This window comes from Cucurbita maxima, unplaced genomic scaffold, assembly GCF_002738345.1.
Source record: "Cucurbita maxima cultivar Rimu unplaced genomic scaffold, Cmax_1.0 Cma_Scf00010, whole genome shotgun sequence".
Lineage (NCBI taxonomy): Eukaryota > Viridiplantae > Streptophyta > Magnoliopsida > Cucurbitales > Cucurbitaceae > Cucurbita > Cucurbita maxima.
In genome coordinates this window covers 1,005,423-1,075,547 of record NW_019272026.1, presented here as the reverse complement: position 1 = coordinate 1,075,547, position 70,125 = coordinate 1,005,423, and the positions used below count along the sequence as shown (strand labels likewise).

Genomic DNA, 70,125 nt, shown 5'->3' with positions numbered 1-70,125 from the left:
CCATGCATGGTAAATGTGTATACCCTAAGAATTTTTTGTTTTTATTTTTATTTTTATTTTTTTTAGACCAAAGCGAATTAAAGTTGGTCATTATTTTATTATTTTATTATTTTATTATTTTTATTAGTTTAGCACTCCGTTCCGCGTTAAACCCTACGGTACGCACGAAGCTTCCTCCCATAAACCCTTTGAAGCTTTTGAAGACGGGTTCCAAAGCCCCCTCTTTTGATTCAACTCTCATTCAAACCCTAATTTCTGTTCCTTCGATCATCCCTTCTTCCTCCTCCAATGGAAGATTCCTCCAAGTCAGGTGATGATCGGAAGAATACCCGTTTCTACCACCCTTACCAAGACCTACACGTTCCGATCACAAAGCTCTACGAGCTTCCCACCGCCCCCGAGCATCTTTTCTTCGAAGAGGCCGCCAGGCCCCACCGTTCTTGGGGCGAAAATCTCCAGTACTATACTGGAATTGGCTACCTCTCCGGCGCCCTTCTCGGCGGCGCCAGAGGCTCTATTCAGGGTCTTAGAGCGGCAGAGCCTGGCGACTCTGTGAAGCTCCGTCTCAATCGAGTTCTCAATTCTGGGGGCCAGCTTGGTCGGAGGGCTGGGAACTCTCTTGGGATTCTTGGCTTGATTTTTGCTGGTTTGGAAAGTGGGGTTATCCATTTGAGAGGTACTGATGATGTTTTGAACAGTATTGTCGCCGGATTGGGGACTGGTGCACTTTACAAGGCGGCTTCCGGGCCGAGGTCAGCCGCTATCGCCGGTGCCATTGGAGGGATTGCTGCTGCAGCTGCAGTTGCGGGAAAGCAGGCAGTTAAGAGATATGTGCCGATATAGGCATTAGCATTGCAAATTACACAAATCTGTTCTAACTAGAGGGAGGGTTGGCACGGTAAAGCATTTTTATTTCTTCATAATGTTGTTGCACAGTTTAGCTTATTCATAACATACTCTATTGGATCGCAAATGCTCGCTCTTGTTATTTGTAATTGTTATACAATTTGTTGACTTGCCACTTATTGATGCCCTGGATCAATGGGAAACTTCTACTTTGTGTTTGATTGATTTCTTCCTATTTGTAATTGATTCTGAAGCCTTTATACTTGACTTGCATGAGTTCTACTTGGTTTACATTTCATTATAAATGTCTTGAGAAGGGGGAAGATGTTGTAAGGGCTCTGCTTAGATGATTTATGTGTTCTATGCTAAAAGTGCAGAGGTTTCATAGCCATGAATTTGTGTGCTAATTTTCCATAAGCACAGGTTGATCAGAACCCACTTCCCCTTCATTAGCAGGCTTCAGCTTACGATGAATTGGGTATGAGATGAAAGAAATGTTTGTTCATAGGTTCTTCATGGCTATCCTGTTTGACTGTCTTGTATCAAGTATCTATCAAAGAGAATTATAATCAAAAGAATTTACTTCCATCTTGTCGTTGCTTTTTTACTTTCATTCTCGATAATCCTGAGTTCCCCGATCAACTTGGGTACCACTAACATATTTGTCTCACTACTATTTGGCTCTTACTCTTGGTAGTCCTCTGGTCTGCTAGTCATTTCACATAGATGATTGAACCATCGACTTTTGAAATTATAATTGGGGTCATTTTCTCTAAACCATTTTTGGATTGGCAAACCGAAACCGAAACTTTATTCTTGCTAGTCAAATAAAAAATTTCTAAGTATGACATGAAATAAACATAAATGGGTCGCATTCACTCGAAATTGCCTGAAAATGAACACAATGCTCAGAGTTGTAAAAAAATCTCAGTATCATCATCATCGTATGCTCGTTTTAATTCAATTCGATTCATATTCTTGCATATTTAATGACGTTTCCTCGTACGTAAACATTAATTTCTGGGATTGAACGTAGAAAGTTAACTCAGTATCATAAATCAGCTCATTAGAAGAATTTTAATACCTCCATCAGAATGAGTTGAAACTGAAACTGCAGATCTGCTCATTAGAAAGATTTGTGTACTTTCTCCAGAGTAAATGTAGCCACCAGGTTGGCTCTCTGCAAACTAAAAACGGGCAAGTTTATTGAAGATTTCTTTAAAATGCAAACTCTAAGCATAATTGGATTGTAGCAAATGTTAAAATTGTTCCAAGAAAATAACCACTGGAAATAGGAAACAATAAAGCCTACATATTCAATGCAAGTACATTGAGCCATGTGCATAAGACTTTCCATCTCCAGGGAACAGGACTAACAACCATGCTAAGAAATAAACACCTTTAGATCTAAAACTTGAAAGTTCCCAAACGAATTTGAAAACAACTCATACAGTTTAAACGGTACAGAATTCTTTGAGCTAAAAAGAAAAATCATAAGGCTTTATATAGCCTCAAAATGAAATCGTGTTAAAACTTTATGACTATAACCTGAAAATATATTTAAAATACACCATAAATCCAAAAATAAAAATAAGAGATTACAATCAGCCACCCAAGAATTTATAAACATCTAAAAACAAATGAAGTCTCATTTAAATTGGTTTGAAACTCTGTTAGTATATATGAAGTTTGATTCTTCTTTCATGTGATCTTGGTTTCACTTGAGTTCGTTAATTGCAACTTGAGTTTAACTTCAATGTTACTCGACTCTAACTTCAGTTTAACTTTGGTTTGTCATGAATGAAGTCTGAGTGCATTTAATGCAACTTAATTTTAGTGAAATCTTAGACACGTGATAAAGTCGTCTTCATTCATATCATTCTCCACTTTTTCAAGAGGTTTCGTACTCGAAATCTATTTGTCAAACTTTCTTACAAAAACAAGTTAAGAAAAATACCAAAAAAGAACCTCACAACACTCTCACATGTATACCAACCCTCAAAGAAATTTAGGTCACCTGTGTTTCCACTCATTTTTTTTCTTCACAAATTTTAAAGAGAGAAGCCAAGATTGTTTGCAATCCAATGGATAATAGCATTCTTTTAACACAAACAAGCAAACTAGGCTTAAGAAATAAATCAAAACTCAAACAAGATGCTTAAGCATGTGATCATGTAGCCAAAGTTCATTTATGATGAACTCAATGAACTCTAAGACAGTTAAGTTTCATTAAAATGTAGCCATTCAAACATGACTAGATTAATATTACTTGTGAAGTGATTCAAATCTTAAACAAGTTTGAGATATTTGAATAACAAGATAATTTGGTTCTTACTTTCCTTGAATTGATTTTTTAAATTTGTATAAGGAGGTGCTAATTTGTTTGATTCAAGAGTTCTTGCTTCAATAAGAGCTCGTATCATTAGACTGAGAATTATGGTCACCTTATCATTTAGTATCAGAGTTTCTTTGTAATCTTGGATTTCAATTTGATTTGAGAGTTTTTAGCATTTTCGATCTAAGAGTTTGTATAACCATAAGGGTTCTTAGATCCAATTAACTAGAGTTTTCATAAGAATCTTTTTCCTGGTCGATTCCCCAGACAAACCTCATTGAGTCTCAAAAATATTTAAAACAATCATTTTGAAATGCACGACTAGGAACACTCCTGAAAAAGGCCCTCGTAGAGGACCTCATTTCAAAGAAGTGAGACACACTGGTTTATTTAAATTTTTTATAAAGATACTGAAAAACATATCTCAAACGCTCTCTTACAAAATCTCTAGTTTATAAAACTTTTCATTATTTTATTATTCATTCATGCTTTACTTTTTCACGTCTAAATAATTTATTGATGCTTCATACATAAGAAGGAAAGGACTAGGAATCTTAGGGATTTTAATCCTATTAATCTATACCAGCGTGAATATAATCATTTCCAAGGTGTTATCTAACAGGCTGAGAAAGGTTCTTCCTAAGACAAGTCAAATTCCCAAGGTGGTTTCAGCTAGCAAGCAAATCATAGACTAAACCCTCATTGCAAATGAGGCCTTTGAGGATTATAGAGCCTGCAAGCAGGAGGGAGTTAGAATAGTTGAATACTCCAACCTCATTAATAATAAATCGAAGTGACCTGCTGTCTCCTTTTCTTTTCTTGCTAGTTGTGGATAATTCTCAGCAGAATTGTATCAAAGGGGGTGGGGGTGGAGGGTAATATTCACGAGGGTTTCGAGGTAGGGAAGGATAAGTTAGCATGATCTCATCTTTAGTTCGTTGATGATACTATCAAAGTAGGATGGGATACCTACTTCCGGGACCATAGGTGGTTTATGGATAGACCCTTTTGCCCTATGTTTTCCTATTTGAATTGTTTGAGTGGAAACCAACAGCTATTCTGGCTCTTTTATCTTTAATTGGAGAGTTTCGCTCTGGCTCTGAGAGAAGTGACGTTCGTCTTTGGTGTCTTAGTACATCCAAAGGCTTTCCCTACAGTTCCTTATCTTATGATTTGATTATTCCCTCCCCATCTAGCGGTTCTGTCTTTACCTCATTGTGGAAGGTAAAAATTTCCAAGGGGTATGGCTCCAGCTTTGTCAAGTCAAATCTCAGGATTGGAGAGAGGCAATTGAGGAAATTCCTTTTCACTCACCCCTCCATGAGGAAGGGAGGCTTTTGTGATGAATACAGATTTGTGTCATCTCGTGAAAGAATCTAGCGCAATATCAGCGCTTAACGTGCAGGTAGACACAGAGGTGATCTACCCTATTTCTGACAGCAACTGTGCGAGTCCAATTCAATGCTTCCCCAAGAAAGGAAGCAAGACGGTCGTAGCCAACGCTAAGAATGAACTAATTCCTACTCGCAGTCACTGACTGGTGTATGGACTACTGCAAGCTAAGTGTGGAAACCAAGAAAGACCATTTCCCCCTCCTTTGATCGATCTAATGTTGAATCGCTTGACGAGGAAAGCTTGCTATTGCTTTATGGATGGATATTCCGAATACAACTAGATCACTACTGCGCCAAAGGCCCAGGAGAAGACAACCTTCACATGCCCATATAGGACATATACATCCAAAAGAATGTCGTTCGACCTTCCCAACACACCAAGAACATTTCAGACAATCTTCACAGATTTGTTGGAGAAGTCATGGATGTGTTTCTTGTTATAGATTGAGTCATTCCACAATCTAACTTGATTTAAGTTGGATTGAATGGCTCGAATGCAAACTATCATAAGAATAACACGGGAACTTAGAGATATCAAAGATTCATGCACGAATTTCTAAGAAAATATCTCAATCTCGAGAGACAATTTCCTTTATCCATAATCTCCCTTACATGCTTAGTTCAAGGCTTTTTATAGCCATTCAACAAAAGAAGCTCTCAACCCTTCGAATTCCTAAGCATTTACAACTAATGGCCATATTTGGCAACTTTGAGAACTCCCATCAATTACAAAACTAAGGCTCATGATTAACAACTTTGGTAACTCTCTTAAGCTAAACATAAAATTGCTAACCCAAAAATACAAAATTTCAATTCACAAGTTTATGAAACTTCATTAATTGAACTCTTCAAAGAACATGTCATTTCAAGTGAATTTAACAGAAATTCCATGGTCAACTTCAATCTTGCATACATTAACCACATGAAATAGAATTGAACCGAGCCTATCTAATTTTGAAGGTGAAGAACCAACGTTTGTTGAATCTTTTAGTTTTGGATCTTGTAATACGACTAGTTAAAACTGATAGAACACCATGATCCTTATCAGTATCGATAACAAGAAACTTAAATTTCTTACCGAAATTGTGGACAGTCTGAAACCTCAAATTTAAAGAATAAACAAAGATTTCTATCTACTTATTGGTTGAATTTGACAGAATGATGAGAAAGTAACCCTTTGAGGAAAAAAAAACTTAGAGCATAGAATATATATACACACATATATCCAACAAGGGTCAGTTTTGGCCAAAAACTAAACCAATAATATATAGATCAGCTAAAAGAAGAAAAGTCTTAAAAAAAGGTACAAATACATTAACAAGCAAAGTCTTAGAGCTAACCGTTCGTCGGGTTAAGAAAAGCTTCCAAAATCCCAGCATCAGAATCACCAGCAAGCGATATAAACAATTCAATTTCAGAAGCATAGCTCTCGCTTGTACCGTAGCCTGCCATTGGTACCCTCTGTTCTTGTTCGTTCAGATTTTGTTATCAAATCGGAAGATACTTAACAGAGTAAGCCAACATCTGATTCGGCTATGGATTGCGTGGCCATGACTGTAATCGAATAAGCTCTATTGGTGGATTTGGGAGGGGTGAAACGGTGAAGGGTAGTGATGTACGACGCTCCTAGAGTCCTGGACAGTGCCATCCCATCAGGGTTTCTCGAGATGGGCAAGGATGGAAAAATCTTATCCGTTTTGATTTGATTTTTGAAAATATTTATAGAAAATGAATAATACCTCAATGAAAAAACAGTGCTAGTGGGTTTAACTTTACAAAATTTAAAAAGAATTTATATTTGATTCTTTTATTTTTTCAATCTAAAAAATTCAACGTGGTTGATGAAACTCACAGCCCAACTGAGTTTGAACAATTTGAGCTAAGCTCTCTTTTAAGTATATTAGATGAAACAAGCGGAACGGAAGTCTTGGTTCGAATGTTTCACGGAGAAAATAACTGGTAAATAAATCATATCGATTAGAAATTGGTTTAAAAAAAAAGTTCTCTTGGACCTTAGAAGAGCTATCTTCTCCCACGTGGAAAAGAAACACTCAAAACAAGCATAACTTCAAACAAAATGAAATCAGTCTCTATTATCAAAGAGGCATTATCCACCGCATCACTAGCACAATTTGTTGAAAAATCTATGCCCACCGCCCAAGTGCTAGTCGAACCGCTAATCTTCAATAACCCTTTTATCGAGAAAGCACGAGTAGACGATGATAACTCAACACGAGGATAGGAATAGGAATGAGGCTTTAAAATGATAAGAAGCTTGCAAAAGGAAACAATGAGCAAAACCTAACGAAGGGATGTGGGAACTTTCTCACCAACATGGGAATGGTTGCATATTTGGATTGATCAATTCACGGGAGAGAACACGAGGGATGAGGATGATCGACCTACCTCAAATTTGCACTTTAGCAAAAAGGAGGAGACAGAAGGTGAAATCATCTTAAAACACCAACCATTAGAAGTGGGCATCCCTAACCAATATCATCACAAAAGGATTGGAAACTAAGCTAATGTCCACGGAAATAAGGTAGAAACAATTGTGCCCACATCTAGGCCTCAATATGAAGATAGTGACTAAGAAAGACTTAAAAGAAACGAAAGTTACTATCTATACCAACAATGTGTACATTTTTTACACGGACTCAATTGTAATAACTCCAAAATTAAACGTGCTTCTACGTTGCATAACCTCTTGAAAATTTTCCTAAGAAACATGTGAACGAGAACAAAACATGTTGAAAAGGTATGTATTGAGTTAGTCTGTAAAGATAGTCAATCTCTTAGAAACAAGAAGTAAAGTGATTATGTCCATAGGGATACAAGAAAATATCGGAGCACACAAATGCTAAATCCATACTCCAAATCTTAACCAAAATCCCGAGTACGAAACGTTACACAATAATAACAACTAGCTACGATCAAGAAATAAAAATATCAAACTAAGTTGAAATTAACTCACTAAACAGTATACAAATCATAAAGACATGGATTTAAACAACAAATCATTGAGGGAACTATAAGACCAAAAGGAGGAATTCATTTTTCTAGCTAAGAACAATGGATATGAAGAAGTTGCAAAGGTTGGATCATGATAAAATGGTAAAATTGGCTATCATTTGCAGAACAAAAAGACTGATATTAACATCTCAATCGAACAGAGAAAGAACAAGAAAGAAGAACAAAACGCGTAATTAAATGTGTACCACATACAGTAAACTCGTAGCACCGGTAGCATCGATGGTGCTGCCAATTAGTGTACAAGGAAGAAAAGCAGGCCTTTGCAGCCTACCATTTTCGATAACTCGAATTCGTATCGAGGAAAACAATATTTGTAATCCTTTTATATTTCACCTTACAATTTTTTCGTTTTTCGATTTGTTTTTGTTTTTTACAATTTTCAACATTCTGAGTTTAGAATCAAATGATCGATCAATGATCCTACAGTTTCCTCCAGAAGATAAAACTTCCAAATTTTTGTAAACTCAACTGGCTGCAAGAGACCTCCTTTTAAGTGCCTGACCAAATCATGATTTTGTACCAAGAAAGGACTGCAAAATACGAAAAGATCAAACGAAAAATAGCAAGTCAAAATGGCACGAGTAAGAAGAAAGTTCTTAAGCATGTAAATGCCAAGGACCGTGTGATAGATGTTAGGAATCACGGGATCTCCACAATGGTATGATATTGTCCACTTTGAGCATAAGCTCTCATGGCTTTGTTATTGGTTCCCTAAAAGGTCTCGTACCAATGAAGATATATTCCTTACTTATAAACCCGTGATCATTCCTTAAATTAGCCAACGTGGGATTCCCTCCCAACAATTCTCAACAATCCTCCCCTCGAACAAAGTACAACATAGAGTCTCCCCTGAGGCCTATGGAGCCGAAACAGCCTCCCCTTAATCAAGGTCCGACTCCTTCTTTGGAGCCCTCGAACAAAGTACACCATTTGTTCGACACTTTAGTCACTTTTGACTACACCTTCGAGGCTCATAGTTCTTTGTTCGACATTTGAAGATTCTATTGACATGGCTAAGTTTAGGGCATGGCTCTAATACCATGTTAGGAAATACGGATCTCCACAATGGTATGATATTGTCCACTATGAGCATAAGCTCTCGTGGTTTTGCTTTGGACTTTTCCAAAAGGCCTCAACCAAGGGAGATGTATTCCTTACTTATAAACCTATCATCATTCGCTAAATTAGTCAATGTAGAACTCCCTCCCAATAATCCTCAACAATAGAAACTCTTCTAAATGGATTGTCGAGAAACTAGAAGATCTGAACCCGTTCTTGATAAACCGATGGCAAGAAGGGTAGGCGGTCACAAGGAGATCTAAACCCATTCTCCCAAGAATCCTTTCTACTATTTCATCCGACCAAAAACGACTAAAGCTAACTCTAGGCGGGTACGAACATTTTATGTTGAAAAACTAAACAACCTCGAAAAGAATACTTTTTCTTGAATATTGTGTTTACCTTAACCCCTGGGGGAGGATTTCCAGGCTTTGAGGTGGTAGTGCTTCCAAAGTTCAGCTCAGGCTTCTTATACGCAGGCTTTAGTATTTGAAACGAACACATAAGCGTCTCGTCCACACTCATCATGGCACCAGCGTTATCGAACTCCCCACAGTAATTCGGTGCTGAAAAAATCGTTACAAGTTGACGATCTGCGAAGAACTCGTATCCATCCTCCACAACCTATAAAAGTAGTTGCTAGTTAAAAGCTCGAAAAGAACAGTATGAGACGAAGCTAGTAGTAACTATTGCAGTCTCCAATCGATAAAGAGTTTACGAGAAATCAAATTTGCTATAAACTAGACTAAAATGACCCCTGCACGAGTCACGTTAAAGTTATTTGACTGAGATTTCAATCATTCTACAAAGGTGGTTTGCAGCAAGTAGAATCAGTTTTCGTGATTTTAAAGACTCGAAAAATGAAACAAGAAAAACCTGATGAGCACGACAAATGAGATCCAAATCATGCTTTTGAAGAAACTCCGTGACCTTGTCAGCACCAAAAGTAAACGAAACACCGCGGTCGTTCATTCCCCAACCTTGAACATCCTTACTCGGATCAGACCAGAGAAGATCACAGAGCAAACCAGTGTCCGGTACATCTGTTGGTCTCGACATGTTTCTAATTTGATCCAAATTATTCAGGTCAGGAGACAAACCTCCATGCATGCAGAGAATCTTTTCATCAATAAGAGCTGCCACAGGCAGGCAGTTAAAGCAATCGGTAAACGTCTTCCATAAACGAACATTAAATCTTCTTTTACACTCGTCATAGAAGCCATATATTCGGTTTATAGAAGCACATTCATGGTTCCCTCTCAATATGAAGAAATTCTCTGGATATTTTATTTTATACGCCAAGAGAAGACATATGGTTTCGAGACTTTGCTTGCCTCGATCGACATAATCACCCAAAAATAAGTAGTTAGCATGAGGGGGTAACCCACCGTATTCGAATAGCCTTAATAGATCAGAATATTGCCCATGTATGTCACCTACACATCACAAATAGAACAACATTAGCAGGACCAACCATTATTGAAGACAAATATAAGCCATTGTCAGTATCTCTAGCTTATCCTTTCGAGCCACTAAAGTTCGACTTCGTTGCACGAAAACAAGATATTTCTGAACAAGCGACCATTTTTCAGTCGAACATGCAATTTGTTGAATTCGAGTATTTACGAGCAATATTTATTATAGCAAATCAATCATAGGTTTATTATACACCATATAATTGCTACCTAACTAGAAACAACCAAAACCTGAAAGAACAGGACAGAAGAACTAAGAAGAACTGATAACTACACAATGTTCGAAGTACACAGAAGTGACGGTCGAGGACCAAGTTTGGCACCTGGACACTAATTTTCTGGAGGCGTTCATTTTTACGAAAAAAACTGAAGAAAATGAAAGAAGCAAACGAGAAAAATAACCAAAACAAGCCATATATATTTTTGGTAAGAAACCGAACTTTGATTAAAAAAAATGAAAGAATACAAAGGCGAACAAAAACAAGCCCAAAAAAAAGATGCCATGGAAAAACGCTACTTCGTTATAGAAACCTATAAGGAGGCACTTAACATAGCCAAGACTCGATCTTCCTCCTAAGAACTCTCTACATCTCTAAAAAATCCCCTATGTTTCTCAAGCCTAACGATCCATGAGACGGAAAAATAAGCAACTTGCCAAAGAGGAGCGACACTTGTCCGAGCTGGAGGTGAATAACACGTGAATAATAGACTAATAAAACCAGCTACAAGCCATTTGCACTTCAAAAGCCTCTAAAAATTGTCTCAAACCATTATACGTTAGGGACCAAATGCTCTAATACCATGTCAAATCATCACTGAACCCAAGAGTTTAAGCGGATGAATTACAATAAACTTAATCATATTAATTTTTGAAGGAATAACATTGATTTAAGAGATATTTGTGTAATCTCATTAAATAAATGAAGCAAATGACCTTTGTTATCTAGTATCTAAAAGTTTTATTTAGATTTATTATTATCTAGTATCCAAGGATTTAGTTAGCCTTTCTATATTATAAAAGGCACATGTACCTGTTTGAAATTTAATATGAGGTGTTTTCCATTACCAAACAATCTTCCCAGAAACAAATCAACAGATCATCCAAAACATCGAGAAGCTAGAGAAAGTTGCGTACCCAAAAGCGGTGGACACCCCGTGACTCATGAAACTTCCTTCGCCCCTACGACTTGTAACGCAATCATAAGAACAAACCATACTTGCTCTCAATGATCCTATATTATGCGCTCGAAGTTTCAATTTCTAAACGGAATCATCATAAGCATTCTCCAAGAAGGCCTCGCTACGAAGTTTCAAATTCCTCCTATCTAGAGCCTAATGAGGTTGAATCTCACATACATTTTCACCTAACAAAATGATATGCCACAAAGTTTCAAATCTAAAATGATATGGACAACCCCTCCTCTCGAGATTTCTCACACTTCAAAGTTCCCCCTAGCTCCCTCATTAGCCGAGCAGAACAGAGGATTATATCATTTCCAAATCAAAGACCACCTACACGAAACCCTAGATTAAATAAATCCTCATAATTGACAGAAAATTCACAACTACCAAGAAGAAAGGGGGATAAAGGATCTTATTTAACACTCCTGCAGGCAAAAATTCTACCCAAAGGCTTACCAATAATAAAGGTGGAGAAGTTAGCCGAAGGAAGGGAATTCCAAATTCAAGATCTCCATGTGAACTCAAAAACCTTTCTTCATAATACTTAACAGGTCTTCTACACATCTCCTAGATTGTTCTATATAGACATTGATGTCCTATCCCCAAAAAAAAAAGATACTGAAGTCTTAGTCACTTGTAAAAATAAATCTTAGGTAACAATAATTCTAAATATATCTCTAGATACTAGGTAAAAATAAATTAAAATAAATGTGCCTTTTATAATAGAACTAACTAAATCTTAGTCACTTGTTGTGGTTTGCTTGTTCCCGTGCTATTTACCGAGGTCCTTGAAGAGAAAGAAACATCATGATTTTTTTAGGGATTGACATGACACACCTTGGGGGAGGTGTGGTGCCTAAGTCTCAATACATATGTATGTGCATGTGCCCGAGATTAATGGAATAGTAAGTTTGTAACAACGATTTGGGGGATGAATCTATGGAGATTTTAGAGATTCAATTGGCTTGTAATAGGTCGTGCAGGGTTGCTTTTGGAAGACAGTTTTCTTTGCTTCTTCTTGGAGTATTTAGCTGGAGAGAAATAGGAGTATTTAGCAATAAAATAAAGTTCTTGGTAGAAGGTTTGGGCTTTGATTAGATAAATGCCTCCTTTTAGTCTTCCTTCACAAATGCCTTTGGCAATTACCCTCTATCTCTCATCTTTCTTTAATTGATGCCCATTTTTAGAAATTTCTTGTATTTTTTCCGTTCTTTTTTGTTCTCAATGCTCCTTTGGATCAAGTGGCATGGTCCTTTTTGTTTTTCTCTTTCGTATTCTTTCATTCGTTCTCAACGAAAGTCATTCTTTCATTTGTTTGTAAAAGATACCATAAATCTTGATAGACCTAGACACCACATTACACTTGTGAGGACGCATTTGTAAAATGCCTTCGGCTCAAGTGCTAACCGGAAAAGAATCAAAAACTCATACAATAGTGTAAAACCAAATATCTAAGTGATTTGTTAGTAAGAAGTCTTTACCAAGGCATTGGCATGTTCAATGATCATTTTTCAAGGCATTGGCATGTTCAATGATCATTTTTCAAGGCATTGGCATGTTTAATGATTATGTTCAAGGCAAATATCTAAGTGATTTGTTAGTAAGCACTCCTGCCACAATGTTTGCAAGGCATTGGCATGTTGAATGATTATTTTTCTTTCTTGCATCATAGCTCCAGTCTTGATCTTAATTTCATAGATCTAAGCAGCATCTTTAGCCTTGGAGTAAGTGCGATGATTGAAATCTCATATGGCTTGTGCGTTTTGTAAAAACATACATGTATCACCAATGGATGTATCTATAGAATCCCAAAACCATGACATTATCATATAATCTTCCTCGTCCCATGTAGTAAATCTAGGATCCTCTTTGTTGATCTTGGTCCAATGAGGTGTCGGAGTGTTCCCTTTCCTTTAAGGTACGTCCGCACCATTTGGGACTTGTGTTGCCAATGGGCTCGAGTATTTGTGGGCTTGCATATAAAATTGGATTATGATATGAAAGCTTAAGATATGAAAGAGTGGGCTAACGAAGACGAAAACAAAAACTTGCCGAATAGGAAATGAATACTTGATGCAGATAGATATGGCGTCTTAGATGAGCTTGGGGAGGAGATAAAAGTTTGACTAATGGGATGTGGTTGGGCAGTGGAATCCTTGACTAATGGTATCAAGGATTTGAAAATTTGTTGGGAGGTGGCTTCTTATTTGCAATAAGTTTTTGCGGCAAAGGATTTGTGGACTTGCTGGATTCTTCTTTTGATGTCTTCCTTCCCTTTTTTCCCCCCCTTGCTATGTGGGATTCCAAATAAGCACACTAAATGAAACTTAGTTATGATGACGACACCTATGAAGGCTTCGTATGAAACTTGATCACAATGGATGATCGGTAGCGATGAAGCCTTCACCGATTGGGTTAGGGTTTTGGTTCTGATCAAATTTTTCATAATAGAAAAGCTCTGATACCATGTTGTAATAACTTGTTGTTTTTCTTATTTTCTTTTTGGAGAATTACGTGTCCGTTTTAATAGGGAGAAAGACAGACTAAATCTAAATAGATAGATAATCTAAATTTTCTAGATACTAGATAATCTAAATAAATTACTAGATAATACGTAATAAGATACGATAGACCTAAATAAATCTCTAGTTACTATGTAACTAAATCTAAATAAATCCAACAAGATAATTGTCAACCACTTTTAATATGGGATACACCAATATCTTTCGACACGCTCCCTCAAACTGAGTAATAGAAATAATTCATTCTCAAGTTGGATACTAACTCATGGATTACACAAATATTTCCTAACTTAAGGCTAATCCTTCGAAAATATCAAGTACAGTGTCTTCCAAAAAGCCACTAGCACCAAAAGGATAACATTAATGGTTGCAAGTACAAAAGTCGAGGGTTAGGAAGTCTTGAGAGTGGATAATCATGGCTAAGAAGTGCCAAATAGAGGGAAGTAACTCAGCACGAGAGAGGCAAGCAACGCTCGTGGAAGTTCTCCAAGAAAAGTGAGCACAAGAGAGGGAAGTAACTCAAGAAAATTGGTTGCTTGCCCATATAAGTGGGCCAAGAGAAGGGAGCACATGTATCCAAGTCATTTCCACATGCCTAAGTGGGCGGCTTCATAAGAAGTTGTCAAGACCAACATGTTCATGAAGGAGCTTCAAGCTGGATGTAAGAGACAAGAAGAGAGACAAGAGAAAAGTTGCAGGAAGACCAGAGTAAAGCTTTGTTGCAGCGTTTGCTACAAGAGGTGGCCAAGTTGAGAATTGGCCAAGAGAGATGTCAAAGTTAGGTTGGGGCAAGTGCCCCCAACCTGACCAAGAGGCATCAACGAGTCTCGGTGATCAAGTCCTAAGAACTAGGTACAAGTAGGTTTGTTGGTAGGATAACTCGTAGATAGGACGATAACTAGTTTAAGTGAGAGGAGAATGTCACAACCATACTATAAATAGAGTAAGTTATAACTCCCACGTGTAGACCAAGGAGGCTGGTGCATTATAACACACCAAGAAGAGTGGGTAAGATTGTCAAGCTAAGGTGTAAGCAAGATTATAAGCATTAGTGTCATCAAGGGTGGTAAAAACAAGCTTAATAGGGGCAGATGGGGGGCTCAAGTGATAAACTCAAGAGTTTGAGGTTGAAATGTAGGGTCGAGATCCAACACAATAAGTGGAAATGACTTGGCATGAACATGGAAGGGTCGTGCCTCAATAGTGCTCGAATGGATGGATGTCTAGGAGTCCCAAATATAAAGTTGACTCACAGGTCAATTCTTAATAAGCATGCTCGAGTGAGCTACGAAGGCTGATGACCTTCCGAGGCTTGAATGGCATCATGAAACATCGATAGGACACAAGAGTTCTAAGTTAGCATTAAACTGAGTCGATATGTCCCAACAAGCATTATAATGGCTCGTTAAGCTTCGATTTACATAGAAATGACCCAGTAAGCATTATAATTCCTCGATAGGTCCCAATAAGTGCTAAAATCACCTAATAAGCTTTAGTTGAGCATTTTAGGTCTGCTTGACCCAACAAAAGGTTCGAACACATCCCAGTGAAGTTACGAATCAATGTAGATGCATGTGGGTCGTATTGTTGAGAACCTAGATGATGAAATGAGATGTGATGTTGCATTTGAATGACTTTAACTTAAAGTAAAGGTAAGGTTGAGAAACTTAGGACTTAACCTAGAGTAAAAGCAAGTCGGCTATAATTGCAATTGAAGGAAAATACACACATAGATGACACATATGGTTGAATTCTGAGCTATTGCACAAGGACTATGTGAGATCTTATGGTTGAAGATAATCCTTGATGACTTACAAATTAAGAGAGAAGGCTCGTCAAAGTTGTACTGCAACAACAAAGCAGCCTAATATTGCTCATAATCTTATCCAACATGACAAAACAAAGCAAAATGAAATCGATTGGCACTTCATTAAGGATACATTAGAGAAGGACTCGTATGCATGAGTTATGTGCCCTCACCGCTTCAACTAGCAAATGTGCTAACAAAAGAACTTCACAGCTTACTGTTTCATGAGTTAGCATCCAAGCTAGGAATGAATCTATCTATTCATCAACTCGAGGGGGAGTTTCAAACGGATAATCTTAATTTGAGGAAGATTGACGTAATCCTATTTAACAAGGAATTAGCCTTTTAAGTATGTATCCTTTGATCAAGCCTTTTATTGGTGTTCTTTTCTGGATTTATGTTCATCTCAGAAGATGTTCTTGGTTTTGTTATTATTATTATTTTGCTTTATCTTCCTTGTGGAGTTGGTATATTTTGACCATCAATATCTTCTCATTTTTTCAATAAAAGTTTCGTTTCTTATTAAAAAACCACGAACGTTGCAATATTCTACGGATACATGTTTGTGTGTTTGCAATCTTCTGTCTGCATAAAGACCTCCTCAGGTTCATCAACTATAATCCACTTAACCAATGGGAAATATGAATGGGGGAAAGAAGGTTAATAATATATAACCACATCACACCAGTGTACAAGTCTATGTATTTGTGTCTGGCTGTCAGCATACATAAATAAAAGCCCGACAGGTTCAACAGCATGGGGCCAATTTGTAACAATCCAAGCCAACCGCTAGCAGATATCCTCTTTGGGTTTTCCCTTTCAGACTTTCACTCAAGGTTTTTAAAACACGTCAACCAGGGAGAGCTTTCCACACTCATACAAGAAATGCTTCATTCCTCTCTTCAACAATGTGGGATCTCACAATCCACTCTCCTTGGGGCTCAGCGTCCTCGCTGGCATACTGCCCAATGTCTGGCTCTGATACCGTTTGTAACAATCCAAGCTCACCGCTAATAGACATGGTCCTCTTTGGGCTTTCCTTTTCAGGCTTCCTCTCAAGGTTTTTAAAATGCGTGTACTTGAGAGAGGTTTTCACACTCTTACAAGAAATGCTTCGTTCCCCTCTCCAACCGACATGGGATCGCACAATCCACTCCCTTGGGGACCTAGCGTCCTCGCTGGCACACTGCCTGATGTCTGGCTCTATTACCATTTGTAACAGCCCAAGTCCACCACTAGCAAATATGGTCCTCTTTGGGCTTTCCCTCTCGAACTTCCCCTCAAGGTTTTTAAAACGCGTCTGCTAGGGAGAGGTTTCCACACCCTTATAAGAAATGTTTCGTTCCCCTCTCCAATCGACGTGGGATCTCAGAATTCAACCCCCTTGGGGAACCCAGCGTCCTCACTGGCACACTGTCCGGTGTCTGGCTCTGATACCATTTGTAACCGCCCAAGCCCACCACTAGCAGATATTGTCCTCTTTAGGCTTTCTCTTTCAAACTTCCACATAAGGTTTTTAAAATGCGTCTCCTAGGGAGAGGTTTCCACATCCTCATAAAAAATGCTTCATTCTCATCCTCCTCAACCGACGTGGGATCTCACACAACAAATCAAATGGATTTGATCATTAGAGACTAAAACTAAAAGAAGTTGACCAATTACTGCTACATAACAACAGAACAAAGAAAAACGAAGGAACCCAGCAAATCAAGTACTTCAAATATGTCAACCAAAACACCACTTAACCAAACAGAATTCAACAACTACGACTAAGAAAAGCTCCAAAATCATTTCACAATAACAACAAAACATGTCTACAAGAATTTCTACAAACAAAACCAAACATTAAATCTCAGAGATTGGCAAAGAAAGGAGGAAAACAAGTAGTATTGTAAGAAAAAGATACCACAAATCTTGATGGGTGCTTCAAGCTCCAACAAATTAGGCTGCTGCAAGAAAAACTCTCTGGAAACTTGACAGAGTTGTCGGATCTCAGACTCGGACAACTGAACCTGCTTGCCGACACGACCACGGACCTCGAGAAGACGATTGATAATATCGTCGAGAAGTGAAGGGTCCATTTGATAGTGTGAAGGGTGTCGAAAGAAAAGGGTCTAGTGGGTGTTGTTGAAATAGAGAAAGGGGAAAGAAAACAGGAAGTCGGAGTCGGAGTCGGAGGTGGTGGTGGTGGGGTTTAATAGCATGGTCGGCTGCCGCCGTCGTCCGCTGTGGGGTGGCTCAAGGATCAAAAGGGGGACTTTGGAGAGAGCTGACTTTGGAGGAAAAAGGTCCGCGACCAGTACCGATAGTAACCAAGATTGTCCAAAATTTTGAACCATTTACGCTAAATCGGTCAATGTTATGCTAATTACTCGCGTCCTTGGAAGAAAACAAAGCCAAAAAAAACACTCCTGTTTTAAAACACAACTCAATTGCCTTCTAGAACATGGTTTTCTCTACCTCTTTCAAAACTAAAATTATATCACATTCTTCTCTCTCTCTCCTCCATCATTCCAAATTTTTTCTTTAAATGATTCACATTTTTTGTTTGTTCTTATTCTCTCTCACCTCTCTCTCTCTCAACTTTCATGACTTTTCTTAAATACTCTAGGTTAGGATCGCATAACAACTCACACGCTCGATCTAAATGAACACAAAGTAGTAGAATACAAAGAATATAGAAAGTACACTTCCTAGCTATATATATGGTTTAGTTTAGTATATATAGTTCTACTTAATATAACCCTCCATTATATATAACTATCTACCATATATAGTTTTACTTTTTTTACTATACATACCTATTTACTATTTATTTTATGTCATTTACCAAATATAGCTTTATAATAGTATTAAGCTACAAATAAACAGCAGACTCCATAACCTAACACTCTCGTAGTCGTTCATACATAATATGTCTTTTTCGTGTAGCTCTTGAAAAGTTACGCAAATCTTTTTAAAAAAAAAAATCATCAAAATTGGCCAATTAAACTCAAAGTTACTGTTTGTTACAGTTTCTCGAAATTTAAATTTAGACCAGCCCAAACCCATCGCTAGCCGATATTTGTCTGATTTGGCCGTTACGTCGTCATCAGCCTCACAGCTTAAAAACATGTCTATTAGGGAGAGGTTTTCATACTCTTATAAGAAATGTTTCGTTCCCCTCTCCAACCGATGTGGGATCTCGCAATCCACCCCCTTGGAGCCTAGTGTTCTCGTTGGCACATCGCTCAGTGTCTGGCTCTATACCATTTGTAACAACTCAAGTCCACCGCTAGTAGATATTATCTGATTTGGCCAATTACGTCACTGTCAATCTCACAGTTTTAAAACCGTTAGGAAGAGGTTTTCATACTCTTAAATGCTTCATTCCCTTCTCCACTGGATGTGGGATCTCACAATTTCAACTTTCGGAACCTTTAAAATTTAGAGTCTTTAAAGTTTTGCTCATTTTATATACATGATTGGAAAGAAATGTTTAAAAATAAATGGTTAGTTAGGTCAAACGAACGTGTATCAATTGTTGTATTCTACGATCTTGAACCCTAGAACCGTGAGTGCAATACAAATCCATTTTAGCTAAAGGACCACTCATTTTTATATCATGCATACGAACGTATAAAAAAAATTAAGTATATTCATTTTTAAGAATTTCAGCTTAAATTTTGAGGAACCACAACTTTAAGCTCGGTGAGCTAAGTTCGATGGTTTTTTATTATTATTATTTTGTGTAATTTTTCAAGATCTACACACTAGAAGGTAGCTTATTCGATCAGGTTTGATCTCCAACCACGCAATCGTGAATTTAGAGAAAAAATAATAATTCAAGTCTCTCATTAGAAATCGTTTATGTATCTTAAACTATTATCATATACTATTTATTTGAAAAAAAAAAATATATTTTTTATAAGAGTATGGAAACCTCTCTTCAGTAGACACATTTTAAATACCTCGAGGGGAAATCCAAAAAGAAAGCCTAAAGAAGACAATATATGCTAGTGGTGGGTTTGAGTTGTTATAAATGATTGTCACATCACCATTAGACCATTCAAAAGAGACTGACAAGTTTGTCCAAACTCATGCTCAGCAAGGGCATATGTGTGTCATTAGAGCATTGGAAGAGATTGATAGGTCTGTACTGACTCGTACTCAAGCTAGGGCATATGTGTCCACCAACAGAGATACTGGAAGGTCCGACACCACGGTGATAGGTACACTACCAATTCTAGGTCATTACGCTTTTACAATATTTGATTATGGTTCAACACATTTTCATTTTGTTAAACAAGCAGGGTTCGAACTAGACCCCTTATTGCATGTATTGTCTGTAAGTACCCCTAGCATAGACCTGATAATAGTTATTAGGTACACTACCGATTCTAGGTAATTACACTTTCACAATATTTGATTCTAGTTCGATGTTTTTTCCTTTTGCTAAACAAGCAGGGTTCAAACTACAACCCTTATTGCATGTATTGACGATAAGTACCCTTCAAGTAGACTTAGTAGCTAAGGATAGAGTAAAAGATGACCAAGTAACCGTAGCTGATCGAACCCTAAGCGTAGACCTAACAGTAGTTAGTATGACATATTTCAATGTAATACTAGGTATGGACTGGTTAGCTAAACACCACGCTAGTATAAACTGCCATAAAAAAAATATAATAGTTTCCCCATTGTCGGGACCCAACTTTAAGTTTAAAGGTACCTGCATCGGAACTACCCCGAAGGTAGTCTCAATGATGAAAGCTAAGAGACTAGTTCAACAAGGGGTTGAGTTATATTAGCATGTGCAATAGATGTAAGAGGAAAAGAAAAGACGTTAGATACAGTACCAATGGTGAAGGAGTTTCAGGAAGACCTACCAGGAATATTCCCTTCCTGAGATGTAGATTTCGCATAAAACTCAAGCCAGGAACCGGGCTTATTTCCAAACCACCCTATCGCATGGCGCCAACAGAGCTAAAAGAACTCAAGACACGTTTTTAAAATCTTGAGAGAAAGCCCGAAAGAGAAAGTCTAAAGAGGACAATATTTACGGGTGATGAGTTTGAGCTGTTACAAATGGTATCAGAGCCAGACACCAAGAGATATGTCAATGAGGATGCTGGACCCCAAACAAGGATGGACACGAGGCAACGTACCAACAAGGATGTTGGGTCCCGAAGGGAGGTAGAAGCTTCAATTTTTCTTTGCTATCTCTACCTTTAGCTCTAGCTATGGCCCTTTGCTTAAACTTTTCTAATCGAACTCTACATCATCTCCTCAAAGCTTAGCCCAACAATCTCAATCGTTTTATGAAGCTTCAATAAGATTAATCTTAGGATACAATAACAATGGTGATAATGAAACAAGAAATCTTAATGTAAACCTTAACCTGAACTTTCGATTACCGACAATCAGAACAAGAAATCTTAACTTGAACCTTCGATTAACCCAATGATACTAACAACGTATACACTCCCACAAGAACAACATTCAATCCTCTAAATAATCTTAACCTTCAAACAAACTTAGAGAACCCATCTAATAGATTTTGTTCAAAGAGTTGTTTAAGGATGAGAAATCGTTTGTTTAAGAATATTTAAGCAAAGAGTTGTACAACTTAAAAATGAGAAATCGGTTGTAATAACTCATTTGGGCCGTTGAAAAAGTGTTAGCCGGTGAAAATTTCCGATTCGAAGAGAAGAGACGGCGATGAACAATTGAAATCCATAAGGCGAGCACAAGAACGCACGGTGATTGATGAGGGATGCGAGAGATGGCGAGAAATTAGAGAAATAGGGTTCATCGAAGGGGAATAAAGCCTTGGCGCAATAGAAGTTTTCTGGTGCAGATCTAAAAGATGTCTCAGTTTTACAGTTCTTCAATGGCTTTACTTCTGATTCTGATTCTGATTCTGTGCCTCGGTTACTTGGGCAACTCTATGGCTTACGGTTCTCCTTCCGAGACAACTATGCATACCAATAACTGGGCAGTTTTAGTCTGTACCTCTCGCTACTGGTTCGTCCGATTCCATTCCAACTTTTTTGCATTTGCGTTCTCGTGAATTGATAATGGTTCGACTTCCTGGTAGTCGAGATTGTCTAATTTATGTCGTAAAGAAATTCTATGTTCGATTTCTTGGATGGATTCTTCACGATGGCTGTTCATTTGAGTTAGCTTCAACACATTTTAGATTTGTTTCATTTGTGAAGTTATTACTTTTTGGAGAATAGATTCTCATGTGAAATAAATTGCCTCAAGTTCTTGTATAGGCTGTACAGTTTTTGATGATTATTTCAGTAAGTTGTTCACATTCAAAAACGATTGTAATCTTGTTACAACATCTTCAATAAGCTGTGGATGTGGTTTTTCAGGTTCAATTATCGGCACATGGCTAATACGCTGTCCTTGTACAGGTAAGACGATAGCTTTGACGATCTATTTTCTTCGTAGGATCTAGCTAGGCGTTTTTGAATTAGTTTCGTTTTTTGCTTTTGTTTTAGGACTGTAAAACGGCTAGGAATACCTGATGAGAGGATTATACTTATGTTGGCGGACGACATAGCCTGCAATCCTCGAAACAAATACCCTGCAAAAGTGTTCAACAATGAAAATCACAAAATCAACTTGTATGGAGATAATGTTGAGGTTGGCTTCTCTGAACACTGTTTTTTCTATCCAAAAGGACATAATGTCTAGCTGTGTTCGTTTTAGTGATGGATCTTGTTTGCACCTGACTAACAATTTCATTATCTTGGTATTTCAAACTGTTCAAATTCTTAGCAATTTTCTTAAATATAGCTATCAAATATAATCTGATGCCATCGCCATGGGATTTGGGGTTGTTAGTTAAAATTAATATCATGACCTTTTGGATACCTGATAGAATATCAATGGAACTATGCTGTTTCCTGACGCCAGTTGCATTTTCTATGGCTTCCTCCATTTGGGTTCTAGGACTTTATTTCATTGTACTGATTATATGATTACATTGATTTTTAATTAGTTTTTTTATGATTATTTTATTATTTTCTTAATGCAAAATATAAGATCAATCGTCTATGAAAATCAGGGCTTTATTTGTGTTTATACGAAAATCAATCTTCGAAAGAAATTGTAAAATGAACAGAATTATACTTTACATCACATGTTAATCTTCTGCAAATGCTGTTGTTTGTTTTGTCGAATAAATCTTTTATTCTTTAAGAACTTCCCACCTTTTTTCTGCACCTATATCATTGAGAACCCATTTTATTTTTAATATGATTATTCTTGTTAGTCATAGTTCAAGACATTCAGTGAGTCATGATTTCTTGAAACAATTTATTGTCTTGGCTACACTTAGGTTGATTATCGAGGTTATGAGGTCACAGTTGAAAATTTCTTAAGGGTATTGGCTGGACGCCATGAGGTTGCTGTTCCAAGATCAAAACGCTTATTAAGTGACGAAGGAAGCCACATTCTTCTATACATGACAGGACATGGGGGAGATGAATTTTTGAAGTTCCAGGACTCTGAAGAACTCCAGAGTCATGATTTAGCTGATGCTGTGAAACAAATGAAAGAAAAACATAGGTGGGAATGTTTTTTGCATCGGCTTACAGCACCAATGCTGATTGGATTCGTTTATACTAAAGTAAAACATTAGTATAAAATTGGTTAGTGTTCTTTAAGTTTCTCAATATCAAATTTGGTAGGTTTAGATGGTTGTTGCTTATGATTAGCGCGAGTACATAAAAATTGGTTAAAAGCTAACAATTCTGAATAAAATGAATCAGAGTTCAACTCTTGGAACCTAATGACCATTGACAGCCATCTGTTCTGCAGATTTATTGGAAACTAAATTTCTTTCTTCTTTACCATGAATTTTTATTTTCTTTCTTCTTTAATACGAATTTTTATTTTCTTTCTTCTTTAATACGAATTTTTATTTTCTTTCTTCTTTACTACGAATTTTTATTTTCTCACTTCATATACACCTTGCTGTCATTAATATCGGTGGCAATATTATACTGATAGATTTAAGGAGCTGCTAATAATGGTTGATACTTGTCAAGCTGCTACTCTCTTCAATCAGGTTTGCAGTTACTCCCTAGTCTCTCAATTTAGTTAGATTTAGGTTTAATTAGAGAGTTAAACCAACATTTGGTCATAAATTTGCTTATCCTGCATTGTGACTTTCTTTCATTTTTGTGGGCTATATAAACCAAACCACACATTAATCTAGGACATAAAAAGAATACAAGAGTTTCATTCTCGACAGTTTTTATGGGTATATTGCTAATTTTACTACCAAGTTTAGCTTTCTTCGGAAAACCATTATCTACATTCTGCATTTTATTTATTGTCGAATTATACAGTTTGTGAATGAATGAAATTGGAGCATCTGATGAAGTCAAAAGCTCACAAGGAAAATAAATGTTGTAGCATGGTTTATAAATTGGAACAAAGAAACGACTGAATTTTTAATTAACCAATGAAAACATTTGGGGGATGGGGTGGCTAATAAACTTTGTGGATGTAAACCTGTAACAATTTTCAATACTGAAGTAGAGGTCCTTACTTTATGCAGCTTCATTCCCCAGGTGTTTTAGCCATTGGAAGTAGTAAGAAAGGAGAGAACTCATATTCACATCACTTGGACCCTGATGTAAGTGTGCCCTGATATCATTGTATATATTGCATACTCGGTTTCGTTTTTACCATATATTTTTGTTGCCTTAGATTGTATTTATTTTTATCTTCATCTTCATTAACAGGTTGGTGTTTCTGTTGTTGACCGTTTCACATATTACACACTAGCCTTCTTTGAGAGATTAAATATGTATGATAATACTTCATTAATCAGGTTAGTCTGATCTTTTCGCCTTTCTCTAAACTGTTCTAATCATTATCACCTTTAGGTCCTAATTGTGCCAAAATTTAGGAATGTCTATTTCTTTCCTTGTATTTCCATTATAATCAACAGCTTCATATATAAAGTTGCAATATAGGTTCGATTTCTCTTTTCATGCCTTATTCTGTGACTTTTATTAGAGAACAAAATCATGAGGCATTTTTTCTCCTCTTCAATTGAGGGGAGGCTTAGGTAATGTGTAAACAATTTGATAGAAAGTTGATATGGATCCACCAGTAACAGTGAGTTTACATTGTTTAAGGCAGCAGATTGACTTTGTGTCAATTTCTTATAGTTAATCTTCCTACCTATTTTATGTACACATTTGTGGCTGGCAGCACGCGCCTTTTGGCGTGCTTCAGCATCTGCGTGCTCCTGGCATCGGCCTGTGGGCTCCCCATTTGATTTGTCTTGAAACACGAACTTAGGAGTCTGACATGTGTGCAAGTTAACGGATGCGTAAACTCGTGAAGCGCAAGGAAGCTGACTGGTGGGATCCCTTTGTGGGTTGCACCACCGACCGGCCTTGATTTTTTGAAAAGGGTTTGAGTGTGAGCATGCCTGTTCGGACTCGAAAGATGGTGAACTAATCCTGAATGGAGCAAAGCCAAAAGAAACTCTGGTGGAGGCCCGCAGCGATACTGACGTGCAAATTGTTTGTCTGACTTGGGTATAGGGGCGAAAGACTAATCGAACCGTCTAGTAGCTGGTTCCCTCCAATTTTTCCTTCAGGATAGCTGGAGCCCACGGGCGAGTTCTATTGAGTTTCTCTTTTCTTTTCTACTATTTTAGCAGAAAGTTGTAGAAATCAGTGCTACATGTTTTTGGGTCCTCGAGAAAAGTTCCATTTCATGATGAAATATCCAATTTGACCCTTTCAAAGATAATTAAAGAAATAAGATCTAAGCTTGAGTTTAGAGTAACAATATATTATTTAGAGGGGTTGCGAGGTCTAAGGAAGAGATGTAGGCCTTGTTAAGTTCCATGTCTCTTTGAGTATCAATGGTTATGGCTTTTGTAATTATCCTATTGCTCTTATTTTGCTTGATTGGAACACTTTTTTGTCTTAGTTTGACCCCTTTTGGTGGAAATTTGCAGTCTTTTCAGTTCATATAATCCAAGTTTGTTGATGTCAACTGCATATTATAGAACCGATCTATACCAACATAAACTGGAGGAGGTACGAAAGTTTTTCCGTCCGAAGTATTTGATTGTCATTCTCACAGTTGATCTGCTGCGTTGTGGTCACGAGTAGGTACTAACTTACCTCTTTCTCCTCTCTCTAGGTTCCTGTGACGAACTTCTTCGGCTCAGTGATGGAAACAGTTCATACCGATTCAGCTTACAAGATTGTCCCGAGAAAGGACTTGAACAAGGCAGAACCCGAATTACATCAATTGTCACACCACAATGAAAGAACGTTAATTACTTCAGATAATCCAGATAGATCAAGTAAACCAAGCTCAAGGGTATCTTTCTATTTTTTACCTTTCAACTTCCGAAAAACGTCTTCTATGCTAAAGATTGCTAAGAGAGGGTAAATGGCACGGAATGCAGGATGAACGTGGCGGTTTAACAAGTGTATGGAGAAGTTTGCATAATAAGATGGAAGAGATTGAAGATGGTGATACTTTTGTGAACTATGGGTTGGTCATTATTCTTCCATTCTTAGGGATCTCCATGTGGTTATCAAGGTGAAGAAGCTGCTTCCTATTTACCTGTTTATCGGGTTTTTCTACACTCATCTCGACCCTTTGCTATGTGTTGAATATGTTCTAAAGCTTTTCATGTTCTGAACTTTTATTTGTGGGGAGAGATCAAAATGATGCCTCTAGCGGCTAATGAGTTGATGATAGAGTTGTAGTAATTTCTTTTATGGTTTTTGGTTTAGGATGTGGTATTTTGTTAGTATTCCCTTTGTTGTTCATGTTAGACTTAGGCTATTTCCAACCTAACATTTCTTTGTTCGTCTCCTACTCTTCTCTCCTCTAACTCACCATTGTACGTTAAAATTTTGAGAATATAAAATAAACATTGGATAGAAATCATTAAAATTTGTTTCGAAAAATAGCTATCCTTCCATCGAAAGGAGCTCTGTGAAGCCAGCCTGACATAGTTTCCTCCACCTCTAAGGGTCGTGGACTACACTAGGCCTTCACTCAAAGCCCACGACCCAACTCCCTACTTAGAATGGATAGGCTAGATAACAACTCAAATGACTGGTATCCAATTGCTTGAGCCAACCTCCAACCACTTTGTTGCCCCCATATGGGTTACAAGCTCGACGATTCCCTTATTACAGTGGCTACTTTATAAACACTACAAATTATTTCTTGTTGTCTCATCCAAAGATCCTATATTGATCGGAGTTCTCTTTGCAACCCCTAAGACAGGTATGGTTACTGAATTGACAGCTTGCATTTGTCCTGTATTTTGATTTCTTAGAATGTTCAAGCGTTTCGTTTCGGTCTCTGTCATGAAGTTGCAAACGGCTTCATTGTTGACTATAGTGTTTTTGGTCCTTCTATGGTTGACCTAGGCCCCAGCATGCATTAGACTGCGTTCCACTAACTTTTCTATCTAACCCACTCTCTTCTGGGGCAACTTTAGGGCCTCCATGTGGGGTTTCCACACTTTTGATTAGTGGTGGGTCAACTTCTGTCATCTCGTACTTCCCCTTTGCATATGAAGCGAGGTGAGGGACCTTGGCTTTGACTACGACTATTATGACTGTGATATCTCTGCCATTGTGTTCTACCTCTCTCTTGGGAGGATTCATATTCCCCTCCTCCGACTTCAAGTTTGTCCCTTCTCTCACCTTTAAGGGAGTTGGGTCTATAATTTTTATTTCCACCACTTGCGAAAGCCTGGATCCACCTTATATCTTGGGGTTGATCGATGTTAAGATCAAACAGTCATTTGGTTGTAGCATAGGCCATGGAAAGGTCTCGAACTCTTTGTTTGTAGAGCTTGGTTTTCGCCTATGACTTCAACCCCTCAACAAATCTGTTTGAGACATTACGAATATTTGACATAAGACTAAAAAACTGCTTAATGTAGATTTGGTTATTGCCAATATTCCTCAACTCCCTTAACTTCCTTCTTGCGATTATCTCGACATTCTTTGGGATGAACTGAGAGCGGAGGCCTTGTTTTATGCTCTCCCAAGTGTTTGTAGTACATCGACTATCTTGAATGTCTATGTACTTCGATCTCAACCACAACTTTGCATCATTGGCTAGATGCATTGTTGCCAACGTGAGTGCAACTTTTTTTGCCACGGTATTTGTGGCCAAAAGTACTAGACTACACCCTCAAATTCTCTGAAATCCTTAGACACTTCTAAGACCATATGAACGATCGCTTATTAGTTATTGTATAAGTTCTTAATATATTCTTCCATCGGAGCAACGGAGCCCATCGAACTATCCCATGCTTGAAGCAATTAGCAATTATGGCCTTGTTTTCTAACGCCTCAACCCTAACCATTGATTTACGGACAAGAATTGCCTCTATTCGGCCCGCCATCTCGTCGATTCTATTAGCTTTAGCGACAATCTCATTCATGCGAGATTCCAAAAGCCTTATTCCATTAGAAACTTCACTCAAGTAGAGTAAGTGATCTTCGATCTCTACCAATTAGTTAACTAGGCACTTGCTCAATTATTTTGTAGTTGACATGTTTGTGTACTACGCTTTAAGGAGCAGACTCGACTATGATACCACTTATTACAATCACACTCTTGTGGTAGCAGGACAGCGATCATGCGACACTTGTTCTAACTTGGCGAAAAAGTCAAACGTACGAAAGCTAGACTTTACGGACAACCTTGACGTATGATTGAGTCTTGGGTCATGTTTGAAAGAAATGTTTAGAAAATGTGTGCAAGGAAATATGTTTAAAATAATTTGAAAGAAATTAATGTTATAAGTTAAAAGTGAATAAGCAACAACCCTAGCTTTGATAACATTTAACCAAGGTACAAATAATTGACAACTAGTCAATCCTCCTATAGTACATTTCGAGACATTTTTTGCAATAGCGGGTGTAGACATGATTTTGGAACAGACATGCGTCCATGAACAACATATTCTGGACAAGCATGACTGAGACATCCGACACATAGCCACAGGAAACACACCTTGGACAAGGATGAGCGTGACACATTGTATAACTTAGCATAGCGCATAACATATCAATCATACATATGGCATGTGCGGGACACATGGAACACGTTTTATACCAATGAAAGGGATGGTGGTAGGGTTAGTTTGTAACTCTTTTGTTTCATTTGAGTTGTACACATTCTTACCTTGATCTTATGCAAAATCTCAATAGTAGGCTAGACTATTAGCCCTCATTTACCTACCTCCTCCCAACACAACATAAACTTACACCATTTCCCTTATGATGCTTCAAATAGTGTCATTCCAATGGTTGCCTGGAAACCATTGTTGTAAGCAACTTCATAAAAAGTAGCTTAGAGGCTCAACTATCTACAAAATCCAACACACAAGCGCCTACCAGAGTGCCCAAAGCTTTCTAGAATAAGCAACAAAATGTCGAAAGTAGAATAAGCGACAAAATGTCGACAGTGCGAAGACTTAGGTAAGAGCCTCATATCACACTATATATACTCTACTACGTTCCTCTTCATACTACGTCACCAGAGTCGAAATGTAGGTTGGACTGTGAGTCGAGCCATCTCTTTTGTCTCATGTTCACTTCCTTTTAGGTAATGAAATACTTCAAAATCTTGTGGTTAATGTAGATCTGAGTATTTTTTCTATACAAATCGTGCCCACAAATTTCAAACTCAGAACAACTCCAACAACCCTAACCAATGGGTTGAGCAAACCTCCAACCACTTTGTTGCCCCCATATGGGTTACAAGCTCACATTACGAAGCTCGACGATATGCTTTTCACAATGGCTACTTTATGAAGACTACATCCAATTTTAAATCTATCAATGTGAGATTGTTGTAGATGAAAAACCTATCAATCTCACTTCTTCAAACATTTTGAAAAAAAAAAAGGTATGTATGAGGACTACCCAGAGGTTAATATCGAGCCTAGGAGAACTGGCCTGCTATCCTTCCACCGACAGGAGCGAAAGGTTACGCTGCTCTGTGAAGCCAGCCTCACGCGGTTTCCTCCAACCTCTAAAGACAATAGACACTGGGCCTTCGACCAAAGCCCATGACCCAACTCCCTCCTTGGAATGGACACGCCAGAGAACAACTCCAACAACCCTAACCAATGGGTTGAGCCAACCTCCAACCACTTTGTTGCCCCCATATGGGTTACAAGCTCACATTACCAAGCTCAGCGATATGCTTTTCCCAATGGCTACTTTATGAAGACTACATCCAATTTTAAATCTATCAATGTGGGATTGTTGTAGATGAAAAACCTATCAATCTCACTTCTTCAAACATTTTGAAAAAAAAAAAAAAAAGGTATGTGAGGACTACCCAGAAGATAATATCGGGCCTAGAAGAACTGGCATGCTGTCCTTCCACCGATAGGAGCGGAAAATTAAGCTGCTCTGTGAAGCTAGCCTCACGTGGTTTCCTCCAACTCTAAAGACAATGGACACTGGCCTTCGACCAAAGCCCATGAACCAACTCCCTCCTTGGAATGGACAGGCCAGAGAACGGTTGAGCCAACCTCCAACCATTTTGTTGCCCCCATATGGGTTACAAGCTCACACTACATCTAATTTCAAATCTGTCAATGCGGGATTATTGGAGATGAAAAACCTATCGAACATCTAAAAAAAAGAAAAAAGTGTAATGTCAGGCTGAGGACTACCCAGAGGTTAATATCGAGCCTAGGAGAACTGGCCTGCTATCCTTCCACCGACAGGAGCGGAAGGTTACGCTGCTCTGTGAAGCCAGCCTCACGCGGTTTCCTCCAACCTCTAAAGACAATAGACACTGGGCCTTCGACCAAAGCCCATGACCCAACTCCCTCCTTGGAATGGACAGGCCAGAGAACAACTCCAACAACCCTAACCAATGGGTTGAGCCAACCTCCAACCACTTTGTTGCCCCCATATGGGTTACAAGCTCACATTACCAAGCTCGGCGATATGCTTTTCCCAATGGCTACTTTATGAAGACTACATCCAATTTTAAATCTATCAATGTGGGATTGTTGTAGATGAAAAACCTATCAATCTCACTTCTTCAAACATTTTGAAAAAAAAAAAAAAAAGGTATGTGAGGACTACCCAGAAGATAATATCGGGCCTAGAAGAACTGGCATGCTGTCCTTCCACCGATAGGAGCGGAAAATTAAGCTGCTCTGTGAAGCTAGCCTCACGTGGTTTCCTCCAACTCTAAAGACAATGGACACTGGCCTTCGACCAAAGCCCATGAACCAACTCCCTCCTTGGAATGGACAGGCCAGAGAACGGTTGAGCCAACCTCCAACCACTTTGTTGCCCCCATATGGGTTACAAGCTCACACTACATCTAATTTCAAATCTGTCAATGCGGGATTATTGGAGATGAAAAACCTATCGAACATCTAAAAAAAAGAAAAAAGTGTAATGTCAGGCTGAGGACTACCCAGAGGTTAATATCGAGCCTAGGAGAACTGGCCTGCTATCCTTCCACCGACAGGAGCGGAAGGTTACGCTGCTCTGTGAAGCCAGCCTCACGCGGTTTCCTCCAACCTCTAAAGACAATAGACACTGGGCCTTCGACCAAAGCCCATGACCCAACTCCCTCCTTGGAATGGACAGGCCAGAGAACAACTCCAACAACCCTAACCAATGGGTTGAGCCAACCTCCAACCACTTTGTTGCCCCCATATGGGTTACAAGCTCACATTACCAAGCTCGGCGATATGCTTTTCCCAATGGCTACTTTATGAAGACTACATCCAATTTTAAATCTATCAATGTGGGATTGTTGTAGATGAAAAACCTATCAATCTCACTTCTTCAAACATTTTGAAAAAAAAAAAAAAAAGGTATGTGAGGACTACCCAGAAGATAATATCGGGCCTAGAAGAACTGGCATGCTGTCCTTCCACCGATAGGAGCGGAAAATTAAGCTGCTCTGTGAAGCTAGCCTCACGTGGTTTCCTCCAACTCTAAAGACAATGGACACTGGCCTTCGACCAAAGCCCATGAACCAACTCCCTCCTTGGAATGGACAGGCCAGAGAACGGTTGAGCCAACCTCCAACCACTTTGTTGCCCCCATATGGGTTACAAGCTCACACTACATCTAATTTCAAATCTGTCAATGCGGGATTATTGGAGATGAAAAACCTATCGAACATCTAAAAAAAAGAAAAAAGTGTAATGTCAGGCTGAGGACTACCCAGAGGTTAATATCGAGCCTAGGAGAACTGGCCTGCTATCCTTCCACCGACAGGAGCGGAAGGTTACGCTGCTCTGTGAAGCCAGCCTCACGCGGTTTCCTCCAACCTCTAAAGACAATAGACACTGGGCCTTCGACCAAAGCCCATGACCCAACTCCCTCCTTGGAATGGACAGGCCAGAGAACAACTCCAACAACCCTAACCAATGGGTTGAGCCAACCTCCAACCACTTTGTTGCCCCCATATGGGTTACAAGCTCACATTACCAAGCTCGGCGATATGCTTTTCCCAATGGCTACTTTATGAAGACTACATCCAATTTTAAATCTATCAATGTGGGATTGTTGTAGATGAAAAACCTATCAATCTCACTTCTTCAAACATTTTGAAAAAAAAAAAAAAAAGGTATGTGAGGACTACCCAGAAGATAATATCGGGCCTAGAAGAACTGGCATGCTGTCCTTCCACCGATAGGAGCGGAAAATTAAGCTGCTCTGTGAAGCTAGCCTCACGTGGTTTCCTCCAACTCTAAAGACAATGGACACTGGCCTTCGACCAAAGCCCATGAACCAACTCCCTCCTTGGAATGGACAGGCCAGAGAACGGTTGAGCCAACCTCCAACCACTTTGTTGCCCCCATATGGGTTACAAGCTCACACTACATCTAATTTCAAATCTGTCAATGCGGGATTATTGGAGATGAAAAACCTATCGAACATCTAAAAAAAAGAAAAAAGTGTAATGTCAGGCTGAGGACTACCCAGAGGTTAATATCGAGCCTAGGAGAACTGGCCTGCTATCCTTCCACCGACAGGAGCGGAAGGTTACGCTGCTCTGTGAAGCCAGCCTCACGCGGTTTCCTCCAACCTCTAAAGACAATAGACACTGGGCCTTCGACCAAAGCCCATGACCCAACTCCCTCCTTGGAATGGACAGGCCAGAGAACAACTCCAACAACCCTAACCAATGGGTTGAGCCAACCTCCAACCACTTTGTGGCCCCCATATGGGTTACAAGCTCACATTACCAAGCTCGGCGATATGCTTTTCCCAATGGCTACTTTATGAAGACTACATCCAATTTTAAATCTATCAATGTGGGATTGTTGTAGATGAAAAACCTATCAATCTCACTTCTTCAAACATTTTGAAAAAAAAAAAAAAAAGGTATGTGAGGACTACCCAGAAGATAATATCGGGCCTAGAAGAACTGGCATGCTGTCCTTCCACCGATAGGAGCGGAAAATTAAGCTGCTCTGTGAAGCTAGCCTCACGTGGTTTCCTCCAACTCTAAAGACAATGGACACTGGCCTTCGACCAAAGCCCATGAACCAACTCCCTCCTTGGAATGGACAGGCCAGAGAACGGTTGAGCCAACCTCCAACCACTTTGTTGCCCCCATATGGGTTACAAGCTCACACTACATCTAATTTCAAATCTGTCAATGCGGGATTATTGGAGATGAAAAACCTATCGAACATCTAAAAAAAAGAAAAAAGTGTAATGTCAGGCTGAGGACTACCCAGAGGTTAATATCGAGCCTAGGAGAACTGGCCTGCTATCCTTCCACCGACAGGAGCGGAAGGTTACGCTGCTCTGTGAAGCCAGCCTCACGCGGTTTCCTCCAACCTCTAAAGACAATAGACACTGGGCCTTCGACCAAAGCCCATGACCCAACTCCCTCCTTGGAATGGACAGGCCAGAGAACAACTCCAACAACCCTAACCAATGGGTTGAGCCAACCTCCAACCACTTTGTTGCCCCCATATGGGTTACAAGCTCACATTACCAAGCTCAGCGATATGCTTTTCCCAATGGCTACTTTATGAAGACTACATCCAATTTTAAATCTATCAATGTGGGATTGTTGTAGATGAAAAACCTATCAATCTCACTTCTTCAAACATTTTGAAAAAAAAAAAAAAAAGGTATGTGAGGACTACCCAGAAGATAATATCGGGCCTAGAAGAACTGGCATGCTGTCCTTCCACCGATAGGAGCGGAAAATTAAGCTGCTCTGTGAAGCTAGCCTCACGTGGTTTCCTCCAACTCTAAAGACAATGGACACTGGCCTTCGACCAAAGCCCATGAACCAACTCCCTCCTTGGAATGGACAGGCCAGAGAACGGTTGAGCCAACCTCCAACCACTTTGTTGCCCCCATATGGGTTACAAGCTCACACTACATCTAATTTCAAATCTGTCAATGCGGGATTATTGGAGATGAAAAACCTATCGAACATCTAAAAAAAAGAAAAAAGTGTAATGTCAGGCTGAGGACTACCCAGAGGTTAATATCGAGCCTAGGAGAACTGGCCTGCTATCCTTCCACCGACAGGAGCGGAAGGTTACGCTGCTCTGTGAAGCCAGCCTCACGCGGTTTCCTCCAACCTCTAAAGACAATAGACACTGGGCCTTCGACCAAAGCCCATGACCCAACTCCCTCCTTGGAATGGACAGGCCAGAGAACAACTCCAACAACCCTAACCAATGGGTTGAGCCAACCTCCAACCACTTTGTTGCCCCCATATGGGTTACAAGCTCACATTACCAAGCTCGGCGATATGCTTTTCCCAATGGCTACTTTATGAAGACTACATCCAATTTTAAATCTATCAATGTGGGATTGTTGTAGATGAAAAACCTATCAATCTCACTTCTTCAAACATTTTGAAAAAAAAAAAAAAAAGGTATGTGAGGACTACCCAGAAGATAATATCGGGCCTAGAAGAACTGGCATGCTGTCCTTCCACCGATAGGAGCGGAAAATTAAGCTGCTCTGTGAAGCTAGCCTCACGTGGTTTCCTCCAACTCTAAAGACAATGGACACTGGCCTTCGACCAAAGCCCATGAACCAACTCCCTCCTTGGAATGGACAGGCCAGAGAACGGTTGAGCCAACCTCCAACCACTTTGTTGCCCCCATATGGGTTACAAGCTCACACTACATCTAATTTCAAATCTGTCAATGCGGGATTATTGGAGATGAAAAACCTATCGAACATCTAAAAAAAAGAAAAAAGTGTAATGTCAGGCTGAGGACTACCCAGAGGTTAATATCGAGCCTAGGAGAACTGGCCTGCTATCCTTCCACCGACAGGAGCGGAAGGTTACGCTGCTCTGTGAAGCCAGCCTCACGCGGTTTCCTCCAACCTCTAAAGACAATAGACACTGGGCCTTCGACCAAAGCCCATGACCCAACTCCCTCCTTGGAATGGACAGGCCAGAGAACAACTCCAACAACCCTAACCAATGGGTTGAGCCAACCTCCAACCACTTTGTTGCCCCCATATGGGTTACAAGCTCACATTACCAAGCTCGGCGATATGCTTTTCCCAATGGCTACTTTATGAAGACTACATCCAATTTTAAATCTATCAATGTGGGATTGTTGTAGATGAAAAACCTATCAATCTCACTTCTTCAAACATTTTGAAAAAAAAAAAAAAAGGTATGTGAGGACTACCCAGAAGATAATATCGGGCCTAGAAGAACTGGCATGCTGTCCTTCCACCGATAGGAGCGGAAAATTAAGCTGCTCTGTGAAGCTAGCCTCACGTGGTTTCCTCCAACTCTAAAGACAATGGACACTGGCCTTCGACCAAAGCCCATGAACCAACTCCCTCCTTGGAATGGACAGGCCAGAGAACGGTTGAGCCAACCTCCAACCACTTTGTTGCCCCCATATGGGTTACAAGCTCACACTACATCTAATTTCAAATCTGTCAATGCGGGATTATTGGAGATGAAAAACCTATCGAAGACTACCCAGAGGTTAATATCGAGCCTAGGAGAACTGGCCTGCTATCCTTCCACCGACAGGAGCGGAAGGTTACGCTGCTCTGTGAAGCCAGCCTCACGCGGTTTCCTCCAACCTCTAAAGACAATAGACACTGGGCCTTCGACCAAAGCCCATGACCCAACTCCCTCCTTGGAATGGACAGGCCAGAGAACAACTCCAACAACCCTAACCAATGGGTTGAGCCAACCTCCAACCACTTTGTTGCCCCCATATGGGTTACAAGCTCACATTACCAAGCTCGGCGATATGCTTTTCCCAATGGCTACTTTATGAAGACTACATCCAATTTTAAATCTATCAATGTGGGATTGTTGTAGATGAAAAACCTATCAATCTCACTTCTTCAAACATTTTGAAAAAAAAAAAAAAAAGGTATGTGAGGACTACCCAGAAGATAATATCGGGCCTAGAAGAACTGGCATGCTGTCCTTCCACCGATAGGAGCGGAAAATTAAGCTGCTCTGTGAAGCTAGCCTCACGTGGTTTCCTCCAACTCTAAAGACAATGGACACTGGCCTTCGACCAAAGCCCATGAACCAACTCCCTCCTTGGAATGGACAGGCCAGAGAACGGTTGAGCCAACCTCCAACCACTTTGTTGCCCCCATATGGGTTACAAGCTCACACTACATCTAATTTCAAATCTGTCAATGCGGGATTATTGGAGATGAAAAACCTATCGAACATCTAAAAAAAAGAAAAAAGTGTAATGTCCGGCTGAGGACTACCCAGAGGTTAATATCGAGCCTAGGAGAACTGGCCTGCTATCCTTCCACCGACAGGAGCGGAAGGTTACGCTGCTCTGTGAAGCCAGCCTCACGCGGTTTCCTCCAACCTCTAAAGACAATAGACACTGGGCCTTCGACCAAAGCCCATGACCCAACTCCCTCCTTGGAATGGACAGGCCAGAGAACAACTCCAACAACCCTAACCAATGGGTTGAGCCAACCTCCAACCACTTTGTTGCCCCCATATGGGTTACAAGCTCACATTACCAAGCTCGGCGATATGCTTTTCCCAATGGCTACTTTATGAAGACTACATCCAATTTTAAATCTATCAATGTGGGATTGTTGTAGATGAAAAACCTATCAATCTCACTTCTTCAAACATTTTGAAAAAAAAAAAAAAAAGGTATGTGAGGACTACCCAGAAGATAATATCGGGCCTAGAAGAACTGGCATGCTGTCCTTCCACCGATAGGAGCGGAAAATTAAGCTGCTCTGTGAAGCTAGCCTCACGTGGTTTCCTCCAACTCTAAAGACAATGGACACTGGCCTTCGACCAAAGCCCATGAACCAACTCCCTCCTTGGAATGGACAGGCCAGAGAACGGTTGAGCCAACCTCCAACCACTTTGTTGCCCCCATATGGGTTACAAGCTCACACTACATCTAATTTCAAATCTGTCAATGCGGGATTATTGGAGATGAAAAACCTATCGAACATCTAAAAAAAAGAAAAAAGTGTAATGTCAGGCTGAGGACTACCCAGAGGTTAATATCGAGCCTAGGAGAACTGGCCTGCTATCCTTCCACCGACAGGAGCGGAAGGTTACGCTGCTCTGTGAGGCCAGCCTCACGCGGTTTCCTCCAACCTCTAAAGACAATAGACACTGGGCCTTCGACCAAAGCCCATGACCCAACTCCCTCCTTGGAATGGACAGGCCAGAGAACAACTCCAACAACCCTAACCAATGGGTTGAGCCAACCTCCAACCACTTTGTTGCCCCCATATGGGTTACAAGCTCACATTACCAAGCTCGGCGATATGCTTTTCCCAATGGCTACTTTATGAAGACTACATCCAATTTTAAATCTATCAATGTGGGATTGTTGTAGATGAAAAACCTATCAATCTCACTTCTTCAAACATTTTGAAAAAAAAAAAAAAAAGGTATGTGAGGACTACCCAGAAGATAATATCGGGCCTAGAAGAACTGGCATGCTGTCCTTCCACCGATAGGAGCGGAAAATTAAGCTGCTCTGTGAAGCTAGCCTCACGTGGTTTCCTCCAACTCTAAAGACAATGGACACTGGCCTTCGACCAAAGCCCATGAACCAACTCCCTCCTTGGAATGGACAGGCCAGAGAACGGTTGAGCCAACCTCCAACCACTTTGTTGCCCCCATATGGGTTACAAGCTCACACTACATCTAATTTCAAATCTGTCAATGCGGGATTATTGGAGATGAAAAACCTATCGAACATCTAAAAAAAAGAAAAAAGTGTAATGTCAGGCTGAGGACTACCCAGAGGTTAATATCGAGCCTAGGAGAACTGGCCTGCTATCCTTCCACCGACAGGAGCGGAAGGTTACGCTGCTCTGTGAAGCCAGCCTCACGCGGTTTCCTCCAACCTCTAAAGACAATAGACACTGGGCCTTCGACCAAAGCCCATGACCCAACTCCCTCCTTTGAATGGACAGGCCAGAGAACAACTCCAACAACCCTAACCAATGGGTTGAGCCAACCTCCAACCACTTGAATGGACAGGCCAGAGAACAACTCCAACAACCCTAACCAATGGGTTGAGCCAACCTCCAACCACTTTGTTGCCCCCATATGGGTTACAAGCTCACATTACCAAGCTCGGCGATATGCTTTTCCCAATGGCTACTTTATGAAGACTACATCCAATTTTAAATCTATCAATGTGGGATTGTTGTAGATGAAAAACCTATCAATCTCACTTCTTCAAACATTTTGAAAAAAAAAAAAAAAAAGGTATGTGAGGACTACCCAGAAGATAATATCGGGCCTAGAAGAACTGGCATGCTGTCCTTCCACCGATAGGAGCGGAAAATTAAGCTGCTCTGTGAAGCTAGCCTCACGTGGTTTCCTCCAACTCTAAAGACAATGGACACTGGCCTTCGACCAAAGCCCATGAACCAACTCCCTCCTTGGAATGGACAAGCCAGAGAACGGTTGAGCCAACCTTCAACCACTTTGTTGCCCCCATATGGGTTACAAGCTCACACTACATCTAATTTCAAATCTGTCAATGCGGGATTATTGGAGATGAAAAACCTATCGAACATCTAAAAAAAAGAAAAAAGTGTAATGTCAGGCTGAGGACTACCCAGAGGTTAATATCGAGCCTAGGAGAACTGGCCTGCTATCCTTCCACCGACAGGAGCGGAAGGTTACGCTGCTCTGTGAAGCCAGCCTCACGCGGTTTCCTCCAACCTCTAAAGACAATAGACACTGGGCCTTCGACCAAAGCCCATGACCCAACTCCCTCCTTGGAATGGACAGGCCAGAGAACAACTCCAACAACCCTAACCAATGGGTTGAGCCAACCTCCAACCACTTTGTTGCCCCCATATGGGTTACAAGCTCACATTACCAAGCTCGGCGATATGCTTTTCCCAATGGCTACTTTATGAAGACTACATCCAATTTTAAATCTATCAATGTGGGATTGTTGTAGATGAAAAACCTATCAATCTCACTTCTTCAAACATTTTGAAAAAAAAAAAAAAAAGGTATGTGAGGACTACCCAGAAGATAATATCGGGCCTAGAAGAACTGGCATGCTGTCCTTCCACCGATAGGAGCGGAAAATTAAGCTGCTCTGTGAAGCTAGCCTCACGTGGTTTCCTCCAACTCTAAAGACAATGGACACTGGCCTTCGACCAAAGCCCATGAACCAACTCCCTCCTTGGAATGGACAGGCCAGAGAACGGTTGAGCCAACCTCCAACCATTTTGTTGCCCCCATATGGGTTACAAGCTCACACTACATCTAATTTCAAATCTGTCAATGCGGGATTATTGGAGATGAAAAACCTATCGAACATCTAAAAAAAAGAAAAAAGTGTAATGTCAGGCTGAGGACTACCCAGAGGTTAATATCGAGCCTAGGAGAACTGGCCTGCTATCCTTCCACCGACAGGAGCGGAAGGTTACGCTGCTCTGTGAAGCCAGCCTCACGCGGTTTCCTCCAACCTCTAAAGACAATAGACACTGGGCCTTCGACCAAAGCCCATGACCCAACTCCCTCCTTGGAATGGACAGGCCAGAGAACAACTCCAACAACCCTAACCAATGGGTTGAGCCAACCTCCAACCACTTTGTTGCCCCCATATGGGTTACAAGCTCACATTACCAAGCTCGGCGATATGCTTTTCCCAATGGCTACTTTATGAAGACTACATCCAATTTTAAATCTATCAATGTGGGATTGTTGTAGATGAAAAACCTATCAATCTCACTTCTTCAAACATTTTGAAAAAAAAAAAAAAAAGGTATGTGAGGACTACCCAGAAGATAATATCGGGCCTAGAAGAACTGGCATGCTGTCCTTCCACCGATAGGAGCGGAAAATTAAGCTGCTCTGTGAAGCTAGCCTCACGTGGTTTCCTCCAACTCTAAAGACAATGGACACTGGCCTTCGACCAAAGCCCATGAACCAACTCCCTCCTTGGAATGGACAGGCCAGAGAACGGTTGAGCCAACCTCCAACCACTTTGTTGCCGCCATATGGGTTACAAGCTCACACTACATCTAATTTCAAATCTGTCAATGCGGGATTATTGGAGATGAAAAACCTATCGAACATCTAAAAAAAAGAAAAAAGTGTAATGTCAGGCTGAGGACTACCCAGAGGTTAATATCGAGCCTAGGAGAACTGGCCTGCTATCCTTCCACCGACAGGAGCGGAAGGTTACGCTGCTCTGTGAAGCCAGCCTCACGCGGTTTCCTCCAACCTCTAAAGACAATAGACACTGGGCCTTCGACCAAAGCCCATGACCCAACTCCCTCCTTGGAATGGACAGGCCAGAGAACAACTCCAACAACCCTAACCAATGGGTTGAGCCAACCTCCAACCACTTTGTTGCCCCCATATGGGTTACAAGCTCACATTACCAAGCTCGGCGATATGCTTTTCCCAATGGCTACTTTATGAAGACTACATCCAATTTTAAATCTATCAATGTGGGATTGTTGTAGATGAAAAACCTATCAATCTCACTTCTTCAAACATTTTGAAAAAAAAAAAAAAAAGGTATGTGAGGACTACCCAGAAGATAATATCGGGCCTAGAAGAACTGGCATGCTGTCCTTCCACCGATAGGAGCGGAAAATTAAGCTGCTCTGTGAAGCTAGCCTCACGTGGTTTCCTCCAACTCTAAAGACAATGGACACTGGCCTTCGACCAAAGCCCATGAACCAACTCCCTCCTTGGAATGGACAGGCCAGAGAACGGTTGAGCCAACCTCCAACCACTTTATTGCCCCCATATGGGTTACAAGCTCACACTACATCTAATTTCAAATCTGTCAATGCGGGATTATTGGAGATGAAAAACCTATCGAACATCTAAAAAAAAGAAAAAAGTGTAATGTCAGGCTGAGGACTACCCAGAGGTTAATATCGAGCCTAGGAGAACTGGCCTGCTATCCTTCCACCGACAGGAGCGGAAGGTTACGCTGCTCTGTGAAGCCAGCCTCACGCGGTTTCCTCCAACCTCTAAAGACAATAGACACTGGGCCTTCGACCAAAGCCCATGACCCAACTCCCTCCTTGGAATGGACAGGCCAGAGAACAACTCCAACAACCCTAACCAATGGGTTGAGCCAACCTCCAACCACTTTGTTGCCCCCATATGGGTTACAAGCTCACATTACCAAGCTCGGCGATATGCTTTTCCCAATGGCTACTTTATGAAGACTACATCCAATTTTAAATCTATCAATGTGGGATTGTTGTAGATGAAAAACCTATCAATCTCACTTCTTCAAACATTTTGAAAAAAAAAAAAAAAAGGTATGTGAGGACTACCCAGAAGATAATATCGGGCCTAGAAGAACTGGCATGCTGTCCTTCCACCGATAGGAGCGGAAAATTAAGCTGCTCTGTGAAGCTAGCCTCACGTGGTTTCCTCCAACTCTAAAGACAATGGACACTGGCCTTCGACCAAAGCCCATGAACCAACTCCCTCCTTGGAATGGACAGGCCAGAGAACGGTTGAGCCAACCTCCAACCACTTTGTTGCCCCCATATGGGTTACAAGCTCACACTACATCTAATTTCAAATCTGTCAATGCGGGATTATTGGAGATGAAAAACCTATCGAACATCTAAAAAAAAGAAAAAAGTGTAATGTCAGGCTGAGGACTACCCAGAGGTTAATATCGAGCCTAGGAGAACTGGCCTGCTATCCTTCCACCGACAGGAGCGGAAGGTTACGCTGCTCTGTGAAGCCAGCCTCACGCGGTTTCCTCCAACCTCTAAAGACAATAGACACTGGGCCTTCGACCAAAGCCCATGACCCAACTCCCTCCTTGGAATGGACAGGCCAGAGAACAACTCCAACAACCCTAACCAATGGGTTGAGCCAACCTCCAACCACTTTGTTGCCCCCATATGGGTTACAAGCTCACATTACCAAGCTCGGCGATATGCTTTTCCCAATGGCTACTTTATGAAGACTACATCCAATTTTAAATCTATCAATGTGGGATTGTTGTAGATGAAAAACCTATCAATCTCACTTCTTCAAACATTTTGAAAAAAAAAAAAAAAAGGTATGTGAGGACTACCCAGAAGATAATATCGGGCCTAGAAGAACTGGCATGCTGTCCTTCCACCGATAGGAGCGGAAAATTAAGCTGCTCTGTGAAGCTAGCCTCACGTGGTTTCCTCCAACTCTAAAGACAATGGACACTGGCCTTCGACCAAAGCCCATGAACCAACTCCCTCCTTGGAATGGACAGGCCAGAGAACGGTTGAGCCAACCTCCAACCACTTTGTTGCCCCCATATGGGTTACAAGCTCACACTACATCTAATTTCAAATCTGTCAATGCGGGATTATTGGAGATGAAAAACCTATCGAACATCTAAAAAAAAGAAAAAAGTGTAATGTCAGGCTGAGGACTACCCAGAGGTTAATATCGAGCCTAGGAGAACTGGCCTGCTATCCTTCCACCGACAGGAGCGGAAGGTTACGCTGCTCTGTGAAGCCAGCCTCACGCGGTTTCCTCCAACCTCTAAAGACAATAGACACTGGGCCTTCGACCAAAGCCCATGACCCAACTCCCTCCTTGGAATGGACAGGCCAGAGAACAACTCCAACAACCCTAACCAATGGGTTGAGCCAACCTCCAACCACTTTGTTGCCCCCATATGGGTTACAAGCTCACATTACCAAGCTCGGCGATATGCTTTTCCCAATGGCTACTTTATGAAGACTACATCCAATTTTAAATCTATCAATGTGGGATTGTTGTAGATGAAAAACCTATCAATCTCACTTCTTCAAACATTTTGAAAAAAAAAAAAAAAAGGTATGTGAGGACTACCCAGAAGATAATATCGGGCCTAGAAGAACTGGCATGCTGTCCTTCCACCGATAGGAGCGGAAAATTAAGCTGCTCTGTGAAGCTAGCCTCACGTGGTTTCCTCCAACTCTAAAGACAATGGACACTGGCCTTCGACCAAAGCCCATGAACCAACTCCCTCCTTGGAATGGACAGGCCAGAGAACGGTTGAGCCAACCTCCAACCACTTTGTTGCCCCCATATGGGTTACAAGCTCACACTACATCTAATTTCAAATCTGTCAATGCGGGATTATTGGAGATGAAAAACCTATCGAACATCTAAAAAAAAGAAAAAAGTGTAATGTCAGGCTGAGGACTACCCAGAGGTTAATATCGAGCCTAGGAGAACTGGCCTGCTATCCTTCCACCGACAGGAGCGGAAGGTTACGCTGCTCTGTGAAGCCAGCCTCACGCGGTTTCCTCCAACCTCTAAAGACAATAGACACTGGGCCTTCGACCAAAGCCCATGACCCAACTCCCTCCTTGGAATGGACAGGCCAGAGAACAACTCCAACAACCCTAACCAATGGGTTGAGCCAACCTCCAACCACTTTGTTGCCCCCATATGGGTTACAAGCTCACATTACCAAGCTCGGCGATATGCTTTTCCCAATGGCTACTTTATGAAGACTACATCCAATTTTAAATCTATCAATGTGGGATTGTTGTAGATGAAAAACCTATCAATCTCACTTCTTCAAACATTTTGAAAAAAAAAAAAAAAAGGTATGTGAGGACTACCCAGAAGATAATATCGGGCCTAGAAGAACTGGCATGCTGTCCTTCCACCGATAGGAGCGGAAAATTAAGCTGCTCTGTGAAGCTAGCCTCACGTGGTTTCCTCCAACTCTAAAGACAATGGACACTGGCCTTCGACCAAAGCCCATGAACCAACTCCCTCCTTGGAATGGACAGGCCAGAGAACGGTTGAGCCAACCTCCAACCACTTTGTTGCCCCCATATGGGTTACAAGCTCACACTACATCTAATTTCAAATCTGTCAATGCGGGATTATTGGAGATGAAAAACCTATCGAACATCTAAAAAAAAGAAAAAAGTGTAATGTCAGGCTGAGGACTACCCAGAGGTTAATATCGAGCCTAGGAGAACTGGCCTGCTATCCTTCCACCGACAGGAGCGGAAGGTTACGCTGCTCTGTGAAGCCAGCCTCACGCGGTTTCCTCCAACCTCTAAAGACAATAGACACTGGGCCTTCGACCAAAGCCCATGACCCAACTCCCTCCTTGGAATGGACAGGCCAGAGAACAACTCCAACAACCCTAACCAATGGGTTGAGCCAACCTCCAACCACTTTGTTGCCCCCATATGGGTTACAAGCTCACATTACCAAGCTCGGCGATATGCTTTTCCCAATGGCTACTTTATGAAGACTACATCCAATTTTAAATCTATCAATGTGGGATTGTTGTAGATGAAAAACCTATCAATCTCACTTCTTCAAACATTTTGAAAAAAAAAAAAAAAAGGTATGTGAGGACTACCCAGAAGATAATATCGGGCCTAGAAGAACTGGCATGCTGTCCTTCCACCGATAGGAGCGGAAAATTAAGCTGCTCTGTGAAGCTAGCCTCACGTGGTTTCCTCCAACTCTAAAGACAATGGACACTGGCCTTCGACCAAAGCCCATGAACCAACTCCCTCCTTGGAATGGACAGGCCAGAGAACGGTTGAGCCAACCTCCAACCACTTTGTTGCCCCCATATGGGTTACAAGCTCACACTAAATCTAATTTCAAATCTGTCAATGCGGGATTATTGGAGATGAAAAACCTATCGAACATCTAAAAAAAAGAAAAAAGTGTAATGTCAGGCTGAGGACTGCCCAGAGGTTAATATCGAGCCTAGGAGAACTGGCCTGCTATCCTTCCACCGACAGGAGCGGAAGGTTACGCTGCTCTGTGAAGCCAGCCTCACGCGGTTTCCTCCAACCTCTAAAGACAATAGACACTGGGCCTTCGACCAAAGCCCATGACCCAACTCCCTCCTTGGAATGGACAGGCCAGAGAACGGTTGAGCCAACCTCCAACCACTTTGTTGCCCCCATATGGGTTACAAGCTCACACTACATCTAATTTCAAATCTGTCAATGCGGGATTATTGGAGATGAAAAACCTATCGAACATCTAAAAAAAAGAAAAAAGTGTAATGTCAGGCTGAGGACTACCCAGAGGTTAATATCGAGCCTAGGAGAACTGGCCTGCTATCCTTCCACCGACAGGAGCGGAAGGTTACGCTGCTCTGTGAAGCCAGCCTCACGCGGTTTCCTCCAACCTCTAAAGACAATGGACACTGGCCTTCGACCAAAGCCCATGAACCAACTCCCTCCTTGGAATGGACAGGCCAGAGAACGGTTGAGCCAACCTCCAACCACTTTGTTGCCCCCATATGGGTTACAAGCTCACACTACATCTAATTTCAAATCTGTCAATGCGGGCTTATTGGAGATGAAAAACCTATCGAACATCTAAAAAAAAGAAAAAAGTGTAATGTCAGGCTGAGGACTACCCAGAGGTTAATATCGAGCCTAGGAGAACTGGCCTGCTATCCTCCACCAACAGGAGCGGAAGGTTACGCTGCTCTGTGAAGCCAGCCTCACGCGGTTTCCTCCAACCTCTAAAGACAATAGACACTGGGCCTTCGACCAAAGCCCATGACCCAACTCCCTCCTTGGAATGGACAGGCCAGAGAACAACTCCAACAACCCTAACCAATGGATTGAGCCAACCTCCAACCACTTTGTTGCCCCCATATGGGTTACAAGCTCACATTACCAAGCTCGGCGATATGCTTTTCCCAATGGCTACTTTATGAAGACTACATCCAATTTTAAATCTATCAATGTGGGATTGTTGTAGATGAAAAACCTATCAATCTCACTTCTTCAAACATTTTGAAAAAAAAAAAAAAAAGGTATGTGAGGACTACCCAGAAGATAATATCGGGCCTAGAAGAACTGGCATGCTGTCCTTCCACCGATAGGAGCGGAAAATTAAGCTGCTCTGTGAAGCTAGCCTCACGTGGTTTCCTCCAACTCTAAAGACAATGGACACTGGCCTTCGACCAAAGCCCATGAACCAACTCCCTCCTTGGAATGGACAGGCCAGAGAACGGTTGAGCCAACCTCCAACCACTTTGTTGCCCCCATATGGGTTACAAGCTCACACTACATCTAATTTCAAATCTGTCAATGCGGGATTATTGGAGATGAAAAACCTATCGAACATCTAAAAAAAAGAAAAAAGTGTAATGTCAGGCTGAGGACTACCCAGAGGTTAATATCGAGCCTAGGAGAACTGGCCTGCTATCCTTCCACCGACAGGAGCGGAAGGTTACGCTGCTCTGTGAAGCCAGCCTCACGCGGTTTCCTCCAACCTCTAAAGACAATAGACACTGGGCCTTCGACCAAAGCCCATGACCCAACTCCCTCCTTGGAATGGACAGGCCAGAGAACAACTCCAACAACCCTAACCAATGGGTTGAGCCAACCTCCAACCACTTTGTTGCCCCCATATGGGTTACAAGCTCACATTACCAAGCTCGGCGATATGCTTTTCCCAATGGCTACTTTATGAAGACTACATCCAATTTTAAATCTATCAATGTGGGATTGTTGTAGATGAAAAACCTATCAATCTCACTTCTTCAAACATTTTGAAAAAAAAAAAAAAAAGGTATGTGAGGACTACCCAGAAGATAATATCGGGCCTAGAAGAACTGGCATGTTGTCCTTCCACCGATAGGAGCGGAAAATTAAGCTGCTCTGTGAAGCTAGCCTCACGTGGTTTCCTCCAACTCTAAAGACAATGGACACTGGCCTTCGACCAAAGCCCATGAACCAACTCCCTCCTTGGAATGGACAGGCCAGAGAACGGTTGAGCCAACCTCCAACCACTTTGTTGCCCCCATATGGGTTACAAGCTCACACTACATCTAATTTCAAATCTGTCAATGCGGGATTATTGGAGATGAAAAACCTATCGAACATCTAAAAAAAAGAAAAAAGTGTAATGTCAGGCTGAGGACTACCCAGAGGTTAATATCGAGCCTAGGAGAACTGGCCTGCTATCCTTCCACCGACAGGAGCGGAAGGTTACGCTGCTCTGTGAAGCCAGCCTCATGCGGTTTCCTCCAACCTCTAAAGACAATAGACACTGGGCCTTCGACCAAAGCCCATGACCCAACTCCCTCCTTGGAATGGACAGGCCAGAGAACAACTCCAACAACGCTAACCAATGGGTTGAGCCAACACCTCACACCTCACATCTAGAACAATCACATGGAATTCTACCTCTTTATTGAGTCTAAAAGTTTGTAACATTGCTTTCATTCAATTTGTTTTTTGTGCACTTCTGTCAAATGTGGCTTGAGGCCCGATCATACAACTCCACCACCCATGAGCTTTGTGCCCTAAGTTACTCCATGGTACATATGTATGTTAGATATGGCTGAGCGTCCATGACAACTTCTTTCAAAATGGATTTTCAAGGATAGTGTTAGATAACATGGGCATACCAACATTACGCCCCAACCCATTTGATATATGGACGCACTATCCGATACAGAGTCCATAAACGACATGACATGGACACAGGAGAGTTCATATCCTAATAGAATTTGGATGCATAGATGTTTGGGATGTTCTGGGCTGATATGATTGATACAGGGTTAGTTCTCGATAAACATGTCCGAGCAAGCCATGATGGCTAAGTTGTCTCGAGACATAGGATGACATCATAGATGCATGGGTCGTGAAAAAATGTGAATGAGACTTTCCATTAAGTTCTTATTAAATAATTACGGTTTAATTTCCATTATGTTTTTATTAAATAATTCAGACAAATTGTGAAGTAGGAAAAAAAAAATAACATCGTCTATTATTCACTTCATTAAAAATACCACATACAAACTTTGATGCTCAAGCAATATGACTCTTAATATTACTTAACATAACTATGAGTAAATTGGAGTCATGAGAGTTTAATTTAGATGGGACACTGCAAGAAGAGCATTATTTTCGAGAATTGGAAGTGAAGTGAATTTTGTAACAAAATTCATACCTTCAACTCTCAGCTACCTGCCCACAGTCCTCAATCACAACTGTTTGCTTAGTACTCCCACTGTCTGAACCCACATTCTCCATCGCCTTTACCACACTATAACCATCCACAACTTTCCCAAACACAACATGCTTCCCATCCAGCCATGGAGTCTTCTCAGTGCAAATGAAGAACTGAGAACCATTGGTGTTCGGTCCCGCATTCGCCATCGAAAGGACTCCGGGTCCGGTGTGTTTCATCTTGAAGTTCTCATCTGCAAATTTCAAGCCATAGATAGATTCTCCTCCTGTTCCATTACCCTTTGTGAAATCTCCTCCTTGGCACATGAAGTTGGGGATTATACGGTGGAATGTTGAGCCTTTGTAGTGCAATAGCTTCCCTGATCTTCCCATCCCCTTCTCTCCGGTGCAGAGGGCTCGGAAATTCTCTGCAGTTTTTGGCGTTGTGTCTGCAAACAGCTCCATAACAATCCGCCCTGCTTTCATCTTCCCAATCAAAATGTCGAAGAACACTTTTGGATTGGACATTGTTCTCTGCTGCACCTGAACTTCAAATTGGGCTCTGTTAATGATTAAGATAGGATGATTGTAAGAGTAATGACGAGTTGGCACAGCTGTTAATAAGTTCTTAATCTAAGTATACACAAATAAGTCATAATTGAAAACGGCGTGTCTCCAAAACACGATAATTATGTACTAAACATAATTTATTTGAATGAATGTCTTAAACACGCAATTTCAGATTAGATTCTTCAGACCTAAATTTACTTAAAAAACTGTCTTTCACATATCATTCTCCAGAAAACACCTCGTAATCTTGACAGTGCATTAAAAAATTTCACAAAGCATTGACATTAGCCGTTTTCTTACTAATTTCTCAGGAGACAAGAAGAAAATGAACTACAATCTAAGCCAACATGTAACTTATGACACTCAAGAAGCACTAACAATATGAATCACATTGACAAGGAAGAAAAAATTTAAAACAGAAACAATATCTAGAATCTCCATACATCTCACGCCCTAGTAAACAATAAAAAGTCAGGAAAAAAAAGAGCCTCAATCAAAATCAATGAAAGGCGAAAGACAGATCAGAAAATGTTCGTCGTCGCTCCCAAATCCAGTAGAGGTCAGACACGAAATCGGTCTATAAACTCAAAAGGACGTGCAGTGAGAGCATACGACGAGGAAACAATGTCGCACAAATTTTGAGCTCAGCAGGCAGTCATACAATGAACCTGAAAGCCTTCGATATGTGCTTTGGAAGAACGAAGAATATGGAATTCTAGGGAAAAACTTCAACCGAAAAGTAAACGATGAAGACGAGAGAATGTACCTATGAAGCAGTGAAGTATGGGAATGGAGAATCCGATGGAGAAACTAGAGCTCTCTGTTGCTTATAAAGAGGAGCAGAGATTAGGGTTTTGGGGTTTTAGAAAAGACATGAAAATTTGCAATCCCATCCTTATACTTTTCAATTTGTGATACATTCCCCATAAGTTGCTACTAATTCTTTTTTTACCCTAAGAAAATGAAAATTGTATATTTGGATTAACGAGTTCTAGTTGAGTTGTGTTGAACAAATCTTTTACCCTAACTCGAAATTTTAGATTGGCGGACTCTCTCGTACCCATGTCATATCATTTACGGATACCATACCGAATAGCGATTGCATAATCTAACCTTCGACACGTGGGCTGGAGTGCAATACTGACACACCCGTACCACCCGATACTATCCTTAAAAAACTCATTTCAAAAGAAGTAGCCAAAAACACTCGTCTTGGAACGTTCACCCTCATTATGACACACACAATTTCAATGCACTTCGAGTAGACGTCATTTTGGTGAACAATCATATGGTACAGTGGAGCGTCCGTCTAGTGTTTTATTGATACAAAATTTGACAAGCATTCATATTTATATCCTCTAGTTCCAAATAAAAATATTAAACTCATTCACATGTGTCCCGTAACCATCTCAATCAAATCATTTGTAATTCTTAAAAATGAGTTATATCGAATTATTTCTTTATTTTATTTATTATTTTTTTGAATTGCAAATCCAAAAGCTCTTTGTAAGAGATGATATTTTGGATGGAGGAAATAGAGATATTTTGGTGAGGAGGCGCAGATGTGGAAGGCAAAGGGCGTAAATGGACCAACTGATTCTCTCCGCCGCCTCTCCGTCAGGCTCCGGCCACTCCCATTTGAATCTCCAACAGACCCACCAAATCCATGCCCATTTCATCAAAACCCAATTCCGTAACCCTCACAATTTCTTCTCTCGATCCAATTTCACCCCTGAAGCCAATTTCAATCTCCTCATTTCATCTTACACCGACAACCACCGCCCACAAGCAGCCTTCAACTTGTATCACCATATGCGCACCACTGATGCTGCTGCAGTTGACAACTTCATTGTTCCTTCACTTCTCAAAGCCTGTGCTCAAGCTTCCTCTACAAATTTGGGTAGGGAAGTGCACGGTTTCGCGGTTAAGAACGGGTTCGTATCGGACGTTTTTGTGTGCAATGCTTTGATGAACATGTATGAGAAATGTGGGAGTTTGGTTTCTGCTTGCTTGGTGTTTGATAAAATGCCTGACAGAGATGTTGTCTCTTGGAGTACTATGCTTGGGTGCTACGTGCGGAGCAAATCGTTCGGTGAAGCATATAGGCTCGTTCGAGAGATGCATTTTGTGGGAGTGAAGCTTAGTGATGTTGCTTTGATTAGCATGATTGGTGTGTTTGGGGAGCTCTCGGATATGAAGTCCGGGAGGGCGATTCATGGTTACGTTGTGAGAAATGTTGGTAAGGAGAGAATCGAACTTCCTTTGACGACTGCGTTGATTGATATGTACTGCAAGGGCGACAATTTGGCATCAGCAATGAGGCTTTTCAATGGGTTATCTCAGAGAAACGTCGTTTCTTGGACGGCGTTGATAGCGGGTTGTATTCGCAGTTGCAGGTTTGTTGAAGGGGCAAAGAATTTTAGTAGAATGCTTGAAGAAAACATAGTTCCTAATGAGATCACTTTACTAAGTTTGATAACAGAGTGTGGCTTTGTGGGAGCCTTGGATTTGGGCAAGTGGTTGCACTCCTATCTGTTAAGGAATGGGTTTGGGATGTCTCTGACTTTGACCACTGCTCTCATAGACATGTATGGAAAGTGTGGGCAAGTTGCATATGCCAGAGCTCTTTTCAATGTCGTCGACGAAAAAGATGTCAAGATTTGGAGTGCTTTGATATCAGCTTACGCACACACGAGTTGCATCGATCAAGCTTTTAGCCTCTTCCTTAAGATGTTAGACAGTGAGGTGAAACCAAATAAGGTAACAATGGTTAGCCTACTTTCTTTATGTGCAGAGGTTGGAGCCCTTGACCTTGGTAGGTGGACTCATGCTTACATAATCCATCATGGTGTCGAAGTAGACATCGTTTTAGAAACAGCTCTCATCAACATGTATGCAAAATGTGGAGATCTTAAAACTGCTCGTAGCCTGTTCGATGAAGCCACACAACGGGACATTCACATGTGGAATGCAATGATGGCTGGATTCTCAATCCATGGTTGTGGAAAAGAAGCTTTAGAACTCTTTTCAGATATGGAATGTCATGGTGTTGAACCTAATGATATCACATTCATTTCTGTTTTTCACGCTTGTAGTCATTCTGGATTGGTAGGGGAGGGAATGAAGCATTTTGACAGAATGGTTCATGAATTTGGAATAGTTCCAAAGATCGAGCACTATGGATGCTTGGTGGATCTTCTTGGTCGAGCTAAACGTCTCGACGCAGCTCACAGCATCATTGAAAACATGCCCATGAGGCCCAACACAATTATATGGGGTGCGCTGCTAGCTGCATGTAAGCTACATAAGAATCTGCCCTTGGGGAAGGTGGCTGCAAGAAAGATTCTTGAATTGGACCCAGAAAACTGTGGGTATAGAGTTCTTAAGTCAAACATCTATGCATCCGAAAAGAGATGGACTAATGTAACGAGCATTAGAGAATCAATGAGCCATTTAGGGATGAAGAAAGAACCGGGACTCAGCTGGACTGAGGTAAATGGCTCAGTTCATCACTTCAGATCTGGAGATAAGACATGCACACAAGCAAGAAAAGTACATGAAATGGTGACCGAAATGTGCATCAAATTGAGAGAGGCGGGATACGCACCGAACACATCTGCAGTTTTGTTAAACGTAGAAGACGAAGAGAAGGAATCTGCACTCAGTTACCATAGTGAGAAACTAGCCATGGCATTTGGACTCATAAGTACAGCCCCGGGTACGCCCATCCGAATCATTAAGAATCTGAGGATTTGCGATGACTGTCATGCTGCAACAAAACTACTATCGAAAATCTATGGACGAACAATAATAGTCCGAGATCGAAACCGATTTCATCACTTTAGTGAAGGATATTGTTCTTGTCTAGGCTACTGGTAAGATAAGATTCCAAATTGCGGTCATGTACGTATTAATTTCAACAATACAATTAAGGTACATATTTTTTTGTTATGAGCAAACATCAAAGGAAATTTTTTTTGTTATGAGCAAACATCAAAGGAAAAACCTTGATCAATTTGTCAACCAAGCCACTGTTGTGCTTTTCGATCGCCACTAGCCCCAACAGAATGTCGAATGCTGATCTTCTCATTGGCGTATTTCTGTTGCAGCCATTCAAATCCATTTACATCGAGCTTACCCGAGACTGATTTTCCTTGTTTCCTACGATTTTGTTGTTCCCTCACTGAAGCCCACAATTTCCCAATCGCGTCCCGTTGCTGTGATGTGAACCTCATAACATTATCAAAGGCATGCTTCACTAAGATATCAATGACAGTTTGACACCTAAAGGGAGAAGGTATAAGTTAGTTTCACAACAACACAAGGAACTGTGCTATAGCATTGTAGTCAGTGCAGATTGTACCATGGAATTTTATACCGATGAGCAGCAATTTCTAAACAACTAGTTAAGGCTTCTCTTTGTGCTTTGAGAAAACTCTTAGCCTCCACTTCTTCATCCTGTCTAATCTTGGATTCCACATCATTTTTTCCCTTTGCCCTCTCACCTTTCTTCAATGAACCAGGCAGAAAAGCTTCGAGTCCAAACGGGTCGGATTCTTCCTGGCTTTTCTCTTTGGCTGGAGCAGCATTTTCCTTTTTCTGATGTTCATCATCTGTGTTCTCTTCGTGAACTTTAAGTGCTTCAGCTTCCTCAACGTCGTCCTCCTTAGTAGCAACTGGAAGATTAGAGATGGCTTCTTTTATTTGTGTTGCTGTCTTTGAAAACTACATGGTTCATAAAGTCAAGCATGAAAAAAAGGAAAATTGATGTTCCAAGAACAAAAATAGTACAATGGTCAAAATAACCAACAAGAATCAAAGTCCCCATTCAAGGAATGTTTCGTTCCCTTCTCTAACCGATGTGGGATCTTACAACCCACCCCCTTGGGGCCCAACGTCCTTGTTGGCACACCGCCGTGGTGTGCGCTTTGATATCATTTATAACAGCCCAAGCCCACTACTAGCAGATACTGTCCTCTTTGGGCTTTCCTTTCTGGGCTTCTCCTCAAGGTTTTAAAATGCGTCTGTTAAGGAGAGGTTTCTACATAATGTTTTGTTCCCCTCTCCAACCAATATGACATCTCATACATTTTCTTTGTTTTCTAATCTATTTCCAAAACCATTTTTCATATCCACATTTTAAAACCTTAAAAAGAAAGCCATTTCATAAAATCCTTTTAAAAAAAGACGTTATATGAGAACCTTTTAAAATTACGCTAAGATTTTTGAAGCGTTTCTAGAAGTGATAAACTAAAGAAAGAAAACCCATGTACATTAACGTTTTATATCCTCATATAGCATCAATCACATCCAAAAGGAGCAGTGGCTTTGATTAAACAAGTATGGTAAATAATAAAAGTGAGTACAATCGTTGAACCCTAGACTCAATTTCGGACATTTATGAAGTGTGGAGCATATTACTAACCCAAGAAGTTTAGAATCTAAAGTATGTTCATAGATTTTTCGAAAACAAAATTTTGAGAAATTTGCAGTACTAATTAAACTCGATAACAGTAAACGTAGATTCATTCAGTACGTGCTTAAAAAAAACGTGGATAAAAGAGGAGAGTCGGACCACAAAACTGTCATCTGTCAACAAATCATTTGCCACTACAGCCTGAATCGTCCAGGTTGATAACTGGTTCTTCTGCTTTTTGTTGAGGCACTGAAAATTAAAATAAGAAACCTTGTTAGAAAATTAAAATAAGAAACCATTGTTAGAAAATTAAAATAAGAAACCATTGTTAGAAAATTAAAATCTCATTTAGAGAAACAGACTCAGAAAATATCATTACATCAACTGTAAAACTTAAAATATGATCATCATACTTCCATTGTAGATTGTGCAGCTGAGAACAATGCATGATAATCTCCTCGTACCGAGGGATCAGTACAAGGAGTGGATGAAGACATGGACATGGCAGCTTCAAGTATGGCAAAGAAATGATCACTCGTAGCTGCCTTCACGCTTCCCGCCTGAATGAGCTGTATGGCAAGTTTTGCAGCCTTACCAAACTTGGTGGGGTTCTTAATATGTGAAGCTATCTTCTGCATAGCCTCCATAACTTGGGCCTCTGAGGCATCTGTGGTGGTTTTGAACCTTAAACGCTTTCCCGGTGCCGGTGCTGTAGCTGAAAACCATACTCCATACTTCAGTTTCTACCAAAGTTCATACAAAAACATATTGAATTTAAGTTAAATTATAAATGGTGTCTATTTAGTTCCTAAACTTAAAAAGTTTGTACCATGTTCCTGTATTAACATTAGAACTGTGATTCTTTGTAGTCCTACTGTTAAATAAATGATGACATGATACTCTTTTGTCATTTGTATACCCATGAAAGCAACCTAAATTTCTCAAATTCAGTCATATCGCATAGGGACTGTATAGAATCCAAATTCAAAGTTCAAGAACACAATAAGAACTTTTAAACTTTATGGACTTAATAGACACAACCATCCAAGTTTGGATGCTAAATTTTCATTAAACCTATAATTGAAGCATATGAACGATGTTAGAGACCAGATGAAAAATCATACAAAAATTCTCACTAAGAAATCCTTACAACTCCCCTTTCATCCTTTAATTTTCAAATCCTAATCAAATAGCTCCAGCTCCGTATGCCCAATTCCTATTCCTTAATTATTTCTACTTCAAAGAACTAAAAGAGAGATCCGAGAATTAAAAATCCCCTAAGAAGCATAGAGTTCAATGAAATATAGAGCCAAGGATGAAATAAAATCAAAATCGAAGCGATTTAGAAGGAGAACAGGAGGAGACCTGTGGGATTGGGTTCCAGGGCAGTCTTCGGGCGCTTGAGGGCGCTCTTGATGACCGGCGGAGGGCATGAAGAAGAAGAAGCAGGGGGATTAGGAGACGGATCGGAGGGCCGATTCTGAGTGGTGTTTGCGTCATATAGTTGGGTCTCCGGCGAAGGGTCTATCGCTGAAATCGGCGGTGGAAGCCCTTCGAAGAGGTTATCGGCCATCTTTCCCGGTCCCGCCGATCTCTCGACCGTAGCAGAACTCCTCCACAACCTCCCTGAGCTCGATCTTGACCGAATGCCGAGTTATTTAAGCGATTGTAAGTGAAAGGTGAAAGTGAAGTGAAAAGCTCGTCTCTCAGTTTTGCCCCATTTTGCAAATAAACTTCGAATTAGGGCTTTTGCATTAGCAAATAGCAATGATGGGTTTTTTAAATTTTGGTTAGGTTAAATTTGACTTTACACGTCTAAAGTTTTTAAACTTAAGAAATTATAATCTAACTCTAAGATTTAATTCTCATTAATGGTACGTCAGCTAGCACATCTTAGTGTTCCTTACAAGTATTACTTGAGAGACATACTTGAGTGATGCGTGCCTTCCCGAGCTAGCTTGTTTGTGAGTTAGGGGCATCAATTTTTTTGAAATTTATTTGGTAGGTAATAATTCAAATAAAAATTGACAAACAGGAGTCGAACAGGGTATAAACAGACCTCACGTGCATTGTCATGAACAATAGAAGACTCTTACGTGCAATTTTATGGGCGCATGTCGGGTGTCACAATTGCGATTTCTAGGTAGCGGATTTGGCGATTGTGCGGCACCCACTCTCAGTACTGAGTAGGTCAACCCTATTTCGAGTTACGTTGCCTGTGGTCAGGCAACGTGAATACAAACCTCAGGTCTCGATTTCAAGATAAGATTTTAGAAAGTAGGGAAGAGAGGTTTTGGAAAAAAAGAGTTTTGAAAGCAAGAGGGAGAGAGATTGGTGTTATATGGGAATGTAAGCAAAAAGGCAACAACAACGACTTACTACTATAACTATCGGGTAGGGGGAGGTTGACAACTAGTCGTATCCCCCTATAGTACATTTTGAGGCATTTCATATCTACCAGGCGTAGCTATGACATCGTCGAAACATCATACTCTTAAACAAAACAAGAAAGAAATAATGCAACATGAAAGCGGTAAAAGAAAGCAATAAAGTAGTACAAGGAAAAGGTTTCGGCGTGTCACGAGCATGTGGCCATGGGTGACATGCCTTGGACAAGCATGACCATGACATCTTCCCCCACTTAATTGGTTGATGTCCCTGTTAACCGTCTCATTTCTTCGAACTCTACAATCTGAGGTGCGGCTGTCTTCAGGTCATCAGCACGTTCCCAACTGATTTCTTCTTTTGGAAGTCCTTTCCACTTGTCTAAAAATTCCTGTAAGTTGCGCTTAGGTTTGCCAATGCGATGGGTTCGCTTGACCAAAATCTCTTCTACTTCCTTCTTACTCGAGTACTTCACCGTTACTAATGGTCGTGTCACTTGGTTGCGTTGTTGGTCGTCGTCGTCTGGATGGTATGGTTTGAGGTTGCTTACATGGATGATAGGGTGAATTCTCATCCATGTAGGTAGTTGGAGACGATATGAAGTCCTTCCGACTTTCTCGATGACCTCAATTGGTCCCTCATATTTTCGCACTAGTCGCTGGTATCGATTCCCCCGAAATCTAAATTGTTCTAATCTCAGCTTGATCATGACTTGGTCACCCGCTTGAAACTCTAATGCTCTTCGTTTACAATCTACCCCCTTCTTCATTCTTCTGGACGCTTTCTCTAAGTACGCTAGTGCTATTTCGAAGGTTTGCTTCCACTCTTTGGTGAAGTTGTACGCTTGAGGGCTTCTCCCAGCATAAGGGTGGTCAATGACATGGTGCATCAGTGGTTGTCTGCCGCATACTATTTCAAAAGAAGTTTTCCCAGTCGACGAGTTTTGTTGGCAATTGAAGCTAAACTGAGCAACATCGAGCATATGAACCCAATTCTTCTGTCGCGCATCGATAAAATGACGTAAGAACTCCTCAAGCATACTGTTGAACCTTTCTGTTTGTCCATCAGTTTGGGGGTGATAACTCGAAGAGACGTTTAGGCTCGACCCCAATAGCTTGAACAATTCTGTCCAGAAGGTCCCTATGAATCTCGTATCGTGATTGCTGACAATGTTGGTGGGAATACCCCACAACTTGACTACGTGTCGGAAAAATAATTGTGCGGTCACTTCGGCCGAGCATGACTTGCGGGTTGGGATAAATGTGACATATTTGGAGAATCTGTCAATGATGACCAAGATGGACTCCATTTCTCCTACCTTGGGGAGGTGTGTGATGAAGTCTAGAGAAATACTTTCCCACGGTTGGGACGAGATTGGTAGAGATTCTAGTAGTCCTGAAATTTTGTTTCTTTCAACATTGTCTTGTTGGCAGATAATACAGGTCTTTGTGAACTATACCGCATCATCACGGAGGTTCGGCTAATAGTACCTCTTTTTAGGAGGACATAGGTTCTCTGTCACCCGTTGTGACCCGCCCATGGTGTGTCATGGCATTCTTTTAGAAGGAGTCTCCTCAAGTTTCCCGAACGAGGGACGTAGAGATGATTTCCTTTGGTGAAGAGTAAATTGTCTTCGACCCAAAACTGATGAGTCTTCCCCTCTCTGGCTAACTGCATGATGGCTTGAGCGGTCGAGTCTTTGGCTAGGTGTTCCTCGATACTTTTCCGTATCGTTCCACTTAAATTACTTGCTTGTAGATGAGCTAACATGCATAGAACCGCATGCTCGCTCTTTTGACTTTAGGGCGTTTGTAGCTTGGTTTGCTTTACCTGGCATGTGTTCGAAGTGGAAGTCAAATTCGGCCACGCATTCCTGCCAACGCGCTTGCTTTAGCGATAACTTGGGTGATCAAAGAAGTGACATATGGAGCTGTTGTCTATCTTGACTACAAATTTGGCTTCAAGGAGGTATTGTCTCCAAGATCGTAAACAGTGGACCACTACCAGCATTTCTTTCTCGGATGATGCGTACCTTCTTTCTGCATCGTTTAGCTTTCGACTCTCATATGCAATGGGGTGTCCCTCCTGCAGTAGGACACCCCCTAATGCGAAGCCTGAGGCATCCGTCTCGACTTCAAAAGGTTTCGTCACATCGACAATCCCTAAAACTGGTACTACCATCATGGCATTCTTAAAGTTGTCACAGGCTTTTTGACATTGTGAAATCTAGCTCCACTTATTTCCCTTCTTTAGTAGTTTGGTCAAGGGCTCTGCGCACTTTGAGAATCTTTCCACGAATCCCCAATAGTAATTTGCCAACCCAAGGAAAGAGCGCACTTTTGTCACTGAGGAGAGCGTCTTCCACTCCTTGATGACTTTGACTTTCTCCTCTTCCATACCTACCTTGTCTACTTCTATTACATGTCCAAGGAAGTTGATTCGCTATTGTGCAAACGCGCATTTTTCCCTTTATACATATAGTTGGTGTTCACTCAACTTTTCAAAAACTAATCGCAGGGGGTGTTCATGCTCTTCCATGGTGGAGCTGTAGACCACTATGTCGTCCAAAGAGACTACCACAAACTTATCGAGATACTCATGGATTTGGTTCATCAAGGTGCAGAATATGACCGGGGCATTAGTCAACCCAAAAGGCATGACTAGGAATTCAAAGGCCCCATATCTAGTGACGCAAGTCGTTTTAGGCACATCTCTCTCAGCAATCCTAACTTGATAATATCCCAACCTTAGGTCAAGTTTCAAGAAATACTTTGCGCCATGTAGTCGATCGAACAAGTCGGTAATGATGGGTAGAGGGTATTTATTCCTGACAGTGATTTTGTTTAGGGTACGGTAGACTATGCATAGGCGAAGACTCCCATCCTTCTCTTCTTCTGAAATAATACTAAGGTTCCATAGGGGCTTTTGGAGGTCTGATGAATCCAACAGTAAGTAGTTCATCCAGCTACTTTCGTAGCTCCACTAACTCGAGTGGAGCCATTCTATAAGAGTTCTTTGTTGGGGTCTCAACCCTAGTATTAGTTCAATCTCGTGGTCTATGCTTCGACGAGGTGGTAAAGTTTTTGGTATACTCTTACTTTGCAATACTCTTCTAGTACACGCTTTATTTCTACGGGAACAATGTCAACCATACTTTCAATTTCCACCATTGGAATGGCCATGAACGTTGGTTCATTACGTGCAAGACCATGTTTAAGTTGGAGCGTCGAAATCATCTTGATTCCATTGGGCTGTTTGATGCGTGTCTGAACAACAGTTGGAGTTGACCCTATTATGACTAGGCAATTGGCCAAGGGTATAGGGGTCACCTTATGTTCCAAAAGGAATTCCATCTCGAGTACCACATCAAAGTCATCCATTTTGACGATTACAAAGTCCACCAAACTACTTCATGTTCCCAACTTAAGTGTCGTCTTCCTCGTTATTCCGAGAATCGATAAGGCTGTTGGGTTTTATGTCCTAAAACTCATAGTTTGTAAACAAAAACATATTCTATTTTCAATAAAGCTATTATTGTTGTTTATTCAGTAAAGATTGTTATTGAATAAAGTGAACTTACGATCATTAATCTAAATCCAATAAACTAAGAACACTCTGGCTATAGTATGATTACTTGAACTATATGTAGAGACATAAGAGTTGATCAAGTTCAAGTATATAGTCAAAATTATCTATAGTATAAGGATAAGGCTGAGTACCTTATTTTGGGGACACTATGGATGCGGCTCACTTTTATAAATAATGTGATCACTAAAATTGTACATGTGGAGACATGTGAGTGGGGGCGTCCTATGCAATGAGTATTGCATAAGATTGGACCATGAAGAAAATCACTCTCACTTTATAATGACGTTTACTATTGAGACTGATTTTCTTTTCATTCAATGACCTAGGTAACTCGATCTTAATCTTGAGCTAACCATGAACCCCTGTTTATTTGGAATTATCCTTAGATTTGCATGGGTGAGAGTGGCTCAAGTTCGCCGACTCAATAGGCCTCACATTTCAGGGGTAAGACGGGGTAAATGGCTGGGGACGTGGGTTGCAAGATGAAATTCACTCCTACCCACTTTTAGGGATAGAAGAGAGGTAATTCCCTTAAGTACTGACTCCAGGTCTTGAACAAGGGGCCCCACCCTCTCATTGGCCTGAGAGGGATTCGGTTTACTTGTTGAATCACAAACCAATTGTTCATTAGAGGATCAGTGAGATATAAGAAACAAGAAGTAACTTCAGGCGTAAAACGGTAAATTGACCCAACTCTACGAACAACCTGTGAAGGATCGACTTACTAATCATGGTTATATCAAATGAACAGAAATATATCTATAGTGAGGGGAGTGCAACTACTAGGCTATAGTGGAATGTTCTAGTAGTTAACGAATGTTGGTTAATAAGGTTAATGAGTTTAACCGGTTAATCTTGGATCTTTGGAGCCCATGATCTATAGGTCCATTAGGTCTCTTTGTTAGCTCATATCGAACTAAACCATAGAACAGTGTGACGAATGAGTTCGAAGTGTTCGAATTCAAATTAGGGAGAATGCACTCCATATATACGATATATTTAATCACATTTTTGTTTTATTTACGAATTAAACAAAAAGAGAGAATCTGAGATATTTAAATAAGATTTAAATATCTTAATTAAATATGTGTCCGAATTAATTGGGATGGGGATTGACATTTGAATTAATATTAAATATTAATTAAATAGTTTAATTAATCATTTCATATTACCTTAATTTGAAATTAATAATTCAAATTGATTGTTGAATCAAAATGAAAAAAAGTCAAAATGTTGACTTCATTTAATGAAAAAAATCCATGTCAGTGGAATTTTGAGGTGTCAAAATTTGGTTTAACCAAACTTGCATGCTTGCCAAATAATACCAAACATTTGAGTGGAATTTTTAGTGTCAATATTTGGTGATCTCAAATTTGCATGAACATGCAAACATGATTCTATAAATAGAGTGATCATAATACATAAAATGTCTTCTTCTCGGTGAAAAACCTTGAGAAAAACCTCTCACAAATACTCTCTTCATATCTACAAAACCCCTTCCAAGTTTAGTCACTCACCGGATTCCACAATCCCGTTCTAAGGCCGGAGGATAGTGCAAAAGACACTAGTGGTGGTTCGAAACTAGTTCGTGAGGAAAAATGAATTTGAACTACAAAAGGTTAATATTCAAACTCATTAAGTTTTAATACTTATGAACATGCTAGTTATTTGCTATAATTGATGTTCTAAAAGTGCCTAAGATCCAAATTGATTCCGCATGTGTTATATTAACACCATCAAAGGCCATAGAATTGATGGCCTTCATCTTTCCCGAGTCTCGATGCAATTTGATGTTCAGCCGATTCGCTTCTTTCTCGGTCATGAAATTGTGGGTGGCTCCTGAATCGACCATCGTATTCTTGGCCAACTTGTGATTCACCCACGCTTCCACATACATGAGACCTTTTGCGATCGGATCTCTTTGTTCCACTGTCTTCTTTTGAAGTGCGGATAGGAACTTCAGGGCTCCCATTTGGGGTGTTTCTACGTTCAGCACTTTCTCGGCTTCTTCGCCCTCAGATTTTGCATCCGCGTCTGCGTCTAATGCGGCTTGAATCGCTTGTAGTGACGACCTCTTTGGGGTTGTCTTGTCTGAACTCCTCCGATCCTCGGTTGTATCCTCCTCCCATTCTGGAGGGATTAGAGGTGTGGTTGCGATTACCTCCACTTGAGGAGGCTTGGTTTCGCCTTGCCTCTTGGAACTGTTCGTTGTTCAAGTCAAACAGTCATTCGACCATAGTATAGGCCGTGGAGAGATCTTCTATGTCGTGTTCATATAGTTTAGACTTCCCCATGGCTTCAGTCCTTCTATGAACTAGAAGATCATATCTAGCTCAGACATCTGTTGAATGTCTAACATGAGTAACAAGAATAGTTGGACATATTCTTGAATGCTACTCGTGTGTTTAAGGTCACGTAATTTTCTTCTAGCCATGATCTCAACATTCTTTGGGAAGAATTGAGACTGAAGGTCCTGTTTTAGTCTTTCCTAAGTGTCTATTGTGCATCGACCCTCTTGGATATCTACATACTTCGATCGCCACCACAATTTCGCATCTTCAGCTAGAAGCATGGTGGTCACAGTGATCTTTTCTTCCTCTGTCTCAGTGTCAGTTGCTTTAAAGTATTGCTCAAGGTCAAAGATGTGATTCTATAAGGCCTTGGCATCCTGAGCCCCAAAGAAAGGCTTGGGTTCAGAAAGTTTAACCTTGTTAGGTCATGTTGTCCTCCGGGTAGGGGTTTGGTTCTCCACTGCCCTTACTACAACATTTAATCTAGCGCTTATGTCCGCTATTTCTACCCTGACTACGTCGAGGGCTGCCTTCACATCTTCAGATAGTTCAATGACCATCTGAAACATCGCTTTTTGGGAGCTATCTAGTCCATCGACTCGCTCCTCAATTAGGCCAGTAGAGCCTGTCGAGTTGTCTCCTCGCTCGAAACCATCATTCTTTGTGGTTTTTGTTTCTAGGTTTTCCATTCGATACATTATTTCTTGAATGTGTAACCCATCCAACCAACCTTTTATCACATAAATGGCGAGGGTCTTCAGCAAGTTCTTTCACTCGCTCATCTAGAAATCGAATACTGTCAGGGACTTCCAGCAAGTATTGCATCTGTTCTTCTATTTCGACTAATCTGTCGACGTGGGACTTGTTCAACTATTTAGTCGAAGACATGTCTACCTGTCACTTTGGAGCCAACTAGGCTCTGATACCAACTATCACAATCGCGGTTTCTAGGCAGCGGATTTGGCGATTGTGTGGCATCCACTCTCAGCACTGAGTGGGTCAAACCTACTTCAAGTTACGTTGCCTGCGGTCAGGAAACGTGAATACAAACCTCAAGTCTCGATTTCAAGAGAAGATTTCAGAAAGTGGGGAAGAGAGATTTTGAGAAAAAAGAGTTTTGAAAGCAAGAGAGAAAGAGAGAGAGAGATTTGTGTTATATGAGAATGTAAGCAAAAAGGCAACAACAATGGCTTACTGCATATAACTATCGGTAGGGAGAAGTTGACAACTAGTCGTATCCCCTTATAGTACATTTTGAGGCATTTCATGTCTACCAGGCGTAGTCATGAGATCACCGAAACGTCATACTCTTAAAGAAAACAAGAAAGAAATAATTCAACATGAAAACGGTAAAAGAAAGCAATAAAGTAGTACAAGGCAAAGGTTTCAGCATGTCACGAACATGCGGTCATGGGCGACATGCCTTGGACAAACATGACCGTGACACCAGGCATAGTGTTGTCTATACTCATGGGTTTTTAGGCTATTAGGTTGGGTCGAAAATTCAGGTCGAAGAAGGGTAAAACAAACTAGGGTCTCGAGCTAGATGCAAGCAGTTGGGTCAATGATTTGAGTCACGAGTCACGCACCGGCTAGCCTTCAAGTCCTATGCAGTGTATTGTTTTCTCTAAAATTTTTTGTAGCCAATCAGACATTGACATGTGTCGTCTTTCTAGAGTCGTGCACTTGTGTTTGATTCGGGTCGAGGTAGTCTCCTAAATGATGAATTTTCTTGATTTATTTCCATAACTTTCTTTATTATTATCTTCTTCCTATTATCTTTTGATTTTTTTAATTAAAATTATTTTCCTACCGTTTTGTTTACTACATAAAGAAGTACAGCTTTGTCAATCATAAAGTTGTGTTATATTCTTTCGAGAACCCATCAAAATTTTAAAAACCTAAGTTCAAGAAACTCCAAAATCAAAGCTAAAAGCTTAAAACACTTTGTGTCTCGATCTTCCTCGTTTATTGATGGATTCGAACCATTCAAATATCTATCTTATCATGAAATTCCACATAAAAACTCTTTAATAAAATTTCAAAAATGTTAACTTTAAAAAATTAATAAACTAATTCACGTTTATAAATACGATGGAAAATATACTAGATAGATTTAGAAAAAAAATGTCAACTAGCAAAAAAGTCTTCCAGAGTTTGAAAGAAGAAAAAGAACATACCCAACGTTATGATTACAAATAGATTATCCTATTCGGTAGAGAATCACGGGCCTTTCAGGGCAAGGTTCTTTAGACTATTGTTCTCATCAAATATACCGAACGTAAGTGAAGCAAGGATTGTGGCCACTCTCTGAGGATGCATGATGAGGAGAATATGCAAAGTCCTTATGCTAGGATGGAGGTCACCCCAAGATGTGTAAACGTTGACTAATAAGATAGTTGGGTTAATAAGAAATCCCAAAGGAAATGTGGTCAGAGGCTTGAGCAATGAGATCCTGTCCTCTTACAAATTAGAGGGATTTAATTTATAGTTGGATCATTAAAAAAAAAAATCATTCGAGAATTAGTAGTACATATATAATTACAAAGCTAAAATGAGTTCTAACTCCGTTATAATTTTGGATAGCTAGTGGAAGATGGATTTGTTAGTAAAATTTATATCTATGGACACAACTCATTCGATAGCGGGTAGAGAGTTTCAACCATAGAGCAATACTCTAAATGCTTTTTACTTCGAAAGTTTCGAAAGTGTTCTATCGTTCTACAAGTTTTCCATCCGCCTCAAAGCAAGTCCCCACAAGACAATGCAAGTCATTTACTTATACTTGTATTTCATCTCTTCAACAAGTGTATGGTCACATTGTGTATCATAACCATCGCTATCATGCAAATTCACCACGTTCAAGTAAGGATTCATCTTGTCGTGATTTTGTTTCACACTAAATTTCTCTCTGGACTAAGACCCGCTAATTCTTATAGCCTAAAAGAAATTTGACCTTCAAATCGTGTCTATGTATCTTAAGGGAAAGAATCTCAGATTCAATACATGAGACCAATCAACACTTCAAAATAGAAAATTTACAACAATGTAGTGACCCAATATCGAGATAATCGCATACGATACCGACCATATAGCAAGATAATCTAAAATGGTAGGGACCAAATACAAGATTATCTCACACCAAAAGTTTGAAAATTTAATCACCGATAAGCAACTTGTGTCAAATCTCATCATCCATCCCTAGATGGATTATATTCATTTTTACAAATCATCTACATACTTACACAATACTTATTTTTTTTAAGCTCGATGTGAAATTTAAACTTGTAATCGATGTAGAGTACATATTTATTTGATATATATGGCATACATTATTCTCAAATCATAGAGACAGATGGAGTCAGTTTTATTACCCTCACCAGATGTAACGGTCCAAGTCCACTGTTAGCGGACACTTTCACTTTCGGGCTTCCCCTCAAAGCTTTAAAACGCGTCTGCTAGGGAAAGATTTCCACACTAGGTGTATCATTCTTCTCCCCAACTAATATGGTATATCACAATCCACCTCCATTCAAGGTCCAGCGTTCTCTCTGGCACTTGTTTCTTTCTTCAGAACCCAACATCCTTATAGCAAACCGCCTCGTGTCTACCCTCCTTCGGGAAACAGCCTCTTCGCTGGCACATAGTCCAATGTTTGGCTCTAATACCATTTGTAACAGCTCAAGCCCACTGCCAGTAAATATTGTCCTCTTTGGGCTTTCCCCTTCAAGCTTCCACTCAAGGCATTTAAAACACATCTACTAGGGAAAGATTTCCACACCCTTATAAAGGTTGTTTCGTTCTCCTCTCCAACTAATATGGATATCACACTAGATCAGTTCCGACCAACACACGACATCTTAGAGAAAGATTTTCAAAACTAACAAAAAAGAACTAAAGCCCTGATCACATATCAAAATGCAAAAACAGAATAAACGGGTGAGATACGGGTAAGAACACAGAAAAATATAGTTATATATGTATATATATGTTTGTATAGAAGTACAATGAACATTAAATAATGAGAAAGAAAAAGAACATATTTCCCCCCTAAGTTAATTATATACCAAATTTCCCATTAAATGCCTCTTGGCTCCTCCTTTGGCCCTCACATATATATAATAAGCTAGCTCCAAACCAGAGAGACACCTTTTTTGTTGTTAAAACTACAAGAGAATTGCAGAATTAATTTAAGCTTATAAGTTGCACCAATCCCTAATTCAAGGTTCGAAACCAAACCCCTTCTGCCTCCTTTTTTTTTTTTTTAATTTATTTTTTCCTTCTTACTCCTTTGATCTGTACAATATCTTTCCTCAAAATTTCCCTTTATGTTCTCCCAATGATTGCATCACTGAACATGCCACAGCTTGTGCCCAATGTCTCAATTTTGCCTTCACTTGCTTTGGATCTTCCCCTAAATCCATAAAAATTGACCCGAAATTAGTTTATTTTGTTACATGAACACGACTCTCCGTAATATCAGCATAAGCTCTCATCGCTTAGGTCTCATATTAATGGAGATTCGTGATTCCTAACACATTAACAATAGCTATGTTCATATACCTGGACTGCAAACCCTCCATGTTTCAGACTCACTTTTGGGGCTCTCGAACGATGAAGACCTTGCGCCGAGAGATGACGACGAGGTGCTGCTATGGGGCGTAGACACCGGACTTGGAGAAAGCTGTCGGTTAACGGCGAAGTAAAGGTCAAGGGCTGGCAATGTACCACATAGTTTGTGACCATCTTCCTCTTTGAATGCAAACCCTAGCTCAATACAACCTTTGAGCTCATTCCAATCCTCATCAGTCAAGTCATCTCTATCGGTTGACGCGTTCCTTGGGCGGAGCATTTGTCGTCGTCGCTTCTCCCATGCGAGGTCCCTCGGTGTTTCGCACATTGAAAGTTGCTTCGACAAACGCTTCTTGTTCTTTTGGCGCGGCGGTGCCAATGGCATGTGTTTCAGCTCATCCTCCGACTCGTGGAGTGACGGGCACGATGACGATGATGATAGAGATGATGACATTCTTTGGAAGAGTTTCTTGTCCATTAGGGTCATGTCAAAAGAAAAAAAAATTTAAAAGAAACAAAAAAGTGAGTGGCAGTAGCGGTGACGACCCGCCAGCCACACACACACACGAGGTTAGAGGGCTGGGGTCGGGGACAGGGAGGAGGCCGAGATGGGAATTGGTATAAGAAGAAGGCCAGAGCCAGCCCGACCGAGTGAGGGCAGAGAAGAAGGAGAGGGCTTTAATGGGGAGAAGGAAAACAATGATATGGCCATCATTCTCAAGGTGGTTAATTCAGTTATTGTCCTTCCAACCATTCCTTTTCAACTAACCCTTAATATAGTTACTTCTTTTCTAGTTTTCTATACTTAGAATTTTTTTGGATTTAGGGATTTTTGGGTAAAATATTATATTATTCTTGTTTCCCTAGGTATTCTTATATCACGTCACCGGTTCAACTCATTCGGTCCTGGTCGGCTTGGTTAAACCATATTTTTTACTCATTTATACCGTTTAAAGCCTACTTTTCGATCCATTTTTATCGGTTTCACGCTTTTTAATTGAGGAGTTTCATGAAATTTGAGCCAGAGGAAGGAGATAAACTGAGCCGAGGAACTTTCTCGAACAATGATTGCAGTCTTCAATTAATATATTAACGATCGTCATGTTGTCATCGAACCAAGATGCTAGGATTGATCTATTTGACATGTGATTGTATGCTTATGAGCTCGAAACTAATTTTATAGGATTATCGAATTAGCTAATGATGAGTGACTTGTGATCTATTGCATTGAAAATCGGGTAACTTAAGATTACTATCGTGTTCTTCGAATTTGTATTTCATTAGTAGAAATCAACCGAATTATATATGAATAATGAATCATAAACCGTTCCTTTGATTTTTGAGATAAAATTTAAAAGTAGGGATTACGCATTAGAAATTAAAACACAATGGATGAGATTTACCCTTTAGGTATGTTACGACTTAATTTTTAATGTTTCGAATCTCGGACAGGGAATAAAAAGATGAAAAGATGAAGACAAAAGCAATTAAAAATAAAAGATGAAAATTTGATAATATTTAAATCGAAATAAAGAAAACAACACAAAATTTAAATATAAAATAAAATTCAATTATAAGACAGTGTTATTTAAATTTATTACAAACGGGGAAATGAGTTTACAAAACGAAATACAAAAGACTTAAATACAAGAACGAAATGACGCTTTTTACGACCTCCTTTGTAACCGAACAATTCTCGAACGCTCTACCTCAACTGGTAGCCTCTGAACACTTGAAAAAGAAAAGAGAAAGGAGTGAATATAAAAATAGTAAGTAACTAACGTACTTGTAGACTCTCATTGCATTTTTATGCTAGTAAGTATCTATGGACTTTACTATGGAAAGTTTGGGCCTCGTCTCTCGCCTCGAAGTTTCAAACAATATTTTAACTGCTCAATGACCCACTCTGGATTCGAATGAGGTAGTTCACCTTTTTCTAGCATCGTGGATCGGCCGAACAAGTCTCATCTTTAAGGTGAACTACTATTTTGTTCTTTGACATTGGGTAGCTTTCTTTGATGTCATAGATGTCTACTAGATTCTTAGGGACATCTAGGCTGTTTAAAACTTGTATCTTGTTTCCAGGACGTCTAGGACCAACTCCTCAAGCTAATCCACCTTTTGGGTGCACACAGGTCTATGCCTCTGTTCGTTCTTACTCATCCTTATTGTCCAATTCATATTCTAGTCATGCATATTCACTCTCTAGCTCTGGATAAAACATAAAACAACACACTTCTAAAAAAAAACATATAATCCTAGTAGTATAACGGTAATTTTTCATAACATACATACAATACATATTCATCCAAAAACGCCCCTCCAAAGTCTTTAACATGCATTTTTTAACAACCTAAGGTAAGGAATGCTTGCATGCTAGCACCTCATAACAACCTCTAAAGTATTACTTGCCTAAAGTCCATGTGTTTACTTACTTCGATAATGTGTGCCTTCTTGAACTTGGTTTTTTGCGTGTTAGAAGCTCCAAAAAAAAAATTTAAAATTTATTTGGTATGTCCTAGTTTAAGTTAAATTAGAGTTAGTATAGAAATTAGAGCGAAAATAGTCAAACAAAGGCTGAACGGGGTAAAAAGGTAGACTCACGCGCCTACACGCACAGAAGAATGCTCCCCGTGCACCCGTACGAACACACCTAAGAGGGGTGTAGACACTCCCTCGAAGTGACATATGGCACACACTAATTGGCTCTTCCATTGAGTTAGGCAATTTGGGTTGAAGACACAATAAATTGGTTGGTTGAGATCGAGCAAGCCTTCGAGTCTCGATAGACATAAACAACATGTTTTTTCCCTCCTTTTTTCCAAGTATGTGTGTTTCACTATCAGGGTTTAAAGGTCACTACTAGGACGCTAATGTCCATTAGAGCATGATTAGTATCACATAGACTCTAATCCAATTGAGTATGTCCGATAATCTAGCATCACACAGTGCTGGTGCATAATCTGCAAAAGCCAGAGGTACCTTAAGTCGGCACAAACATCGTCGGTCTCTTTAGAAAAAAGGTTGTACTCTTGGATCGTTTTCTCACCTATTTTAGTTCAAAGAGGCTTCTTAATTCTTAAGCTAGGCTACTACAAGGTAGTACTTCATTCCGGAGACACCTTTGAATTGGGGATAAGTCTCTAGCTCTTCCTCAATGCTGAAGACATGCTTGCTTTCAGGTGGTTTATCTCCACATACTGGATCCAGGAATCAATATATCATCCATA

The 70,125-nt window shown here is 40.4% G+C and overlaps 7 protein-coding genes and 1 long non-coding RNA gene across 12 annotated transcripts; 4 read left to right on the top strand and 4 right to left on the bottom strand.

The window, feature by feature from the left end:
- Positions 1-136: 136 nt before the first annotated feature.
- On the top strand, positions 137-1,081 carry LOC111485524 (mitochondrial import inner membrane translocase subunit TIM23-2-like). Its single transcript, XM_023132453.1, has one exon. It carries the CDS (start codon positions 289-291, stop codon positions 841-843), a length of 555 nt encoding a protein of 184 aa, XP_022988221.1. The 5' UTR covers positions 137-288; the 3' UTR covers positions 844-1,081.
- A 6,683-nt stretch (positions 1,082-7,764) lies between these two features.
- Positions 7,765-17,734, bottom strand: LOC111485490 (serine/threonine-protein phosphatase PP1-like). The gene is made up of 4 exons (XM_023132405.1): positions 17,560-17,734; positions 9,544-10,103; positions 9,070-9,291; positions 7,765-8,138 (listed from the first exon to the last, which is right to left on the bottom strand). The coding sequence occupies exons 1-4, from the start codon at positions 17,732-17,734 to the stop codon at positions 8,115-8,117; spliced, it is 981 nt and encodes a 326-aa protein (XP_022988173.1). The 3' UTR covers positions 7,765-8,114.
- A 3,521-nt stretch (positions 17,735-21,255) lies between these two features.
- On the top strand, positions 21,256-26,510 carry LOC111485473 (putative GPI-anchor transamidase). 2 transcript variants are annotated; one of them, XR_002718668.1, is made up of 11 exons: positions 21,256-21,656; positions 22,013-22,054; positions 22,142-22,286; positions 22,984-23,213; positions 23,658-23,715; positions 24,211-24,288; positions 24,398-24,486; positions 25,633-25,714; positions 25,821-26,003; positions 26,092-26,286; positions 26,370-26,510. XR_002718668.1 is itself a non-coding variant. In XM_023132374.1 (10 exons), the coding sequence occupies exons 1-10, from the start codon at positions 21,499-21,501 to the stop codon at positions 26,230-26,232; spliced, it is 1,206 nt and encodes a 401-aa protein (XP_022988142.1). In that variant the 5' UTR covers positions 21,256-21,498; the 3' UTR covers positions 26,233-26,510. The 2 variants fall into 2 exon arrangements, 1 of the variants encoding a protein (XP_022988142.1); XM_023132374.1 differs by having other exon boundaries at positions 26,092-26,510.
- Positions 26,511-47,862: 21,352 nt separating this feature from the next.
- On the bottom strand, positions 47,863-49,519 carry LOC111485527 (peptidyl-prolyl cis-trans isomerase CYP19-3-like). Of its 2 annotated transcripts, none has more exons than XM_023132457.1 (2): positions 49,410-49,519; positions 47,863-48,635 (listed from the first exon to the last, which is right to left on the bottom strand). In XM_023132457.1, exon 2 carries the CDS (start codon positions 48,599-48,601, stop codon positions 48,077-48,079), a length of 525 nt encoding a protein of 174 aa, XP_022988225.1. In that variant the 5' UTR covers positions 48,602-48,635; positions 49,410-49,519; the 3' UTR covers positions 47,863-48,076. The 2 variants fall into 2 exon arrangements, with proteins under 2 accessions (XP_022988225.1, XP_022988226.1); XM_023132458.1 differs by having other exon boundaries at positions 47,863-48,616; positions 49,410-49,503.
- A 667-nt stretch (positions 49,520-50,186) lies between these two features.
- On the top strand, positions 50,187-52,545 carry LOC111485395 (pentatricopeptide repeat-containing protein At4g21065-like). The gene has a single exon (XM_023132261.1). It carries the CDS (start codon positions 50,228-50,230, stop codon positions 52,520-52,522), a length of 2,295 nt encoding a protein of 764 aa, XP_022988029.1. The 5' UTR covers positions 50,187-50,227; the 3' UTR covers positions 52,523-52,545.
- Positions 52,501-55,792, bottom strand: LOC111485467. Of its 3 annotated transcripts, XM_023132364.1 has the most exons (6): positions 55,422-55,792; positions 54,473-54,777; positions 54,219-54,308; positions 53,007-53,368; positions 52,616-52,927; positions 52,501-52,585 (listed from the first exon to the last, which is right to left on the bottom strand). In XM_023132364.1, the coding sequence occupies exons 1-5, from the start codon at positions 55,630-55,632 to the stop codon at positions 52,663-52,665; spliced, it is 1,233 nt and encodes a 410-aa protein (XP_022988132.1). In that variant the 5' UTR covers positions 55,633-55,792; the 3' UTR covers positions 52,501-52,585; positions 52,616-52,662. The 3 variants fall into 3 exon arrangements, with proteins under 3 accessions (XP_022988132.1, XP_022988130.1, XP_022988133.1); XM_023132362.1 differs by having other exon boundaries at positions 52,525-52,927; XM_023132365.1 differs by having other exon boundaries at positions 52,525-52,927; positions 54,473-54,774; positions 55,425-55,791.
- LOC111485551 lies at positions 53,535-66,139 on the top strand. Its single transcript, XR_002718687.1, has 3 exons — positions 53,535-53,545; positions 62,208-62,212; positions 65,916-66,139. It is a non-coding gene; the product is annotated as an uncharacterized LOC111485551 (long non-coding RNA).
- A 497-nt stretch (positions 66,140-66,636) lies between these two features.
- Positions 66,637-67,459, bottom strand: LOC111485003. Its single transcript, XM_023131697.1, has 2 exons — positions 66,887-67,459; positions 66,637-66,737 (listed from the first exon to the last, which is right to left on the bottom strand). The coding sequence occupies exons 1-2, from the start codon at positions 67,380-67,382 to the stop codon at positions 66,637-66,639; spliced, it is 597 nt and encodes a 198-aa protein (XP_022987465.1). The 5' UTR covers positions 67,383-67,459.
- Positions 67,460-70,125: the final 2,666 nt, after the last annotated feature.

What these genes read in the sequence shown, in the direction of transcription:
- LOC111485003 (XM_023131697.1), bottom strand. Translation starts at nt 67,382, where the DNA reads ATGACCCTAATGGACAAGAAACTCTTCCAAAGAATGTCATCATCTCTA. An exon ending in ATGGAGGGTTTGCAGTCCAG is followed by an intron (nt 66,738 to 66,886) that starts GTATATGAACAT and finishes TTATGGATTTAG; the next exon opens with GGGAAGATCCAAAGCAAGTG.
- LOC111485527 (XM_023132457.1), bottom strand. Translation starts at nt 48,601, where the DNA reads ATGTCCAATCCAAAAGTGTTCTTCGACATTTTGATTGGGAAGATGAAA.
- LOC111485395 (XM_023132261.1), top strand. Translation starts at nt 50,228, where the DNA reads ATGGACCAACTGATTCTCTCCGCCGCCTCTCCGTCAGGCTCCGGCCAC.
- LOC111485524 (XM_023132453.1), top strand. Translation starts at nt 289, where the DNA reads ATGGAAGATTCCTCCAAGTCAGGTGATGATCGGAAGAATACCCGTTTC.
- LOC111485467 (XM_023132364.1), bottom strand. Translation starts at nt 55,632, where the DNA reads ATGGCCGATAACCTCTTCGAAGGGCTTCCACCGCCGATTTCAGCGATA. An exon ending in TGACAGATGACAGTTTTGTG is followed by an intron (nt 53,369 to 54,218) that starts GTCCGACTCTCC and finishes TGAACCATGTAG; the next exon opens with TTTTCAAAGACAGCAACACA. An exon ending in CATCGGTATAAAATTCCATG is followed by an intron (nt 52,928 to 53,006) that starts GTACAATCTGCA and finishes TTCTCCCTTTAG; the next exon opens with GTGTCAAACTGTCATTGATA.
- LOC111485473 (XM_023132374.1), top strand. Translation starts at nt 21,499, where the DNA reads ATGTCTCAGTTTTACAGTTCTTCAATGGCTTTACTTCTGATTCTGATT. An exon ending in AATACGCTGTCCTTGTACAG is followed by an intron (nt 22,055 to 22,141) that starts GTAAGACGATAG and finishes CTTTTGTTTTAG; the next exon opens with GACTGTAAAACGGCTAGGAA. An exon ending in ACCAACATAAACTGGAGGAG is followed by an intron (nt 25,715 to 25,820) that starts GTACGAAAGTTT and finishes TCCTCTCTCTAG; the next exon opens with GTTCCTGTGACGAACTTCTT.
- LOC111485490 (XM_023132405.1), bottom strand. Translation starts at nt 17,734, where the DNA reads ATGGACCCTTCACTTCTCGACGATATTATCAATCGTCTTCTCGAGGTC. An exon ending in TCATTTGTCGTGCTCATCAG is followed by an intron (nt 9,292 to 9,543) that starts GTTTTTCTTGTT and finishes CTACTTTTATAG; the next exon opens with GTTGTGGAGGATGGATACGA. An exon ending in ATCCTCCCCCAGGGGTTAAG is followed by an intron (nt 8,139 to 9,069) that starts GTAAACACAATA and finishes CGTATTTTGCAG; the next exon opens with TCCTTTCTTGGTACAAAATC.